This window comes from Martes martes (assembly GCF_963455335.1).
Source record: "Martes martes genome assembly, chromosome: 7".
NCBI lineage: Eukaryota > Metazoa > Chordata > Mammalia > Carnivora > Mustelidae > Martes > Martes martes.
The window spans coordinates 51870167-51942255 of record NC_137894.1 but is presented as its reverse complement, the minus strand read 5'-3'; the positions used below and the strand labels follow the sequence as shown (position 1 = coordinate 51942255).

The 72089-nt window shown below is 37.7% G+C and overlaps 3 protein-coding genes and 1 pseudogene across 4 annotated transcripts; all 4 read right to left on the bottom strand.

The window, feature by feature from the left end:
* Positions 1-4056: 4056 nt before the first annotated feature.
* Positions 4057-4876, bottom strand: LOC308346647 (olfactory receptor 4K17-like; annotated as a pseudogene). Its single transcript has one exon. The product of its transcript is annotated as an olfactory receptor 4K17-like (transcript).
* A 29274-nt stretch (positions 4877-34150) lies between these two features.
* Positions 34151-35089, bottom strand: LOC308346808 (olfactory receptor 4L1-like; the record flags this gene model as incomplete). The annotated part of the gene is made up of 1 exon (XM_080809853.1): positions 34151-35089. One exon carries the CDS (start codon positions 35087-35089, stop codon positions 34151-34153), a length of 939 nt encoding a protein of 312 aa, XP_080665979.1.
* A 6743-nt stretch (positions 35090-41832) lies between these two features.
* Positions 41833-42774, bottom strand: LOC308346646 (olfactory receptor 4K13-like; the record flags this gene model as incomplete). Its single annotated transcript, XM_080809702.1, has 1 exon — positions 41833-42774. The coding sequence occupies one exon, from the start codon at positions 42772-42774 to the stop codon at positions 41833-41835; it is 942 nt and encodes a 313-aa protein (XP_080665828.1).
* A 9119-nt stretch (positions 42775-51893) lies between these two features.
* Positions 51894-52820, bottom strand: LOC308346822 (olfactory receptor 4N5; the record flags this gene model as incomplete). Its single annotated transcript, XM_080809870.1, has 1 exon — positions 51894-52820. One exon carries the CDS (start codon positions 52818-52820, stop codon positions 51894-51896), a length of 927 nt encoding a protein of 308 aa, XP_080665996.1.
* Positions 52821-72089: the final 19269 nt, after the last annotated feature.

Below are 72089 nucleotides of genomic sequence, written 5' to 3'. Positions count from 1 at the left end.
ATAGCTTATTTCCTTTTAGCACTGAATAATATTTCATTGTCTGGTTGTACCACTGTTTATTTATTCATTGACCTTTTGACGGAGATCTTGGTTGATTCCACATTTGGGCAATTATAAAAAACATTGCTGTGAACCTCAATATGGAGGCTTTTGTCCCAGTGCATTTGGGTGAATATTAAGAGTTGTTGGATTGAATGGTTAAAAGTTTATTTAGTTTTGCAAGCAACTGCCAAATTGTCTTCTGAAGTGGATGTACCATTTTGCATTCCCAATAGGATTAGAGTTCGTGTTGCTCCATATCCTTGCTAGCATTTTATGTCATCAGTGTTTTAGATTTACTAATTCCAATGCATTTATAGTGGATCTTGTTTTTTAATTGTTAGTTCTTTGATGATATATAATGTTGGCAGATAAGCATATTTTCAAATGTTTATCTGCCATCTGTATGTATTCTTTAGTGAGGTTTTTGATCAGATGTTTTGTCAATTATTTTATCATGTTGTTTTCTTATTGTTAAGTTTAAAGAGATCTTTGAACATACTAGAAAACAGTCCTTTATCAAATATGTCTTTTGCAAATATTTTTCCCAGCACGACTTGTCTTCTCATTCTCTTGGCATTGTCTTTTACAGAGAAAAAGTTCTAAATTTCTGTGCAGTCCAGCTTGTCAGTTGTTTCTTTCATGGATTGTGTTTTTGGTGTTGTATCTAAAAGGTCATTGCCACACTAAAGATCATCTAGATTTTTTCTTATGTTATCTTCTAAGGGATTAATACTTTGCACTTCACAGTAGGTCTGTGATCCTTTTGAGTTAAATTTTGTGAAAAGTGTAAGGTCTGTGCAGGTTCTTTTGTTTGTTTGTTTGTTTTTTGGTCTGCAGCTGTCCAGTTGCTCAAGACCATTTGTTGAAAAGACTTATCTTTGCTCCATTGCATTGCCTCTCCGCCTTTCAAAGATAAGTTGCCTAAATTTATGTGGTCTATTTCTGGACCTTCTATTTCATTCTTTTGATATTTGTCAATTCTGCATTATCTTGATTCCTATAGCTTTATAGTAAGTCCTGAAGTTGAGTAGTGTCAGTTCTCTGACTTTGTTCTTCTCCTTCATTACATGTTTAACATATCTTTGTCTTTATATTTGAAGTGTGTTTCTGTGCTGTAGTATATAGTTGAGTCTGCATCAATGAGAAATATTCATCTGTAATAATTTTTATTTTGTGCCGTCTTTTCTGGCTTTGATATCAGGGTAAAATTGCCCTCATAGAATGAGTTGTGAACTGTTTCCTTCTCCATTTGCTGGAAGACTTTTTGAAGAACTGTTCTTACATCTTCTTTAGAAATTTGGCAGAATTCACCAGTGAAGCCTTCAGAGCATGGAATTTTCCTTTGGAAAATTAAAAAATACTAACAATATCTTCATTTTTATGTCTTTGAAATTTTTTTTTTAAGTTCAGCTCCATGCTGCCCAGCATGGAGCTGAACATGGGCTTTGAATTCATGACCCTGAGATCAAGAGTCAGAGTTTTAACTAACTGAGCCACTGAGGTGCCTCAGGATTTTCTATTTCTTATTGTATATTTTTAAGCATTTGTCCATTTGATATAAGTTATCTAATTTGTTTACATTTAGTTTTTCATAGTATTCCTTTATTTTTATTTTTTAAAGATTTTATTTATTCATTTGACAGAGAGAGAGAGATCACAATTAGGAAGAGAGGCAGGCAGAGAGAGAGAGGGAAGCAGGCTCCCCACTGAGCAGAGAGCCCAATGCAGGGCTCGATTCTAGGACCCTGAGATTATGACCTGAGCTGAAGGCAGAAGCTTAACCCACTGAGCCACTCAGGTGCCCCCACAGTATTCCTTTAAAATAGGTTTTATTTTTGTGGGGTCATTAAAGATGTTTCTGCTGTGACCTTGACTGTGTCAAACAATAGGGCCTGGACATAGATTTTTCTGCACTGCTCTCTGAATAAAGTCACCTCCTCAGGCAGGACTGCCATGCACCTCTTGTCTTAGGTGCTCACCCTGGGCTGATCCCATACCATGGAGACAGAGCCAACAAGGTAGGTGGGAGCCACCAGTTATCAAGGCTAGCCTTGGTACTTACTACTTGGGATACAATTTTTTTTGTTCCACTTCTGGATCTTGGAGGGACAGTGAGAGCTGCCTCTCCTTATGGGATGCAGCACCTGTATAGCAAAGAATTTCACAGCAGAAATCTGGGAGAAATAGAAGACTCTGGCTTAAATGTCAGACTCCCCCTGCTCTTATCAAGATTCTTGAATAAACATTTCTGCATCTGCTGTATGCACTCTGTATTTGTTTTTGTTTTTTCTAGAGACTTCAAAAAGTTTAAAGATTTTATTTTGTTTTGGGTATTTTTGTCTGAAAACTTTTTCCAGTTTTATTGTTTCCATTGAGTGAATACACAGGATTATTTTCCTATGCTCTTTTTCTCTGTAACCACATTTGCTGCCACTACTTTGAATATCTTCCCAAATTTCAAGGTTTTCTATAATCATTAAATTTAAGTTTTATGATTATGTCATATGATACATAAAAAGAGCAAAAACCCTACTAAAAATACATATTGATCCTCTTTTGTTGTTAGGGATCCACGTTTGAGCACAATCAGATTCCTTAAAAGAATAGAATATAACTTTCTATAGCTGCTATTTTTTAACTCATATATTAATGTCATATAATACAGAGAGGACTAAAGAGAAATTGTGAATAAATCTATTCAAGTTCACAGCCAGAGAAATTCCATTGAATTGTACTTTTGTCAATGAGAATTACTAGAGATGTGACAATATCCAAATGCCATTACATTAATTTCTTATAAAATAATAACATGCATAATGTGGTTTATTATTAAACATACTTCAAATTAAAATTATTTTTTTTTAAAAGATTTTATTTATTTACTTGACAGACAGAGATCACAAGTAGGCAGAGAAGCAGGCAGAGAGAGAGGAAGGGAAGCAGGCTCCCTGCCGAGCAGAGAGCCCGATGTGGGGCTCGATCCCAGGACTCTGGGATCATGACCTGAGCCGAAGGCAGAGGCTTTAACCCACTGAGCCACCCAGGTGCCACTCAAACTATTCTTAAGGAAAAAATTAGTGTATGTCTAAATTTGTCCCTTTTTAAATTTTGAGTCAGAGACATGGTTTCTCAGATAGAAATAACATTGGATGATATTAACAGCCTTAAAAGCATCTACAACACCTCATTTTGGAGACAACAAGAAAAATGAGTGTGCTTTGGCAGTATATACAAAGATACTAAAACCAGTTTTTTACACATGTGAATGGTGACTGAAATACTAATATTATTGAGAAAACAGAGAACAACTGTGGGCTCACAATAAGTGCCAGCTCATTCTGACTGGACAGAAAAATGATAGACTTTATGATAGGGTTTCACTTTATTTTCCCTTTCAATCAATACCATATTAATACATTGATAAAGCATATATTTATTTCTCCTCAATACAAGTGAGGTTTTTTTTTTAAGATTTTTTTATTTTTATATAGTCCCTACATCCAGTATGGGGCTCGAACCTACAACCCTGCGATCAAGAGTCTCACACTCCAATGACTGAGCCAGCCAGGTGCCCCAAATAGAAGTGCATTCTTAATGGACAATATTTTTTTTAAAGATTTTATTTTATTTATTTGACAGAGAGAGAGAGAGATAGAATCACAAGTAGGCAGAGCAGCAGGCAGAGAGAGAGGGAGAAGCAGGCGCCCCGCTGAGCAGAGAGCCCGATGTGGGGCTCGATCCCAGGACCCTGAGATCATGACCTGAGCCGAAGGCAGAGGCTTAACCCACTGAGCCACCTAGGCGCCCCTGGACAATATTTTTGATCAGTCAACATCATTTGAAATATATAAAGGCATTGATTTCTTTTTTGTTGGTACTATATTCAAAATATCTTTGAAGGTCTGACTTTTATAAGTCTTGTATATGACTTATTCTGTATAGATCAATGACAGTTTTTAAAAGATGTAAAGTTTTTTAAAAAAAACTTAAAAAAAAAACTTATTTCTATCTAAATTATATTTTTAATCTAAGTACCTCTCTAGAGCTCATCAAATCATACCAGAGTTTCTTCATGACTGTCTTCATTTCTTTGTTTCACAGTGTAGATAATTAGGTTCAAGATGGGGTAACAATGGTGTAAAATACAGCAAGGAATTTATCCACAGAGTGGTTGCTGAAGGGACAGATACAGGTGAAGATGTATGGGCCAAGAAAGAGAATCACCACTGTGATGTGATCAAAGTGGAATGAACTTTGGATTTCTGGTAGAAGAGTGACTCTTAATGGTTATGAAGAACAGATTGTAGGAGATAAGCACAATCATGAACCGGCTCAGAGAGATCATCCCACTACTGGCAACACTGACAATCTGTAGGTATCTATGCAGGCAGGCTTAGTAACCAGAGGGAGATCGCAAGAAACGCTGTCCACCACATTGGGACTACAGAAAGGCAAATTCACAACAGAGTACCTGAAGCCCTAAAGGAAGACCTAAGAATCATGAGGTCACTATCAGCAGAACATACACCTTCTTGTTCATGATGGTTGTATAATGTAGGGGTTTACAAATAGCCGCATATCTGTCATGTGCCATGAAGACCAAAAGTTCCATTTCAGTTCCACCCAGTAAGTGAAGGAGAAAGATCCAGCAAAGGAAATGCTCTTATGTTTTTTTTTTTTTTCTCCAAGTTTACAATCATCTTAACAGCAGCAAAGGAAGCAAGGGTCATATCTACAAAGGAGAGAGGTTCCCAGGAAGAAAGTATGGAGTGTTCAAGTTTGGGATGTAAAAACTTGTGACCACAGTGAGAAGGTTACCTGAAACTGGCTGCATGGACAACTAGGAAGAGTACAGAGAGAAGAGACTCTATATCCTGGCAGATGATCAGCCCTGCAAAATGAATCCTGACACTTCAAACTGATTTAATTATTCAGTGGATTCCATTGTGTGGTTTGTTCTGGGCTGACCTGTAGAGAGAAAGAAGAGAGCACTAATGCCATGGAGGTTGCCAGCATTTTCATTCATTTGGGTCCTTTAATAATCTCATTTGACTTTGAAATTTAGTGTTAGTGTCTGTTACTCTAAGAAGTAGACACGTGTCTAAACTGTCCATCTCTAAGCCTAGCTTATAAACAACAGTATATTCATATCTCTTGGCTCCTCTAAGCAGCTCATGAGCTCTGAGGTGTATGTTCTGTCTTCACAGGTTACGGAGATATGACCATCTTTCAGAGTTTTGTGCTTTTGTAGACAATAAGATCCCTTAGTCTGAATTCCCTGGAGGCCAAAGGGGCCTGGTAGAACCCCTTTATAATTCAAATTTTGAGTTAATCTGGAAGTTACTGTTTGGCCTCAACTATTATAAGAAATTGTGTTTTCATTCTTAATCAGCCCTAGAGTTTCGAAGGGCCTGTGATGCAGCAGGTACAAACCTGCTCTGCATAAGTAGGTCATTGAGGCTTGGAGTGACCCACACTGCTGTCTTTCCCACCAACCCATGAGTGGGCTTTTGGTATCTTCATATTCTTGGAAAGCCTTTCTTGGCAACATAATTTTCACTACCCATGATCTGCTGTGGCTGAAACCCACATTCCTAGAGAGGCCTTGCAAGTCCATAAATTGCAAAGGCAGCTGTGGTGAAGCACTGAGGTTGAATGTTCTGAGTCTCAAGTAGCCCCATCACATTCTAAGAAGGGCCCCACATTACAGTGAACCAAGAAAGATGCTTTAAGTTCAGGTGAGGTTACTTGTGACCGCTAAGTGTCTCGCTTCTCACATTTAGCTTCTTTGCCAAATACTACCTGTCTTTGTAAAATGGCATGCTTTTAATGAACCAGGTTTTATAATTCATACATTAACTGTATAATTTTCACTAGACCTCCCTTCGTATCCATTCACAGCGACACTGACCTGGTGATGGGTGGAGCAGAGTCCCCATGTGGAAGCCCTTAGGCTGGGAATGTCACACTAATTACTTGAAACTAAATTGGTAAACTACAGTGTTTCAATCTGGATGCTGCTGCTGCTGCTGCTACTGCTGCAGTGTGTGGGTATACATGTGTGTATGGGTGCTTGTGTGTGATACTGCTAAAACCACGATCCAAGTAATAAGTAGGACAATTAATCACACCAGAGATAAAGATCAACTTGAAAGCTGTGAGTTCTGTGTTTTTATGAATTAACATGTGAAAAGAATCAGTATGGTGTTTGGCAAGAACACTGAAATAAAGCTGGAAGACTAGGGTGAAGAACCAGTTTTACCTCCAGCAACTGGCATGTATTTCTCTTTGAGTCTCTTTTCTGATGCCTAAAACAAAGTGGTTGAGCTCAGTCTCTTGAGTTCCTTTTCAGGCCCATAACATAGTGGGTTTATTATTAATACATTTCCTTTTTTTTTTTTGGCGGGAGAGGGGGAAAGAAGGTGGTGGAAGTGGCAAGGGAAGTGGGAGAGAGACATTTGTACTCAGATTGATATCTTTGGAATAAGAAAGTGTTTAGTAGAAATCTGTATATGAAGAATAATGACACGCAACAGAAAGTTGTTTTTATTTTCCCCATACACTAGTTTATTTCCAAGTTATTGCAATCATTCACAGTTTAGGGAATAATATGCCTGAGGGTTTCCAAGGAGGTTTTTAAGCAGCTACTGGTTAGACTAAAAAAATACAAGCTCAGGACCTTACAACTATTTGTCTAGGTTTGACAGCAGCTTGTTTAGGAAGACTCATTTTTTAAAAAAATGATTATTTTTGTCCTACCCTCTGCTACCCTCACAAATCAAGCATGTTCTTACTTGCAAACACAGAGAATAACTATTTGTTATGATCTTTTATTAATCAAAAGATAGACAAGCAAGCTATTACTTCACAATTGTGACCGGTGTGGGCAGTGGGAACAACTCTGACTGTCATTAAGGTGATGTCATACCTTGGATTTTACTGATAACTCACATTCTGCCCTTATGCAAATCTCTTTACTATGAAAACTTGAGAAATCTAACATTAAAATCCAATGGAGAGTGAATGAAATAAGCTGTCAGTATGCTTTATGTGATTGAAATCTTATACAAATAAGAGATAAGATTATTAATGTATTTGTCACTGGTACCTTCTGCACATGTAGGTTATAGTGCACTGTTGAAGGAAATAGAGGATCCATTTTAGGAGAGATATTGAAGTTATTAATTCAAAGAACTCTCTTTACATGGTGGGTTAGTAAATGGATAGAGACTAGGTATGAGGGGGAGTGTGGTGAATGAAAAGATTAGGTTATGACCTCTGGCCCTAATCAGCACACCAGACTGATTGAGGGAATATAGCTTACACTGATAAACAATCACAGAGCAAATGAAGAAGACATCTACCAAGTGCATACATACGTTGTATAGCATGTAAAAGTTAAGAGAGGGAGAAGGGATGTATTGTTTTCAATGATAAAGTCTTGTTCTTTAACTTAGTTTTATTCACCAAAAACCCTTATACAGATGAAAATAAAACATTTATACATTTGAAAATCAGTACATATTTGATAAAAAGCTATGGTGTACCAGGCCCTTTGTTAAAATGTTAACTATGATAGAGTTTTAACAGGTAAGCATGATGACAGCCTGCTGCTGACAAATGCCCTACAAATCCTTCTACCTTTCTCCTGTTGCTTTGTCCCCAGCATCAGTTCAGATTCTCTAGTTGACTTCCATGATCCCCAGACTTCCAATTGTCAGACCCACAGTTCTTCCCATTATTAAAGTTATCTGATTAAATCATTCCTCAACAGTGAGTTTCTGATCTATGAGGATAGACAGGGTTGTCTCTGTTATATGACCATTCAATGAGTTGTATACCCCAACATTTAATCCCTTCTGTAGTATATTCTCTTCCTCTTAAATTCTCTTCCTCCACTAGGCTTGCACTTAAATCATAGGGTGCCATGTAAGTCATGTTGTCTCACCTCTAAGTCTAATAATAATGAGCTCTGTGGGGTCTGTTTGGGCTTCTTGGAACACGTGATCTTGGGCCTTCCCCCCTGGGAAGCCAACCACCATATAATGAGAATCTCAAACTTCATAGAAGAGCCACATACATGTGCTCTGCTTAGCAGTCCCAAATGAGATCCTAGAAGACAGCATATGTCAATTTCTAGCCTTGGAAATCCTGTTCACTCAAGCCTTTAGTTGATTGCAGCCACAGCTGTCATGTACCTGCAATTGCATTGAAGGATAAGGATCCAAGTAAAACCATCTAGCTGAACATAAATACCCCACACAAATATGAAACGCACTTTGAGACAACTACTTGGAAAAAACAATATTCCTTTCAAACTATTACTGTTGATTGACAATGTACCATGAAACACAAGAGCCCTGGTAGAAATGTCCAATGAGATTAATATTATTTTCATGCCTAATAATGCAACATCCATTCTATAGCCCATGAATCAAGGAGTAATTTCAACTTTCAAGTCTTAACTATTTAAGAACTACATTTTAGGGGCACCCTCGAGGCTCAGTCAGTTAAATGTCTGCCTTTAGCTCAAGTCATGATCCCAGGATCCTGGGATCAAGTCCCTCATCAGGCTTGATCAGGGGATCAAGCTTCTCCCTCTCCCTCTGTCTGCAGCTCTGCCTACTTGTGCACTCTCTCTCTCTCTGTATCAAATAAATAAATAAATGAAATCTTTTTTAAAAATAAGAAATACATTTGATAAGGCTATTACTGCCATAGATAGTGATTCCTTTGATGGATATGTGCCAAGTCAACTGAAAACTTCCAGAAAGGGTTGACCATTTTAGACGCAATTAAGAACACTCATGATTCAGGGGCACCTGGGTGGCTCAGTGGTTTAAAGCCTCTGCCTTTGGCTCAGGTCATGATCCCGGGGTCCTGGGATCGAGCCCCACTTCAGGCTCTCTGCTCAGCGGGGAGCCTGCTTCCCCCTCTCTCTCTGCCTGCCTCTCTGCCTGCTTGTGATCTCTCTCTGTCAAATAAATAAATAAAATCTTAAAAAAAAAGAACATTCATGATTTATGCAAATCATGAATAGTGAAATGAACATGAGTTTGGAAGAAGTTGATTCCAACCCTCATGGATGACTTTGAGGGGTTCAAGATTCGGTGGGGGAAGTAACTGTAGATATTGTGGAAATAATGAAAGAATTAGAATTGTAAGTGAAATTTGCTAATGTGACCAAATTTCATGATAAAACTTTAACAGATGAAGATGAAGATTTGCTTCTTGCAGATGAGCAAGGAGTTTCTCGAGATGAAATCTACTCCTGGTAAAGATATGATGGAGACTGTGGAAATGACAACAAAGGGTTTATGATATTACATAAACTTAATTGATAGAGCAGCAAAGTTGGGGAGGATTGACTTCAATTTTGAAAGAAGTTTTGCTGTGGTTAAAATGTTGTCAAAGGGTATTGCATGCTGCAGAGAAATTGTTTGTGAAAGAAAGAATCAACTAATGTGGTAAACTTCACTGTATTATTTTAAGAAATTGCCACAGCAACCCCAGCCTTCAGTAACCACCACCCTAATCAGTCAGCAGCCATCAATATGAAGGCAAGACCCCCTGCCAGCACAAAGATTATAACTTGCTGAAAGCTCAAATGATAGTTAGCAATTTTTTAAAAAAGAGTTTATTTATTTATTTTACACAGAGAGAGACCACAAGTAGGCAGAGTCAGCCAGAGAGAGGGGGGGTAGCAGGCTCTCTGCTGAGCTGAGAGCCCGATGCAGGGCTCAATCCCAGGACCCTGAGATCATGACCAGAGCCGAAGGCAGAAGGTTAACCCACTGAGCCACCCAGGTGTCCCTATAGTTAGCAATTTTTAACAATAAAGTTTTTTTTTTCACCTAAGGCTTATACATTTTCTTTACATATAATTCTGTTGCACACTGAATAGACAATAGTATATTGTAAACATAGCTGTCATAGGCATTGGGAAACCAAAATATTCATGTGACTCACTTTATTGCAATTTTTGCTGTATTGTGGTGGTCTAGAACGATCACCCAGTATCTCCAAAGTATACTTCTATGTGTTCTATAGTGTTTTGTTTTTTAAATGTGGTCACTATGGGGCGCCTGGGTGGCTCAGTGGGTTAAATGTGGCCACTAACACTTTATTTCTAAATTAATAGTTTCATGAGAAGGAACTAACACTTGTCAGCTTTCAGGATTCCTCAATCCCTTTCCTCACTAGGACTTCTCCACTCCCAATAACTGCTTCCTCTCTGCCTCCCCCCAAACCAACCCAACTACATTATGGTGCTCTTTTATTGACTCCTATTCTTTTCCTCACTCCTTAAATAGAGGGTAAGGTCCAATTTATTTTCCTTACTTTGACCTAACCCATCTTTCCATAGCCCTATTATCTTTTCCTTTGTCTTTTAGCCCCATATACAATGAAGAGGAAATGGGTAATGAATTTTTGCTCTTCCCATTGGGGAGAGGAATTGGACAGGGCTGTTGAGCAGATCCCACAAAAAGAGAGCCCAGGCTTAGAGAAATAGAGGTAATTATGGGTGAGGTCACAGGAATAAAGCTGATCACGAGTGACTTGTTTCTGGTGTTTATGCAGGTTCTAAGAGTAGTTCAGGGAAGGTCTGTATTTCTTGTCTCACATATTCTTATGTTTTCTAGGCTCTTCTTTATTCTTCTCAGCCTCTCAAAAAATGGTCCAAGATCAGCAATATAGCGATTTCTTTATTGGAACTGGTGGAAATGAAGCAACCACACCTAAAGAAAACCCCACATACAGCTACCTGTTTGGGTGGAAAATGCTTAGGTTTTCTTAAATTAACATGGGTTATTGAGAGTTGGCTGTATGTTTTAATAGTTTAATTTAGATGCAGCCTCACTGTCTTTGCAAAGCCTTCTAGAAAGGATGATGTCAAGAAATTTAACTCCCTATCAAGAGGAAATAAATGCATCTACATAAATGAATCCTCTTGAATTTCTAACTCTTTCTTTTTTTTTTTATTAAATTTTTTATTTATTTTCAGCATAACAGTATTCATTGTTTTTTCAGCACACCCAGTGCTCCATGCAATCTGTGCCCTCCCTAATACCCACCACCTGGTTCCCCCACCCTCCCACCCCGCCCCTTCAAAACCCTCAGGTTGTTTTTCAGAGTCCATAGTCTCTCATGGTTCACCTCCCCTTCCAATTTCCCTCAACTCCCTTCTCCTCTCCATCTACCCTTGTCCTCCATGTTATTTGTTATGCTCCACAAACAAGTGAAACCTTATGATACTTGACTTTCTCTGTTTGACTTATTTCACTCAGCATAATCTCTTCCAGTCCTGTCCATGTTGCTACAAAAGTTGGGTATTCGTCCTTTCTGATGGAGGCATAATACTCCATAGTGTATATGGACCACATCTTCCTTATCCATTCATCCGTTGAAGGGCATCTTGGTTCTTTCCACAGTTTGGCGACCGTGGCCATTGCTGCTATAAACATTGGGGTACAGATGGCCCTTCTTTTCACTACATCTGTATCTTTGGGGTAAATACCCAGCAGTGCAATTGCAGGGTCATAGGGAAGATCTATTTTTAATTTCCTGAGGAATCTCCACACTGTTCTCCAAAGTGGCTGCACCAGTTTGCATTCCCACCAACAGTGTAAGAGGGTTCCCCTTTCTCCACATCCTCTCCAACACACGTTGTTTCCTGTCTTGCTAATTTTGGCCATTCTAACTGGTGTAAGGTGGTATCTCAATGTGGTTTTGATTTGAATCTCCCTGATGGCTAGTGATGATGAACATTTTTTCATGTGTCTGGTAGCCATTTGTATGTCTTCATTGGAGAAGTGTCTGTTCATATCTTCTGCCCATTTTTTAATATGATTGTCTGTTTTGTGTGTGTTGAGTTTGAGGAGTTCTTTATAGATCCTGGATATCAACCTTTTATCTGTACTGTCATTTGCAAATATCTTCTCCCATTCCGTGGGTTGCCTCTTTGTTTTGATGACTGTTTCTTTTGCTATGCAGAAGCTTTTTATCTTGATGAAGTCCCAGAAGTTCATCTTTGCCTTTGTTTCCTTCGCCTTTGGAGACATATCTTGAAAGAAGTTGCTGTGGCTGATATCAAAGAGGTTACTGCCTATGTTCTCCTCGAGGATTCTGATAGATTCCTGTCTCACATTGAGGTCTTTTATCCATTTCGAGTTTATCTTTGTGTACGGTGTAAGAGAATGGTCAAGTTTCATTCTTCTACATATAGCTGTCCAGTTTTCCCAGCACCATTTATTGAAGAGACTGTCTTTTTTCCACTGGATATTTTTTCCTGTTTTGTCAAAGATTATTTGACCATAGAGTTGAGGGTCCATATCTGGGCTCTCTACTCTGTTCCACTGGTCCATGTGTCTGTTTTTATGCCAGTACCATGCTGTCTTGGTGATCACAGCTTTGTAGTAAAGCTTGAAATCAGGTAACGTGATGCCACCAGTTTTATTTTTGTTTTTCAACATTTCCTTAGCAATTCGGGGTCTCTTCTGATTCCATACAAATTTTAGTATTATTTGCTCCAGCTCTTTGAAAAATACTGGTGGAATTTTGATTGGAATGACATTAAAAGTATAGATTGCTCTGGGCAGTATAGACATTTTAACGATGTTTATTCTTCCGATCCAAGAGCATGGAATGGTCTTCCATCTTTTTGTGTCTTCTTCAATTTCTTTTAGGAGTGTTCTGTAGTTCCTCGAGTACAGATCTTTAACCTCTTTGGTTAGGTTTATTCTGAGGTATCTTATGGTTTTTGGTGCTATAGTAAATGGAATCGATTCTCTAATTTGCCTTTCTGTATTTTCATTGTTAGTGTATAAGAAAGCCACTGATTTCTGGACATTGACTTTGTATCCTGCTACATTACTGAATTGCTGTATGAGTTCTAGTAGTTTGGGGGTGGAGTCTTTCGGGTTTTCCATATAAAGAATCATGTCATCTGCAAAGAGAGAGAGTTTGACTTCTTCCTTGCCAATTTGGATACCTTTTATTTCTCTTTGTTGTCTGATTGCTCTTGCTAGGACTTCTAATACTATGTTGAACAAGAGTGGTGAGAGTGGGCATCCTTGTCGTGTTCCTGATCTCAACGGGAAGGCTGCAAGCTTTTTCCCATTGAGGATGATATTTGCTGTGGGTTTTTCATAGATAGATTTGATGAAGTTCAGGAATGTTCCCTCTATCCCTATACTTTGAAGCATTTTAATCAGGAACGGATGCTGGATTTTGTCAAAAGCTTTTTCTGCATCAATTGAGAGGATCATGTGGTTCTTCTCTCTTCTCTTATTGATTTTTTCTATCACATTGATTGATTTGCGAATGTTGAACCATCCTTGTAACCCAGGGATGAATCCCACCTGGTCATGGTGGATAATCTTTTTAATGTGCTGTTGGATCCTGTTTGCTAGGATCTTGTTGAGAATCTTAGCATCCATATTCATCAGTGATATCGGTCTGAAATTCTCCTTTTTGGTAGGGTCTTTGCCTGGTTTGGGGATCAGGGTAATGCTGGCTTCATAGAAAGAGTCTGGAAGTTTTCCTTCTGCTTCAATTTTTTGAAACAGCTTCAGGAGAATAGGTATTATTTCTTCTTTGAAAGTTTGATAAAATTCCCCAGGGAATCCGTCAGGTCCTGGGCTCTTGTTTTTTGGGAGGTTTTTGATCACTGCTTCAATCTCGTTACTAGATATCGGTCTATTCAGTGTGTCAATTTCTTCCTGGTTCAATTTTGGGAGTTTATAGTTTTCCAGGAATGCATCCATTTCATCTAGGTTGCTTAGCTTATTGGCATATAACTGTTGATAATAACTTCTGATGATTGTTTCTACTTCCTTGGTGTTAGTTGTGATCTCTCCCTTTTCATTCATAATTTCATTAATTTGGACTTTCTCTCTTTTCTTTTGGATTAGTGTGGCCAATGGTTTATCGATCTTATTGATTCTTTCAAAAAACCAGCTTCTAGTTTCGTTGATACGTTCTACTGTATCTCTGGTTTCTACCTCGTTGATCTCTGCTCTAATCTTGATTATTTCCCTTCTTACGTGTGGAGTTGGTTTGATTTGTTGTTGATTCTCCAGTTCTTTAAGGTGTAGAGACAGCTGGTGTATTCTGGATTTTTCAATTTTTTTGAGGGAGGCTTGGATGGCTATGAATTTCCCCCTTAGGACCGCCTTTGCTGTATCCCATAGGTTTTGGAGTGAAGTGTCTTCGTTCTCATTGGTTTGCATAAATTGTTTAAGTTCTTCTTTGATCTCCTGGTTGATCCAAGCATTCTTAAGCAAGGTGGTCTTTAGCTTCCAGGTATTTGAGTTCCTTCTGAACTTTTCCTTGTGATTGAGCTCCAGTTTCAAAGCATTGTGATCTGAGAATATGCAGGGAATAATCTCAGTCTTTTGGTATCGGTTGAGCCCTGATTTGTGACCCAGTAGGTGGTCTATTCTGGAGAAGGTTCCATGTGCACTTGAGAAGAATGAGTATTCTGTTGTTTTAGGGTGGAATGTTCTGTATATATCTATGAGGTCCATCTGGTCCAATGTGTCATTCAATGCTCTTATTTCTTTATTGATTTTCTGCTTCGATGATCTGTCTATTTCTGAGAGAGGCGTGTTAAGATCTCCTACTACTAATGTATTCATATCAATATGACTCTTTATCTTGATTAATAGTTTTCTTATATAATTGGCTGCTCCCATATTGGGGGCATAGATATTTACAATTGTTAGATCATCTTGGTGGATAGTCCCTTTAAGAATGATGTAGTGTCCTTCTGTATCTCTGACTACCGTCTTTAGTTTAAAATCTAATTTATCTGATATGAGAATCGCTACCCCGGCCTTCTTTTGAGGCCCATTGGCGTGAAAGATGCTTCTCCATCCCTTCACTTTCAGTCTGGGTTTCTTTAGGTTCAAAATGGGTCTCTTGTAGACAACATATGGATGGGTCCTGTCGTTTTATCCAATCTGCAACCCTGTGTCGTTTTATGGGTGCATTTAGGCCATTCACATTGAGAGTGATTATTGAGAGATACGTTTTTATTGACATTGTGTTATCTTTGAAGTCTTTCTTTCTGTCAATTGTCTCTATATTTCTGTTCAATGCTATTCTTAGGATTTTTCCTCTTTTATAGAACCCCCCTTAATATTTCCTGCAGTGTCGGCTTGGTGGTTGCATAGTCTTTCAAGCCTTGCCGGTCTTGGAAACTCTTTATCTCTCCATCCATTTTGAATGTCAGTCTTGCTGGATAAAGTATTCTTGGCTGCATGTTCTTCTCATTTAGTGCCCTGAATATATCTTGCCAGCCCTTTCTGGCTTGCCAGGTCTCTGTGGACAGGTCTGACGTTATTCTGATGGGCTTTCCTCTGTATGTAAGGAGCTTCTTTGTCCTAGCGGCTTTCAAGAGATTGTATCTACAATTATGATTCCTCAATTTTACTATGAGGTGCCTGGATGTTTTTTTTGAATTTATAATCTTGGGGGGAGACCTTTCTACTTCTAGTACATGAACACTTGTTCCATTCGCAAGATTGGGAAAATTTTCATGAAAAACTTGTTCCACTATATCTTCTAGACTTCTTTCTTTCTCCTCCCCTTCAGGGATTCCAATAATTCTGACGTTGGAACGTTTCATGGCATCATTTATTTCCCTGATTCTGTTTTCGTGGCTTCTAAGCTGTTTGTTCCAGGCTTCCTCCTGATCCTTTCTCTCTATTTGTTTGTCCTCCAGATCACTAATTCTATCTTCTGTCTCAGTTACCCTAGCTTTTAGAGAATTTAGATTAGATTGGAACTCATTGAGAGCGTTGTGAACCTCATCCCTGGTGGCCTTCAGCTCTGCCCTAACATTATGAACCTCCTCTCTGGTCGCTTTCAATTCTGCCCTAATCAATTCTGTTTGGTCATCCATGGCTTTCTCCAACCTAGCTATTGCCTGGATAATTGTTAGCCTGAATTCTCTTTCTGACATATTGTCTATGTTGATAGCCGTTAGCTCTGTTGCAGAAGGCCCATCCTCTGTATTTTTCTTCTGTTGGGGATTCCTCCTCCTAGTCATTTTGGTGAGAGATGACTGGACAGATGTAGCTGGATGTATTGACTGTGGTGCAGTCAAGGTGCACCCTGGAACGCTTCTGAGCACTCAGGATTCCCCACCCAAATGAGAGAAAAAAGAAAAGAAAAAGAAAAAAGAGGGAGAGAGAGAGACAGGAAAAAAAGGGAAGATAAAAGAGAAGGTTCAGCCCAAATGGGCCCCAGGGTAAGATTTATGACGTATACAAACAAAAACAGACAAACAAAAAGACTGATAAAAGTATATGACGAGAGAAAATATATACATATATATAAGCAAAAAAAAGGAGGTGGCTCGTCAAGAAGAACCCCAAGTATAAGATTTATATACTATCAGGACAAACATAAATACACAGAGACACTGGCAGAAGAAAAAGATGGGAGCATGGTTATAGATTCTCGGTGTGGGCGAGGAAGGTTATTTTGATTCTTCCTGGATGTATCTTGATATCTTTGTTAAAGGACTCAACTTTCCTAAGAAAAAGGGGGATTAAAAATTGGTTCACCTATAGGGGTAGCATTGCTTGGAGAAAGGGGGTTACCTTGAAGTTTAACTCTATATGAATATTAGAAAATAAAAATTAAAAAGGAATAAACTGGACTAAACTAAATTAAAATTTTTTTTAAAAAATTAAGAAAATGGAAAAGCAAAAGAAAAACACATGTGTATGTATCAAAAAATTCAGGTTAGAAGTTTATCATGGAATTTGATGTACTGGACATCTCACTGTGATGGTAAATAGGTTAAAAAATTATCTATATAAAAAAAGAAAAAAAATGAACCAGAATAGTGGGAAAGAATTAAAAATAAAAGTTGTATCTATGAAGTGTTGGTGGTTGTTCTCTTGTAGTCTTTTTTTTTTTTTCTTTCCTGATTTGTTTTCTGGGGGAGGGGGCTGCCACGTGGGTTTTCAGTCAATGATGTTCCCTGAGTTAAGTCCTCCCTCCCCCCTCAAGGGGGTGGGCTCTGAGAAAAACAGTTTTTTCAGGTTTTTGTTCTCTGGAGGTTTTTATGTTTGTTCACTTCTTTTCTCTCGCCTTGACAGCTTTTGATGGTTTTTGGAGGTTTAGAGGAAAGAAAACTGTACCCCAACCTCCCTCTCAGAGAGAAGCCTCAGTCTGCTCCCCTGCAGGTGCTGCAGCCGCTGGGCCGCTGGCAGAGCAGGTTCTGAGTCGCGGTCCCTGGGGATGCAGGATCTCCTGCTTGTACGCAAAACCAAGGCAGCTGTGGCTGTCTGGGCAGCTCCAGAGCGCCAGAGAGGTTCCAAGCAGCGATCGCACACTGAGATTTTCCCGCTGGCTGGGGCTAAGAGCGCCGGGCTTGTGCGCACCTCTCCCAGGGGAGGGTTTGGGGCGCGGCGCCTCCAGCTCTATCGGCTCTATGGCCGCGTGGGTCTATCACCGCGTGGGTCCGACAACACCAGGCTGGGTGTTCGTGCACCTCTCTCATGGGAGGGTGAGGCACGTGCCCATCTTCAGTAAGGTGCGCGTTCTGCCGTCTGGTGTGGCTCCCAGCCCCTCACGGGAGCCGGGCTCCACCCGTTCTCGGGCGCACTGGCAGCTCCGGGACAAAGACCAGGTTTCTCTGCCGCACTCTCTGGCTCAGCGCCAGGGGAGGCTGCCCTGGGTCTGGGGACTTAAGCCCCTATCCCTAGCCTCCCCGATTCCCACAATTTCCCCGCGCAATCGTTTGCTATTTTGAGTGCTTTCAACAAGACTCCAAGTTAATGCTGGTCCCCAGATGTAGGGCACTCTCGTATTGGGGTATTATATTCCAATCGGTCGCCTCTGGTGGCTCCCTCCCCCTTTTGTTTATCTTCCGATATCAGTCCGACGTTCCCACTCCACTTTACCTGCCCACTGGCGTCTTCTGGCCCCCGTAGAGATCCAGACGTGTATAATTCTGATCTCAGGCTGATTTCATGGGTGATCGGAGTTCTTTGGTAGGTAATCAGCTCACTTTAGGGTACAGGTTGAAAAGGCGCCTCCTCCTACTTCCCCGCCATCTTGTCTCCCCACCGAATTTCTAACTCTTTCTATTTGTCCTTAATACCTATATCAAATAATAGGTTCTCAGTGGATCTTTTCCTAACAAGCCAAGTCAGAATTAATGTTTCTCTTCTCTGTGCCCCCATGGTACTGCCTTTGCACCTAGTGATTTCATTATATTTACATAAGTTTCTGTCATTCTTCCAAGATTATGAATTTTTAAAATTTATTTATTGTCATCTTAGCACCTGCCAAATTGACTGACATACTATGGAGGCTCATGTTTCTTTCTTAAGTGACAATAAATGCAGCCATTTATTGAGGTTCTGCCTTTTGCTAGATTCTGTTTTTAGGAACTTCACATAAATCATCTCACTTAATTTTCTTAACTCTGAGTGAAATTTTCTCTATGGCTCATTTTCCAGAATGTCTGACATATTTCCCAAACCTGATACTGTGCATTTCACTAATTATAACAAGCTCAGCTAACAATTGCTATTTTGTGTGAGCTTAACAGGCAAATGCATTGACTTTATTATGTTTGCAACATCTCTTTTGCTTACAAGTTCAGAAGCAGCTATAGGCAGTGTGTTCAGGTGAGAAAGATGGCCAGGAATCTTTGGAATTCATGGATAAGAAGGAATAGATGACTAAGATGTATAAACTCCAACCTAGGGACTTCTTAATACAGTTTGTATTAGTATTAGGTAGCACCAATAAGTGCTAGAAATTTCCAGAAATCCTCAAAGGGTAATTTTATTGGGAATTCTTTCTGTTGAGGGAATAATGCTACACAAAGAAAGTTTTGTAATGATTTCATCTTTTAGAATAAATGATAGTTTTAATAGGCTAGATGAGGTGAGACCTACCAGGGTGATTAGAGAGATTTTTAGTGCTGGTGGCTTGTTTTCTTCTGATGCCTTCAGGTGGCTGTGAGACCACTAATTGTTTAAAATTTGGGGTTTTAAAATAATCCGATTAAGTGGATTTTGTTGTTACTGGTGCCAGCAAAATGACTATTTGGAGCCTTATTATTTATATGACTCATTTTCAAATAAATCTCTCCCACAGATGGAGATACCGGATGGATGGAATGTAAACCCTCTACCTGCACCTTGGCAGTGAGTATGGTTTGAAAATTTGTCTTAAAAAAAAAAAAAAATCCTTTATTGGCAAGGCACTGTTACTCTAATGGAATTACCAGAATGTGAAGATGTTAAAACCTTTTTAAGAAACCACAAAACATAGACATCTGTCTCTACATATAAATCATTTGCAATGACCTCAAGTATAAAAGCAGAAATATGTCACCTCCTTACTCCAGGGAAGCTGTGATCATACTAATTCCATAGAATTTAAATGTGGTTCAATCCCTCTTTGTCTAAGCATCCTACAAGGGGATGATAGAAGTGGAAAGTAGTTTTTTTTTTAAATTAATTTATTTATTTTAATAAACATATAATGTATTTTTGTCCTCGGGGGTACAGGTCTGTGAATCGCCAGGTTTACACATTTCACAGCACTCATCATAGCACATACCCTCCCCAATGTCCATATCCCCACCACCCTCTCCTGTCCCCCCTCCCCCCAGCAACCCTCAGTCTGTTTTTTGAGATTGAGTCTTTTATGGATTGTCTCCCTTCCGATCCCATCTTCTTTCATTTTTTTCTTTTCCTACCTCCCCCAAACCCCCCCCACATTGCATCTCCACTTCCTCATGTCAAAGAGATCATATGATAGTTGTCTTTCTCCAATTGACTTATTTCGCTAAGCATGATACCCTCTACTTCCATCCATGTCGTCGCAAATGGCAAGATTTCATTTCTTTTGATGGCTGCATAGTATTCCGTTGTGTATATATACCACTTCTTCTTTATCCATTCATCTGTTGATGGACATCTAGGTTCTTTCCACAGTTTGGCTATTGTGGACATTGCTGCTATAAACATTTGGGTGCACGTGCCCCTTCAGAGCACCACGTTTGTATCTTTAGGATATATACCCAGGAGTGCAATTGCTGGGTCATAGGGTAGCTCTATTTTCAGTTTTTTGAGGAACCTCCACACTGTTTTCCAAAGCAGTTGCACCAGCTTGCATTCCCACCAACAGTGTAGGAGGGTTCCCCTCTCTCCGCAACCTCGCCAGCATCTGTCATTTCTTGACTTGTTAATTTTAGCCATTCTGACTGGTGTGAGGTGGTATCTCATTGTGGTTTTGATTTGTATTTCCCTGATGCCGAGTGATGTGGAGCATTTTTTCATGTCTCTGTTGGCCATCTGGATGTCTTCTTTACAGAAATGTCTGTTCATGTTCTCTGCCCATTTCTTGACTGGATTATTTGTTCTTTGGGTATTGAGTTTGATAAGCTCTTTATAGATTTTGGATACTAGCCCTTTATCTGATATGTCGTTTGCAAATATATTCTCCCATTCTGTCAGTTGTCTTTGCTTTTGTTGAGTGTTTCCTTTGCTGTGCAAAAGCTTTTGATCTTGATGAAATCCCAATAGTTCATTTTTGCCCTTGTTTCCCTTGCCTTTGGCGATGTTCCTAGGAAGAAGTTGCTGCGGCTGAGGTCAAAGAGGTTGCTGCCTGCGTTCTCCTCAAGGATTTTGATGGATTCCTTTCTCACATTGAGGTCCTTCATCCATTTTGAGTCTATTTTCATGTGTGGTGTAAGGAAATAGTCCAATTTCATTTTTCTGCATGTGGCTGTCCAATTTTCCCAGCACCATTTGTTGAAGAGGCTGTCTTTTTTCATTGGACATTCCTTCCTGCTTTCTCAAAGATTAGTTGACCATAGAGTTGAGGGTGTATTTCTGGGCTCTCTATTCTGTTCCATTGATCTATATGTCTGTTTTTGTGCCAGTACCATACTGTCTTGACGGTGACAGCTTTGTAATAGAGCTTGAAGTCTGGAATTGTGATGCCACCGACTTTGGCTTTCTTTTTCAATATTCCTTTGGCTATTCAAGGTCTTTTCTGGTTCCATATACATTTTAGGATTATTTGTTCTATTTCTTTGAAAAAATGGATGGGATTTTGATAGGGATTGCATTAAATGTGTAGATTGCTTTAGGTAGAATAGACATTTTCACAATATTTGTTCTTCCAATCCATGAGCATGGAACATTTTTCCATTTCTTTGTGTCTTCCTCAATTTCTTTCATGAGTACTTTATAGTTTTCTGAGTATAGATTCTTTGCCTCTTTGGTTAGATTTATTCCTAGGTATCTTATGGTTTTGGGTGCGATTGTAAATGGGACTGAATCCTCAATTTCTCTTTCTTCTGTCTTGTTGTTAGTGTAAAGAAATGCAACTGATTTCTGTGCATTGACTTTATATCCTGACACATTACTGAATTCCTGTACAAGTTATAGCAGTTTTGGAGTGGAGCCTTTTGGATTTTCCACATATAGTATCATATCATCTGCAAAGAGTGATAGTTTGACTTCTTCTTTGCCGATTTGGATGCCTTTAATTTCTTTTTGTTGTCTGATTGCTGAGGCTAGGACTTCTAGTACTGTGTTGAACAGCAGTGGTGATAACGGACATCCCTGCCGTGTTCCTGACCTTAGCAGAAAAGCTTTCAGTTTTTCTCCATTGAGAATGATATTTGCAGTGGGTTTTTCATAGATGGCTTTGATAATATTGAGGTATGTGCCTTCTATCCCTACACTTTGAAGAGTTTTAATCAGGAAGGGATGCTACACTTTGTCAAATGCTTTTTCAGCATCTATGGAGAGTATCATATGGTTCTTATTCTTTCTTTTATTAATGTATTTTATCACATTGATGGATTTGCGGATGTTGAACATACCTTGCAGCCCAAGAATAAATCCCACTTGGTCGTGGTGAATAATCCTTTTAATGTACTGTTGCATCCTATTGGCCAGTATTTTGGTGAGAATTTTCACATCTGTGTTCATCAAGGATATTGGTCTGTAATTCTCTTTTTTGATGGGATCCTTTGATGGTTTTGGGATCAAGGTGATGCTGGCCTCATAAAATGAGTTTGGAAGTTTTCCTTCCATTTCTATTTTTGGAATAGTTTCAGGAGAATAGGAATTAATTCTTCCTTAAATGTTTGGTAGAATTTCCCTGGGAAACCATCTGGTCCTGGACTTTTGTTTGTTTGGAGATTTTTGATGACTGTTTCAATCTCCTTACTGGTTATGGGTCTGTTCAGGCTTTCTATTTCTTCCTGGTTCAGTTGTGGTAGTTTATATGTCTCTAGAAATGTATCCATTTCTTCCAGATTGTCGAATTTGTTGGCGTAGAGTTGCTCATAGTATGTTCTTATAATTGTTTCTATTTCTTTGGTGTTGGTGGTGATCTCTCCTCTTTCATTCATGATTTTATTTATTTGCATCCTTTCTCTTTTCTTTTTGATAAGTCTGGCCAGGGGTTTGTCAATCTGATTAATTCTTTCAAAGAACCAGCTCCTAGTTTCGTTGATTTGTTCTATTGTTTTTTTAGTTTCTATTTCATTGATTTCTGCTCTGATCTTTATGATTTCTCTTCTCCTGCTGGGTTTAGGCTTTCTTTTTTGGTCTTTCTCCAGCTACTTTAGGTGTAGGGTTAGGTTGTGTATTTGAGACCTCACTTGTTTCTTGAGAAAGGCTTGTACTGCTATCTATTTTCCTCTCAGGACTGCCTTTGTTGTGTCCCACAGATTTTGAACCGTTGTGTTTTCATTATCATTTGTTTCCATGAATTTTTTTCAATTCTTCTTTAATTTCCTGGTTGACCCATTCATTTCTTAGAAGGATGCTGTTTATTCTCCATGTATTTGCATTCTTTCCAAATTTCCTCTTGTGATTGACTTCTAGCTTCAGAGCATTGTGGTCTGAAGATATGCAGGGTATGATCTCAATCTTTTGATACCAGTTGAAACCTGATTTATGACCCAGGATGTGGTCTATTCTGGAGAATGTTCCATGTGCACTAGAGAAGAATGTATATTCTGTTGCTTTGGGATGGAATGTTCTGAATAGATCTGTGATGTCCATCTGGTCCAGTGTATCATTTAAGGCCTTTATTTCCTTGTTGATCTTTTGCTTAGATTATCTGTCCATTTCAGTGAGGGGAGTGTTAAAGTCCCCTGCTATTATTGTATTACAGTCAATGTATGTCTTTGATTTTGTTATTAATTGGCTTATATAGTTGGCTGCTCCCATGTTAGGGGCATAGATATTTAAGATTGTTAGGTCTTCTTGTTGGACAGACCCTTTGAGTATGATATAGTGTCCTTCGTCATCTCTTATTATAGTCTTTGGCTTGAAATCAAATTGATCTGATATAAGGATTGCCACCCCAGCTTTCTTCTGATGTCCATTAGCATGGTCCATTGTTTTCCACCCCCTCACTTTAAATCTGGAAGTGTCTTTGGGTCTAACATGAGTTTCTTGTAGGCAGCATATTGATGGGTTTTGTTTTTTTATCCGTTCTGATACCCTGTGTCTTTTGATTGGGGCATTTAGCCCATTAACATTCAGGGTAACTATTGAGAGATATGAATTTAGTGCCATTGTATTGCCTGTAAGGTGACTGGTACTGTATATTGTCTCTGTTTCTTTCTGATCTACTCCTTTTAGGGTCTCTCTTTGCTTAGAGGACCCCTTTCAATATTTCCTGTAGAGCTGGTTTGGTGTTTGCAAATTCTTTCAGCTTTTGTTTGTCCTGGAAGCTCTTTATCTCTCCTTCTATTTTCAATGATAGCCTAGCCGGATATAGTATTCTTGGCTGCATGTTTTTCTCGTTTAGTGCTCTGAATATATCATGCCAGTTCTTTCTGGCCTGCCAGGTCTCTGTGGATAGGTCCGCTGCCAATCTAATGTTTTTACCCTTGTATGTTACAGACTTCTTTTCCCGGGCTGCTTTCAGGATTTTCTCTTTGTCGCTAAGACTTGTAAATTTTACTATCAGGTGACGAGGTGTGGACCTATTTTTATTGATTTTGAGGGGCGTTCTTAGCATCTCCTGGATTTTGATGTTTGTTCCCTTTGCCATATTAGGGATATTCTCTCCAATAATTGTCTCCAATATACCTTCTGCTCTCCTCTCTCTTTCTTCTTCTTCTGGAATCCCAATTATTCTAATGTTGTGTCGTCTTATGGTGTCGCTTATCTCTCGAATTCTCTCCTCGTGTTCCAGTATTTGTTTGTCTCTCTTTTGCTCAGCTTCTTTATTCTCTGTCATTTGGTCTTCTATGTCACTAATTCTTTGTTCTGCCTCATTTATCCTAGCAGTGAGAGCTTCCATTTTTGATTGCACCTCATTAATAGCTTTTTTGATTTCAACTTGGTTAGATTTTAGTTCTTTTATTTCTCTAGAAAGGGCTTTTATCTCTCCGGAGAAGGTTTCTCTAATATCTTCTATGCCTTTTTCAAGCCCGGCTAGAACCTTGAGAATCATCATTCTGAACTCTAGATCTGTCATATTACCAATGTCCGTATTGATTAGGTCCCCAGCCTTTAGTACTGCCTCTTGTTCTTTCTTTTGTGGTGAGTTTTTCCACCTTGTCATTTTGTCCAGATAAAATTTGCTTTCTCCTCCTCTAGAATTCCGCTGTTCTTGGTGAGTGAAGTTGGTCTTGGCTGGGTTTCTTGTTGATCTTCTGGGGGAGGGGCCTGTTGTGGTGATTCTCAAGTGTCTTTGCCGCAGGCGGAATTGCACCGCCCTTGCCAGGGGCCGGGCTAAGTAATCCGCTTGGGTTTGCTTTCAGGAGCTTTTGTTCCCTGAGCGCTTTCCATAGAGTTCTGGAGTCCCGGAATGAAGATGGTATCCTCCCAATCTCCAGCCTGCAGGAGCCGAGAACTTGGGGTCCCGGTCCTCAGTGAGCCCTCAGAGAAAAGCGCCCAACCGCCTCTGCTTCCCTGACCTCCGGTTGCACCCAGAGTAAAGCAGTCAGTCGCTGGCACTTGGAGAAAAGCTCCTGGTCGCTTCCGTCTCCGTGGCCTCCAGCCGCACTCCGAGCCCACCCAGCCTGCAACCGGCACAAGGTAACCCCGGGCTGAGAGCTCACTCCTTGGCTTTGTCGCTGTAGCTGGCTTCCCTGCTCTAATACCTGCAAGCTCTGCGGCACTCAACACCCCCGGTCCTTCTGTGACCCCGCGGGACCTGGGGTAACGCTGACCCCGTGTGGGCTTCCCCCTGGTTTCACCTCTGGAGCAATGTCCCTCTGTGGAGCAGACTTTTAAAAGTCCCAATTTTGTGCTCCGTTGCTTGGCCGCTTGCCAGGAGCTGGCCCCTCCCCCTGCGGTCTGTCTTCCCATTGCTTTGGATTCACTTCTCCGCAGGTCCTACCTTTCAGAAAGTGATCGATTTTCAGTTTCTAGAATTGTTGCTCTTCTCTTCAATTTCCCCTTGGATTTGTAGGTGTTCACAATGGTTAGATAAGCTATCCAGCCAATCTCCTGCTACCCAATGTCGTCTCAGCCTGCTAGCACTCCACTATCTTGACTCCTCCTGGAAAGTAGTTTTCCAGTGTCTGAACTTTGAATCAATTACAGAATCAAACCTCATCAGCAGAGAATGAGGAATTAATTCATATAAAATGTTGTTATAATTATGAAAACAAAATGACATTCTTTACATGTTGGTAGCCAGCTATTATATGATGTAGACTCTTAATTTGAGGTCCAACTCAGTGGTGATACAGATATGAGAAGAAAGTGAATGATCTGAAAAGTTAGAATAAAATTTATGAGACTCTCCTGGTAAAGCAAGTGGTAGTACTGATCTGACATGAATACTTTAGTCCCAGGAGATAAGGGCTTGCTAGTTGTATCACAAGCTGCCATAAAGCATTTGGATTGTGTTCCTTTTCTACTTTTTTCATATATTTATGAGAACATTTGAGACACACAGCTGTGATGAACAATGGGGAATATCTTTATGACTATATATGGCAGTCATATGACCTGATATTTCCAGGATATAGTGTTAAATGAAAAAAACAGAATAATGTCCACAGGAAGCAAGTAAAAAGGATAACAAAAGAGGAGAGAACAACATATCTGGACATTTGTGTGCAATGAAACATAGGAAATGAATTACTGAACAATGAAATTGGTTACCTATAAACATTGAGTGGCAGAAAATTAAAGAAAGATTGAGGAATTATTGAAGATTTATTTTAAAAAAGAGTCATGATAATGAAATACAACTGTGATTCTGGATTGGTCCTGGACCAGAGACTTTGCTTTCTAAAAGGACATCATTCACAAAATTGGCATACAATTAAATAAGGTTGATGGATTAGATATCTATGTCTTATTGATTTCCAAATTTAAAAATTACATTGTTTTAGGAAATACACACTGAGGTAGAAGAGCATTATGTCTATAACTTAAAGTTCAGAAATAAAATTATATGTGTGTGTGTATATATATATATATAAATAGATATATTACCTATGTATTGTATACATGTGAATATGTATACATGTATAATTATATCTACATACACACATATAATTTAACATATGTACATATCTATATACCTTATATATACACATATTTACACAAATATATTTATTCTTTTGCATACCTATATTATCTTTATATCTACATATAAAGACCAGTATTAAATATTAATATTATAGCAGAAACAAGTTTAACTATGACAAGAAAATGAAACAAAGTGATATTTGCAAGTTGAAAATAGTGATATTATGGAGAAAATTTAAAACCTGTCTTAGAAGATGTGAATTACAATTTGATTAAATGGAAGTACCTATCATGCTCGTGAGTGAAATGACATAACATAGCAAAGACATCTATGTTATCCTAAATGTATCTATTCTATTAAAAATTTGGCTGTTTAAAAAAAAAACAAACTGACAATGAAACATGCATAAGTAAAGGTGAATTTTTGCTAAGTGAACTTTGAGTAACAAAACAGGTGAACACATCAAGTAGATATTAAGCCATATATGAAGTCATAGCATGAAAAATAATAAAATAATGGTAAAATAAAAGACAAGTAAATGGAACTGAGTAGAAAACTCAGATCACATATGTGTATACGCATACATTTATGTTCTAAAATACACACGTGTAAGTATATGTATATATGAGATTACATGTGAGTATGCATATGATATACATATATAAATTTTTATACATGTATATACACACACACTTACTTATGTGATAATCAAGCAGAAATGTGGAGAAAGGACAGATTAATTTGTAGCTGCTGCTGAGACTAGTGGTTAACTAAGAGAAGAAGAATAAAGTTGGGTCCCTACCTTCCAAATATACAAAGGTGGGCTCCAGAAATATTTAAACACAAAATGTGAAAAATGTGATAATATATTGAGGAATATCTGTGCAGCATATGGTTGAAGAAGAATATTTTATAATCTGATATTTTAAAATGAATACAAAGTCAAATCTTCAATAAATTTCAGAACACAATTTTTTTTTTTTAAAGATTTTTTTTATTTATTTATTTGACAGACAGATCACAAGTAGGCAGAGAGGCAGGCAGAGAGAGAAGGGAGGAAGCAGGCTCCCTGCTGAGCAGAGAGCCCGATGCGGGGCTCGATCCCAGGACCCTGGGATCATGACCTGAGCCGAAGGCAGAGGCTTTAACCCACTGAGCCACCCAGGCGCCCCTCAGAACACAATTTTTGTTCAGTCATGGAAACTAGAGACAGAAATAATAAAAAATTCAAAATAAATATTTGTGGGGTGTCTGGGTGGCTCAGTGGGTTAAAAGCCTCTGCCTTCAGCTCAGGTCATGATCCCAGGGTCCTGGGATCGAGCCCCACTTCAGGCTCTCTGCTCAGCAGGGAGCCTGATTCCCCGCCTCTGCCTTCCTCTCTGCCTACTTGTGATTTCTGTCTGTCAAATAAATAAAAATTAAAAAAAGAAAAGAAATATTTGTAATATATTAAGTTGACAAGGATTAATATCTAGATGACTGCTGCCCACTAGAATTTTCTATGATGATGAAAATGGTTTATAACCATTTTCATGTCTTATATAACCAGATAACCATGTCTTATCCCATATAGTCGCCACTATCTACATACAGCTATTAAACACCTGAATCTGAGTGTCTTCAATTTAATTTTAATTTTATTTATTTAAGTTCATTCAAGTTAGCATTTAAACAGACATATGTTATTAGCTACTATACTGAACAGAAGGGCCAAATCTTAAAAAGTAGTTCGTAGAAAAGCTTGAATAGCTGATAAGTGTGAGAGGGATGCCAAATTCACTGATAATCAGAAAAAATGGCAAATTAAAGCAACAAGATATTATTTTATGTTGAAACAAAAGTTTAGAAAGGCAAATTATGTTAAATTTTGTAGTGGAGACATGAGCAATAAGGACTCTTGCTCTGTAGTTGGAATTAGAGTCATTCTGGAAAGCTATCATTACTGATTTAGTGAAATTGCATGGGTAAATGCTTTATTATCGAGTTTTTTTTCTTTTCTGGGTGTTTATCTTAGGGAAATTCTTATCCCTTCATAGGGCTGTTGGACAAATAGTAATCATGAAATCATTTATGGTAATAAGAAATCATAAGCAATTTAACTGTCTGTCTTTTGGTGAATAGGTTGTAAAGTGAGTTTATTTGTACTATTGCATAATAGCAATGCTTTGAAGTAATGAGCTCTCTTTGTATAAAATAATATGAATTTATTCAGAGGAGAAGAATAGAATAGCATTTTGTAAATTAAAACACTAAATTTCATAAAATAACAGTTCTTATTTCATAAAGAAATTGGCATATTTAAAGGGAGATAAATACATTTAGAATGAAAGAATTGCAGTAAATAACTAATTTAGGAAGAAGACGTGAAAATAAATGAATGACATGAAAATAAATAGACTCTAGTGTTCAATAAACTGAGACATTGTTTTATCTCTATGGTACAAAACAGTTACAAAAAAAAAGTTAAGGGAAAAATGATTGATATATGTTGTCTGGTGTTCTAAATCTTTTCTTGCCTGCATGATGTAAAGAAGCAATTAATTAATTAAGTCCTGTCTCAAATTTTTGGCTAATCATTTCTCTTAAAAATTACAGAGAATGAGCTTATGTATCTGACAAGGTATGTTAATGATTCCTGCAATATAATCAGTTGCTTAGTCAAGCAGTGTTATTAAGTAACTACTTTATGGCAGACACCCACTAGGGATATTCCAGTGAATAAGATAGACATGGTCCTTGACTTCATGATTTCTTTATGTCCTAATGGGAAATAGAAATAGATGCAAACATTTGATTAAATAGTATATGGTCTGATGACCACTATGAAACAGCAAGCTAGGCTGCTCTGGAATCCTACAACAGAAAGTCCCAGTCAAGTTTGGAGGGTTAGGGAAGGCTTCTCTCAGAAGATGATGTTGAAGCTTTCCCTGAAAAGTGAGCAGGCTTCAGTGTAGAAAAGATGGTGATAGGTGGAGGAGCTTATACTCAACTTTTAAAAATAAGCTAGGGGTGCCTGGGTGGCTCAGTGGGTTAAAAATAAGCTAACATCACTGCATTTTAAACTGCTTTAGACAATAGAAAAAGAGAGAAAATTATACAATGAACAACTCGAAAACAACTAGTAATCAAACCTGGAAAGATAAAAGGCAAAAGAAAAGCCATATTATTACAAACTGGAGTTTAAGCCACAGACAAGGAAATACTGGCAATATAAAGTCAATCTGTTAGTATAACAGATTAAGTGAAAAAAGATAACAATTATCTCAAAGTGCGCATAAACTTTTTATAAATTCAATAATCAATTATATTTTAAAAAGATTAGAAATTAGGGGTGCCTGGGTGGCTCAGTGGGTTAAAGCCTCTGCCTTCATCACAGGTCATGATCCCAGGGTCCTGGGATGGAGCCCTGCATTGGGCTCTCTGCTCAGCAGGGAGCCTGCTTCCTCCTCTCTCTCTGCCTGCTTCTCTACCTACTTGTGATCTATGTCTGTCAAATAAATAAATAAAATATTTAATAAAAGAAAAAGATTAGAAATTAATAAAATAAACATTTTAATTTTAAATTATATTATTTTAGAAATAAACACTATAAATTCAGGGGAAAAATGTTTTTGCTTCAGCATTGTACTGGTGGTTTCAGCCAAAAGCAATACGACCTACCAAAAATCACTAAATATTATAAAATAAAATGTAACAAAATAAAAAGATATGCTACATTGATTAATTAGAATAATCAAAATCATAAAGTTTTTTATTTATAAATTAATCTATAAATTCTGATTTTAATTGCTATTCAGAATTGTTTTTGAAGAATTTGACAATTTATCCTGAAATCATGTGGTAGAGTTGATCAATAAGAACTAGGATATACTTAAAGTAGAGCATTTGAGAGTGCAGATTCACTATGACAAATAACAACTCTGTTTAAGATAGTGTAGTGTTGTCACTGACAAACGAAATGACCAATTAAAGTATTGACAGAGACAGAAACAGACCCAAGCTTACAATGGACTATTGATATCTGGCAAAAATGACATTTCAGTGAGCAGGGAAAAGCTTTTCAGTAGATGGTATTTGGATGTCTGTTTATATCCATATAAAAATAAATTAGGTTCCTATCAGATACCAATACAAAATTTAACTTCCAGTTGGATTAAATAATTAAATGTGATAAAAGAAAAAGTTTAAAATTATAAAAAAGAGAAGACAATATTTGGGGCAATTAGTTGTAAAGATGTATTACATAAGAGACAAAATCAGAAACCCTAAAGGAAAAGTAATTAAATGTAATTATTTTAAATTTGTGTATTTATAAACAGCAGAAGGTGTTAATATAATCTATGAGTGAAGGTATTTTCAGTTCATATAATAAATATAGTGAAAAAGCCAGCTATAGAATGAAAGAAAATATTTACAAATCATACATCTGATGAACAGTTAATATTGAAAAGTAAATGAATAAAAAAACAAAAAGCGGAATCAGACTTATAAATACAGAGATCAAAGCAATGTTTGCCAGAAGGAGGGGTATTAGAGGGTTGGGCAAAATGGATGAAGGGGAGTGGGAGGTACAGGCCTTCAGTTATGGAATGAATAAGTCACAAGGATGAAAGGTAGAGCATAGGGAATATAGTCAATGTATTGTGATAGTGCTGTATGGTAACAGATGCCAGCTACACTTGTGGCCAGCATAGCATAATGTTTAGACTTGTTGAATCACTATCTTGTACACCTGAAACTAATGTAACACTGTGTGTCAATTATATTCAAATAAATTATAATAAGAAGAGTTAATATCCGGAATCTTATAAAGAACTACAATTTAACAACAAAAACCAATAGTTTAATGAGCAAAGGACTTGAATGGACATTTATCTTAAAAAAAATACACAAATAGCCCACAAGCATATGAAAAAATGCCCAATATCACTCATTGTCAGGGAAAGGCAAACCAAAACCACATCTGGTAGGGTGGTCACTTTGAAAACAAAAAACAAAAAGAATCCAGGAAATGACAAGTGCTGGTAGGCATATGGAGGTGAGGAGGAATTGGAAACTTTGGCACTGTTACTAGGAATGTAAATAGTGGAGCTGCTCTGGAAAACTCTGAAGGTTCCTCAAAAAAATTAAAAACAGAATTGCCATATGATACAGCAATCTAGCCTCTGGGTATATATCTAAAAGAATTGGGTGAGAAGGGGTGTCTGGGTGGCTCAGTTGGTTAAGTGTCTGCCTTTGGCTCAGGTCATGGTCTCAGGGTCCTGGTATGGAGCCCCACATCGGGCTCTCTGCTCAGCCGGGAGCCTGCTTCCCCCTCTCCCTCTGCTTGCTTCTCTGTCTACTTGTGATCTCTCTCTGTGTCAAATAAATAAATAAAATCTTTAAAAAAATAAAAAATAAAAGAATTGAAAACAGGTTCTTGAAGAGATACACATTCATGTTTGTTGTGGCATTATTCACAATAGCTAAGAGGAGCAAGCAATCTAAATGTCCATCAGAGGATGAATGGATAAAGAAAATGTGGCATGTATCTATGATGGACTAGTATTCAGTCTTAAAAAAAAAAATCCTGTTACATGTTATCATATGGTTAAAATTTGAAGGCATTATGCTAAGTGAAATAAGCCAGTCACAAAATGACAAATGCTGCATGATTTGGTTATATAAACCTAAAGTAGTCAAACCCTTAAGATGCAGAAGGTAGAATGGTGATTGCCAGGAGCTAACAAGAGGTGGAAGGGGAAGTTTTTTGTGAATGAGGATAGAGTATTAGTTTTGCAAGATGAAAAATTCTAGAAATCTTTTGCACAAAAAGGTGCACATAGTTAACACTACTGTACACTTGAAAATGTTTAAAATGTTACATGGTTTTAACCACAATAAAAAATGAACCAGAGAAGTACATTTTTAGACAGATACGTCATAAAAACATTAAACTGAGTAAAAAAAATAAATTTTAGAATAATGACATTTATATAGATTCCATTTATATCAAGTTAAAAACATGCAAAATGTTTTTATACACACTATATGAAAAATGAGGAAAATAATTTTTAAAAACATATGAAGGGGGCGCCTGGGTGGCTCAGTGGGTTAAAGCCTCTGCCTTCGGCTCAGGTCATGATCCCAGGGTCCTGGGATCAAGCCCCACATCAGGGTCTCTGCTCAGCAGGGAGCCTGCTTCCCCTCCTGTCTCTCTGCCTGCCTCTCTGCCTACTTGTGGTCTCTGTCTGTCAAATAAATAAATAAAATCTTTAAAAAAAAACATACAAAGGAATGATACTGGAGTAGATGATAGTGATGATCTTTGCTGCAATAAAATAACTAGGTGTAGATGGTTGCTTTGGAGTCTTTATTATTGCTAATAATCCATTTTTGTAGTAAAAGAATCTGAAATAAATGTGGCAAAATGTTAGAAATTTGATAAAGCTACATGTTATATCAATGTCTACAGTTAATTCTAGGGTGAATTAATTAATAAGAGATAGATACAAATATATATGCCCAATAATCTTTAGGGACCCGGTTCCTATCCTCTTCAATGTGTTTTTTAAAATAAAATTTTAGTCTAAAACATATCATGCATATGTATCTAAGAATACATCTTTAAAGCACCCTTTAGTCTATAATTAGTATATTACACATATCATCTAAGAGGCAATGATGAAAAAGTATTGGATAAAAGCCTATAGAAAGGTTCCTGAGCATTTGGGAGAAAGCAGGACATTTGAATTTGATATCAAAGAGGCCATACAATGTCTTTTCATTTTTATACCCATGAACCATAGATGAACATTTTAATTTAATGCACTTTATAAAAGGTAGGCAGCTTGACTACTTCCTGCTTTGTTGTGATGTGATTGCCTGGAATATACAGGGGCTTCTTCATTTTCCCTTGTCCATGGGGATTAACATGATAGTAATGCTCTTACTTGATTCTTGAGAGATACAGGAGAACAAATATGTATACAAACATGAAGGAAGGAATAAGGTAAAATGAGCTGTGTAATATGTATATCAGGTGGAATTTCTGTTCTTTTAAGGAAGAAGTATGTGTTTCTTGTGAGTAAATGACACTTAGATCTATATACTCATAGAAACTAATCTGTTTACCTTGTTAAAAAATAATTCTTACACATACTAGGATCCACAAAACTGTGAGTTTATGTGTGTGTGTTTAGGAGTTTGTAAGAGTTCATATAATCTTACACACACTTAGTCAACTAGAGAATTTAGTTGAAAGTCCCCTAATTCTGAATTAAAAATAGATAAATAAATTCCTTTTTGATTCTTCTTTATTTGGTGAAATTTAGTCTTGGGTATTTCTCGGTTTCCAACTATAGTTAGTGAGTCAGTTTTTTTTCTATTTAATTCTTTATTACATTAAAAAATATTAACCTTAAGTGAATTGAATTTTAACTAAAATAATCATTCTTCCAATAAAACCAAACATGTTATAGAAATATAATGATGGAATATTTGATAAATTCAATGTATATTATGAATATTTTTAAAAGCTACAAACAGAATGAATTAATATCAACTGATTCTGAGATGTACATGGGCTTTGCACTGAAATCTTCATCATCGTGCTTATTGCCTAGAAGGTCTGTCTGGATCTGATGTGTTGGGTCCTCAGTCTATTCATAGCTGCTTTCATTTCCTGGTTTCTCAGAGTATAAATAATGGGGTTCAGTAAGGGTGTGATAACCGAGTAAAACACAGAAAGAAATTTATCCACTGAAAAGCTACTGAATGGCCAAGCATAAATGAAGATACATGGCCCAAAGAATAGAGTGACCACAGTAATGTGAGCAGACAGTGTGGACAGTGCCTTGGAGAGTCCACCAGAGGATCGACGTCGGACAGTTACCAGAATGACAGTGTAGGAAATGAGCAGGAGTATGAAGCAGATAAAAGACAACAGTCCACTGTCAGCAATTACCAGTAACTCCAGAATATAGGTCTCTGTGCAGGCAAGTTTTAGAACTAGAGGAAGGTCACAAAAAATATTGTCCACTATATTGGGGCCACAGAAGGGCAAGGTGATAGTAAAAACCATTTGGCTCATCGTATGCACAAAACCAACAGCCCATGATAGCAGCACAGAGCCCACGAGGACCCGGCGATTCATGATGGATGTGTAGTGAAGAGGTTTGCATATTGCAATGTATCGATCAACAGCCATGACTATGAGAAGAGTCATCTCACTGCCACCTAAAAAATGGAGGAAGAACATCTGAGCCATACAGCCCCACAAAGAAATAGTTTTATTCTCCCTGAGGAAATCTGTGACCATCTTAGGGGTTGTGATTGTGGAAATAGACATATCCAGGAAGGAGAGATTTCCAAGGAGGAAGTACATTGGTGTGGAGTACAGAAGTGAGTCAAAGGTTATGGTGATGACGATGAGAAGGTTTCCTGCCACAATCGCTGCATAGGCCAACAAAAATATGAAAAAAAAGAAAATCTCAAGTTCCCAAGTGTTGGTGAGTCCTAACAAAACAAACTCAGATATTGAGCTATTCATTATATCCATCTAGTCTATGTAGGGGTTGTCAGAAAGTCATTAAAATGTAGAGTATCTGAAAAAAGTGATAATTTAAACTGTGAGAATTTTGAAGATATAGACATATAGAAAGTATTTGATTCCTATAGAAAGAGAAAAGATGAACATTTCTGAAAAATACATTTAATTTATTAATTCAAGCAGCATTCACATTATCAAATTTATTTTCAGCCAGAAAGGAGCAAAAGATAAGAAATTAATTCTAAAAATTTGTAAACAGAGTTTATAGGCATAGAGTGCATCTCCACAGTAATTTGTTGTTTCTGTCATGAGTTTATGAATATATGAACCATGAGTTCAACAGGCCAATGAGTAAAAGAGCCAAATGATCATTAGTCAAGTGATTCAATCTTTTGCCTCCTTCCCCCTCCCTAATTTAAAATGCTCAGGTGCATGGAAGTTGATAATACTTTTCGGCAAATTGCTTTCGGGTAATTTCTCCATCAGCTCTGCTGTATTATCACCTCTCTCTCTCTCTCTTTTGTTTTTAAAGATTTTTATTTTTATTAGTCGGGGGGAGAGAGAGAGAGAGAGAGCAAGTACGAGCAGGGGCAGTGGCAGGCAGAGAGAGAGAAGCGAGCTCCCCACTCAGCAAGGAGCCTGATGCGAGACTTGATCCCAGGACCTTGGGATTATGAGCTGAGCTGAAGGCAGACACTGAAATATCTGAGCCACCCAAGCATCCCTCCCCTCTCTTTTATCCTAAAGAGGTATACCAATGATTTCACTTATTTCTTATTGTCCCCCAAATTATAATAAATCAACCTAGCTAGGAAGTTTCTGGACAAGACCACAGTGTTTCTCAGCATCCATGTTTCTTTCTTTACTTCTTTCCCTCCCCCTCCCTTCTTTCCTTCCTCACTCCTTTCCTTCCTTATTTTATTCTTTCTTCCTTCTTTATTTCTTTTATTCTTTCTTCCTTCCTCCTCTCATCCCCTTTGTGCTCGTCGTTGTTGCCCTCCTCTTCTTCCTCATTCTTCTGAATAGTGCTGTGTATCTAATACTTTGATTTCTGGACAAAACTCGTGACCTCCACTGTTGATCCTTTTTGCTTGTTTTCCTGAATCTATTGTTGTTGGGTTTTTGACCGGAGTTTTCTTTCTTGTCCCTTTACATTCTATATGTATATGATCTCTGAACAACCAACAAATGTTTGGCAAATAGTTTTTGTTTCCTTGGCTCCTAAATTCTTATCATCTTTGTACCTAGTGCTTTCCTCTGACACAGTATCACACTTGTGTGCAGACCCACTGGACTCTTACCTTGGCTCATACATTCTTGACATTTGTACTCTGTATGTGTTTCCACATTGACCTGATACTGTTGGCTCACTGTTATCTACTTTTCATTGTGATTTAGATATTTTATTCCCAACTTTCCCCCCCACTTTCTTTTCTTCCTTTAAAAAAAAACTATTAGTGATGTATACCAAACACACAGATCTAGACTTATATAGTCATAAAAGCACATACTTGTACCATGTTCTAGTCCTGGAACACCAAATAGAATGTGGAAAATCTACTCTGAATTTCCTTTTTTTTTTTTTTTCTTTTGCTTAAAAAAAACTGAGTCAAGAATGAAGAGTTAAATTCTAGTCCTGGGCTCAGCATTTACTAGAAAATATACTCAACTTTTGAACAGTGATTTATTTCTCCATAAAAATGAAATGATACCTACACTACTACCTCACAGATTGTTATGAGACCCCAGGGTAACATAAACAGGATATATTTGTATATTTCATTGACTATATATAGGTCCTATGTATGTGCATTCAAATAATTCTATCTTTAGCATTATCTCATTTTCTGATGTTGTAAAGATACTCAAATCAGTAAGAACCACAGAAGAATTTTACTATGGAAGACTTGGTAAAGAAAAGATTTTTTTTTAAGATTTTATTTATTTATTTGATAGAGAAATCACAAGTAGGCAGAGAGAGGGAAGCAGGCTCCCTGCTCAGCAGAGAGCCTGATGTGGGGCTAGATCCCAGGACCCTGAGATCTTGACCTGAGCCAAAGACAGAGGCTTAACCCACTGAGCCACCCAGATGCCCCAAAGAAGAGAATGTTAATGAAAACATTTTTCTCTATGAAATATAAATGATATGATTACCTAGTTGTCTTCATTATAAAGACTTAATATCATCATTGGTATATATTTCATTCAGTACTTGAGTCTACATACTAGTTACTCATAGCTTTGAAACTATGCAGTCCTTAATCTCAAAATACTATAGGAAGAAAATCTTGAGAATTATAAAAGTAATTTTTTAGTTCAATTTGTAAAATTGGAAAATTAAAAGCAAATAATTATATTTATTAATTTAGCCTTTGTTTGAAAATTTATAAGCTCCTTCATAAAATGTATCCAGGATGTAGATGGATTTAATTCTGTCACAATAGATGAGATCATTTATTATGACAACTTGACATTTCTTTTATTGAAGTGTACAATTGCAGTTTGTTATTAATACTGATATTTAAACTTACCAGTTATACCTGAGGAGTGGTCTCTTCAAAGACATGCAGTCACTGTGAGATCCTGTATATATATTGTTTATCTTTTTTACCCCCATGAAGATATATGACAATCATTTGCAAGTTAAAAAAAAAAAAAAGACAAGAATCATATACATAAGGTGCTGACTGGTGATCAACCCTCAAAGGGAATTATTAAAATAAACATGCTTAGTATTCCCCAGAGTTCAGAACAAGGACTTACTCTCTCATTATTTAAATGGATTGTGAATTCACCAAGTGTATCAGTCATGTGAACTTTCTCTAATAAGTGCTTTGCACTGACTCGTGTTTTGGTTGGACCAGGATGAGCACATTTATAGAAAATGGATCTATCGTAAAATAAAGACTTGAGGAAATTATAATTCTATCAATCTGAGTATTTATTATTAATTTGGTAATTGAATGAATTTATTCTGTGAAATTAAAATAGTGAACTGAACAAGGCATATAAGGAAATTCATGGTATAAACCAGTTTTTAACAGAGACAAATCTCCTTTTACCATGTAAAGGGAGAGAAAGAGAGGAGAGAGCTTGAGCGAGCAAGCAGGGGATTCTTTCACCATGGTAATCGGTAAATGAGTAATGGTAATCAATGCACAATTCTTTAGTGAATTTTTACAACCAACCATTCTAGAGATACAGAATTTTGCTAGCCCTTTTTAATTGTATATAACTTCATGATCACTCAAAAGTATAAAGAGAGATCTGTAGCAAACCTTTATAAAACAGTGCAATTAAGCAATTAAAATTCTAAAGGCTAACAGCATAACAATATATGATTGCAGATGAGTTCATATGCTACAGAAATTTTTCTGTATTTATTCTTATATATAATTTTTCCATGTTGCTCCAATTAAAATCCTCTTGAAAAGGTTACAAGAAAGTGAGAGTAGTAAATATATGATAAATGTGGTGCCACATTCATTTCTAAAGCCCACGACAGACATTGTTAATAGATTTCTCAAACTTTTTAATTGAACCTCAGAATTTTTTTGAACACTTAGTTCCTTACACAGCCACTAACAATAAGAATTGCCATGAAGAACAAACCTTTTAAAAATATTTATAGATGGGGGCACCTGGGTGGCTCAGTGGGTTAAGCCTCTGCCTTCGGCTCAGGTCGTGATCTCAGGGTCCTGGGATTGAGCCCTGCATCAGGCTCTCTGCTCAGCGGGGAGCCTGTTTCCCCCTCTCTCTCTGCCTGCCTCTCTGCCTACTTGTGATCTCTGTCTGTCAAATAAATAAGTAGAATCTTTAAAAAAAATATTTATGGATGGGGTGGCTCAGTCAGTTAAGCATAAGTGAAGCAGATAAAGTCAATTATCATATGGTTTCACTTACTTGTGGAATATAAGGAATAACACAGAGGATATTAGGAGAAAGAAAGGAAAAGTGAAGGAGGAGAAATCGGAGGATGAGACGAACCATGGGAGACAGTGGACATGGAGAAACAAACTGAGGGTTTTAGAGGGGAGGTGGGTAGGGGGATGGGTGAGCCTGGTGGAGGGTATTAAGGAGGGCATGTATTGCATGGAACACTGAGTATTATATGTAAACAGTGAATCTTGGAATACTGAAAGAAAGAAAGAAAGAAAGAGAATAAAGTTCAAAAAAAAGTTGTTGTTTTTTTTTTTTTTTTTCCTAGCAAATCAAGACTGTGTAAGCCCCAGATAGGGCTTACCACTAAACACAAGAGAGAGGTGGGGGGAAGCATCTGTCTTCAACTCAGGTCATGATCCCAGGGTCCTAGGATCAAGCCCCACATTGGGTTCCCCACTCAGCAGGGAGTCTGCTTTTCCCTCTCCCACTACCCCTCCCCCCCACTCCTGCTCTCTCTCTCTGTTAAAAAAAATCTTTAAAAAAATATTCATGGTGAGGAAATATATGCCATGGTTTAGTGTGGCATTTGAGAAGATGTTTGCAAGAAGAAGATTCTTAAATATAGAAATCAGAAAGATAATATTAGAACAATATTGGTGTTCTGACTCAATTACCCAAACCAAGATATGGAAGCAACCAAAGTGTCCATCACTAGATGAATGGATAAGGAAGATATGGTACATATACACAATGGTATATTACTCAGCCATAAAAGAGAATGATGTCTTGCCATTTGCAGCAGCATGGATGGACGTCGAGGGTGTTAAGTGAAATGAGTCAGAGAGAGACAAATAACATAAAATTTCACTCATATGTGGCATCCAAAAAACAAAACAAATGAATTTTAAAAATAAACAAAAAGCAGAATTAGACATATAAATAAAGAGAACTAATAGTTGCCAATGGGCAAAATAGGTGAAGATAAGTGGGAGATACAGGCTTATAGTGAGGGAAAGAACAAGTCACAGGGATAAGACCCACAGCATAAGGAATATAGTCAGTAAAATTATAATAATGTATGGAGACAGATGGAGCTACACTTCTGCTGAGCTTAGTATAATGTATAAATTTGTCAAATCACAATGTTGTACACCTGAAACTAATGTAATATGTATTTAAACTATACTCAAATAAAAAATTTCATAATCAAAAAACAAAAATATTAAAATGTTTTTAAAAAGTGAGACATTTAAAAACATTTTTTAGAAACATAAAAAGAGATGGTTCCCAAGATGTTCAAATAACTTAAGGTTTTCTATTTGCCTTTGGAAATCTTTACAGTTTTCACAAATTTGTGTATTATTATTATTTAAATAGTTTTTCATTAAATATTATTATATTATTTAATAAATTCAGGCTTGCTATCTGAAATAGCCCATTAACAATTCCCTCTGCTTTTACTTTTGCTACATTATATTCTCTACTTAAGAGGACAGAGATATACCAAACTGTAATATATATGGGATCCCATCTTTCCCTTTATCAAAACACATTAATGGGTTTATATTGATAATAAAATGAATCCACTAGCCTGAAAACCCTGGCCTTTTCCTCTCTATAAAATCTCAGCATAGATCTTCTCTCTTTTATTCATCAATCTCCTTCATCAAGGTCTCTCTTTAATACTTACACAAAATCTTTCTCACTTAACTATGTCTAGGTACACTGGCCATTTGCCTGGAATGCTCTTTCCCCTGCTTAAATGTCTAATTCTAGAGCTTTCTTAATGTGTTTGTATAAATGTCTCCCCTTAAAAGGGTCTTCTGAGACTGCCACACCTAAAATAGATGTCTCCCCTTGGTTACTGTCTCTGGAACAGGGATCAGGTCTGTATCTATAACCATGTATCTGTGTTTCTTTGGGCAGCGATTGTTACCTAGTAAATTTTTTTTTTTAATGTTTCATGAATGATGAAATTCAGTTGAAAAAGCATTGAGTGTTCCTGTGATCTGGTAGAGCAAGCTCTACCAAGTTCATGGTTTTAATCTTAAATATTTCAGTTGATATTAATTCTTATAAAACTATTTGAGTACTCAAAGATATGTAGGAAATATTTGTTTTTAGGCATTTTTTTTATATTCTATTAAAGATAATTAGCATATCGAGGTTATATAGTGAGAAAGTATTCTTATCCTCAATCAAATCACAACCCCTCTGTGAAGACCTATATGGTTGACAAATATTGACAGATATTTGAACACCTATTATGTTACTTAATATAACTTCAGGAAAAAAAATTGATATTAAACACCATATAGTATGTTGTCTCACTAAAGTTACATATTTTTACATACTGACATTAAAACTTTAAAAAAATTTTGTAAAAAGTCATATGTTTATGTATTTTAAACATTCATCAGGGTTGTTTCTCTGAATTCATCTTTTTTTAAGATTTTATTTATTCATTTGAGAGAGAGAGAGCACAAGTGGCGGGGAGATGTAGAGGAGCAGCAGCAGGAGAGGGAGAAGAAGACTCCCCACTGAGAAGGGAGCTGATTGTGAGGCTCAATCCCAGGACCCTAGGATCATGACATGAGCCAAAGGTAGATTTCCATACATCTGAGCCACCCAGGCACCCCTGATTCTCTGAATTCTAAGACAAGGAAGTAACGAATGCACACTTATTTATGTATTAAATCTGTGCTATGAAATTTTCCACTAGATTTTTAATAAAAGTGACCTTAACAATTGCATGAATTTTAAGGGAAGAAAATAGATGGTATTAATATTTTCATTTTAATCATTCCAATAAATATATAAGACTCAAAAGCCCCAAATAGCAGAGGACACAAAAAAGAATCAGACTTTACTTAGGAAGTGAGCCAGGAACCAAGATGCTGGCTGCTGAGTCTCTTAATGGCTGCTTTCATTTCCTGATTCCTCAGAGTATAAATAATTGGATTAAGGAGGGGGGTGATTATAGAGTAAAACACAGAAAGAAACTTATCTACAGAGTAACTGCTGAATGGGAAAGCATAGATGAAGATAGTGGGACCAAAGAAGAGAGTGACCACAGTGATGTGAGCAGATAGTGTGGACACTGCCTTGGAGGATGCCCTGGAGGAGTGCTGCCAGATGGTGACCAGCATGACAATATAGGATATGAGCAAGAGAATGAAGCAGACCAGGGAGAGGAGTCCACTGTTTGCAATCACCAAGAGCTCTAGGATATAGGTGTCAGTGCAGGCAAGCTTGATGACCAGGGGAAGGTCACAGAAAATGCTGTCCACAACGTTGGGACCACAGAAAGGTAAACCTGCAGTGAAAACCATCTGGCTTGTGGTATGTATGAACCCAATTTCCCACGAGAGCAGTAGAAATACAATGAGAGCCCTGCGATTCATGATGGTCTTATAGTGCAAGGGTTTACATATGGCAACATACCTATCCATGGCCATAGCTATCAGAAGAGACATCTCTCCACCCCCAAAGAAGTGCATAAAAAACATCTGGGCCATGCAGCCCCACAAGGAGATGGTCTTGCGTTTTCTAAGGAAGTCTGCAATCACTTTGGGAGTTGCAGCAGAAGAAAGACACAAGTCAAAAAATGATAAATTTGCCAGAAAGAAATACATGGGGGAGTGAAGATGGTTGTCAACTATTACAGAGATCACAATGAGGAGGTTTCCTACTATGATGGCTACATAGATAAGAAAGAAGATTGCAAAAAAGAATAATTGAATTTCTTGAGAACTGGAAAGTCCCAGCAAGATGAACTCAGAAACACTTGATCTGTTGTTCGGGAGATCCATTCATCCTTTTGTATGAGTTTGTCAGAGGTTGCCTAGAAGAGGGAAAAAACAGGGTGTCATAGGGACTGAGAAGCCAGTAAACCTGATCTTTACTTACATGCTGTCTCATATGTAGGCACACAACCATTTTGGTAATATGACTGCTTCGCAGGTATTTTGCAGGAGATATTTCATAGGACCGCATGACAGTAGAAAGTGTGGAGGGCATGGAGCCAACTAAATGAAATGTGTGTGTTGGTTAGTAGGAGCACGGTTGCTTGGACATTTGAGAAAACCTCTCCCTTCTTGTTCAGCTGCAGATCAGACTGTGTGAAACACTTAACTTATTAGAAAGATAGAAAAGAGTTTTGGAAGGCATCAGCAAAACAGATTTTTATCTTTTTCAGGAAGTGCATTTACTGACACATTTTTTGTGACAGTCTCAGTATGCAGTAAAAAGTTTGCCATATTACGGGCACCTGGGTGGCTCAGTCAGTTAACTATGCTCAGCTCAGGTCATGATAATCATGAATGGTGGGATTGAGCCCCCTGGAGGCGTGCACTGAACCCATGGAGACATCTTCAGATTCTTTCTCCCTCTCCCTCTGCTCATCTTCTCTCAAATAAATAAAATCTTAAAAAAAGGTTTGCCGTATTAAATATTGCTGAAGTCACATAATCTGCATTATGCTTCTTAAATAGAACTGATTACAAATCATGAGCATATTGTTGTTAGAAGGTTGAATATGGGTACAGTTATATTATTAACAGATTAAAGCCTATTACTAAGGGAAGATTAAGGTTGTTAGAATTGAATGACCACATTGACTCTCAAAACTACAGATGCTCACTTACATATTGCTTAACTCTTCATGTGATTAGATGTGAAGTATAACCTATCTGTGCATGCGTATCCAGTTGTTGCAAAATTGAATTAAATATCCATTTTTATATGGTATCTTTTTTTTAAGTTATATGTTTTCACATATGTAAGTGTATAGAAACACCTAAATCACTATTACTAAGACTAGTGAAGTTTACCATTATAGTCTTGTTACTATAGTCTTGTTCCACTTAACTCCCATTAGTGAGGGGTAAAGAGTAAGGTGAATCATTGACCTTTGTAAACATGATTTTATTTTATTTTATTTTATTTTTTTTAAAGATTTTATTTATTTGACAGACAGAGATCACAAGTAGGCAGAAAGGCAGACAGAGAGAGAGGGGGAAGCAGGCTCCCCGCTGAGCAGAGAGCCCGATGTGGGGCTCGATCCCAGGACCCTGAGACCATGACCCGAGCCGAAGGCAGCGGCTTAACCCACTGAGCCACCCAGGTGTCCTGTAAACATGATTTTAAAAAATTTCAAATATGTTGGATTGTTTGAAAATAGTGCCATTTTGGATTACTTAGCTTTCTTGGACCTATCCTTTCTCACAGTTACTTCCTTAAAGTTCTTTTAGCCTTTAACTTTGCCAAGATGGAAAATGTCATATATTATGTTACTGACTGAGATGGATTCAGCTAAACTAAGTGAACTTTTAAAAAATACACACATATCAGGGGAATAGGTCAGCGCTCGATGTATATAAATTCACTTTTTCAAGACCTTCCTGTTTGCCTGATTGTAGCTCTGTTTTTCAAGTCTTATTCCAGGCTTGTAGTTCCTCTCCAGTCCTTTCCTTGCTTTTATGAAAGCCTAGACCCAGGCCCTAATGCAGATCACCAGAAAAGAAAATAGAATACATGGTTTCAGGGTACCTATTTAACTTTTGGTTACATAGTTCAAATTTTAAAAATACAGTATATTTAGATAACATAATAAGCATTTAGTCATATTCTCTTTTCTATATATAGTTACTATCACTAACACACACAGTTATTGTAAGTGGCTTATAATCTCCCATTATGTTTGACACCATCTTTCAGAGTAGCATAAAAACTTGTTTCTTTCAGGGGTGGCTGGGTTGTTTAGTCATTAGGTGTCTGCCTTCAGCCCAGGTCATGATCCCAGGGACCTGGGATCGAGCCCCACGTCGGGCTCCCTGATCAGCAGGAAGCGTGCTTCTCCCTCTCCCACTCCCCCTGCTTGTGTTCCCTTTCTTCCTGTGTCTCTCTCTGTCAAATAAATAAATAAAATCTTTAAAAACAAAACAAAAAAACGTTCCTTCTTTCACAAGGAAATAGAACTGAAAATGGAAACCTTTGTTAGTTCTCATTCACAGATGTGAATGTGTAATTGTTCTTTGTGCTTCACACCCCTGCTGTAAGACAATGATATTACCTAAGCTACAGTTTCTGGACCTCCTGTATTTGTCTGCAGTATGCAATAAGTACACTTGCAGGTGCACATGGGTCTGGCAGAGAGAGAGTCCTAGACAAGATGCTATCTCTAAATTTTTTTCACTTTAAAAGTGTTTAACTACTTGGCCATTTTCAGAATGTTGTCATAGGAAAGTTGAATTTTCTCATACATTTTCTAATAATTCCTAAGAAGTTAATGATACCATCAATGTTTTATAAGTGGTAATATTCTATGACTGAATTTCAAAGTCAGGAATCAGGCACTTTATCCTTGCATTTCTATCATTTATCTCTCTTTTAAAATAATTGCATTTCTAAAAACAATGAAGGAACTTTCTCTTTTTGCTATATATAAGTCAAAGAATAAAATTTTTCAATCTGATAAAGATAACCAAACAATTTGAACATACGTAGATTTCTTTTCTCTAAGAATAACTTACTTTGCTGGACTGTTATCTTAATTCCTGATAGCCATTTATATAGTGTTTCTGATTTTTGTATTTTTTTTTCAGTTGTGACAAAATCAGGTATATTCCAGTTTAATTTTCCCCTTTCAGCCTTCCCTTCACTTATCTTTTTGGCATTTGTACAGATCACTTATGGATACATTTAAGGTTATTAATGAAAATAATGAGATAGATATGGTATGTAAAGTAGAGTAATGGCTCAGGATTATGTAACCTACCTGTTTGCACTTGGACTTCAGAAGTAACATTGATATGAAGTGGATGCTTAATCTTCATCATTCAGTGATTTTATTTTCTGCTCTGAACTTCAAAAGACAGCAGTATATCAGTGTATCCCTTGGTAGAAGGCACAAAGAAGAAAACTCATTTGATTGTTTTAGATTCCCCAGAGACTAGTAGAAAAAACCAATTGGGATGTTAAAATAAATTTATGACATTACAGAAATGAGACATCATTTTTCATCCATAAAATTGATAATACTTTAAAGACAATACTCAGTATGCAGGTGGTCAGTGGAAAGGTAGGACTAGAGTTGAATTATGAGAATTTTATATTGTGTTCATTCTTTTGTTGGAGTTTGTTTTCTACAGTAATCACTGAAAATATATTACTGAAAATATATTTAGGAAAATATAAATATTATAGATTATTTTAATTCTAAATTGCATTAAGGCTGAAATTTTCTCATTTAAACTCTAATCTGTCTAGAATTTATTGGTAAATATTGTGAGGCAATTTTTCTTCTTTGCAATTAAATAATTCTTAATTATCTAATTAATCATTAATTAATTATTTAATATTATCTGATTAATTTAATCATTAATTAATTAATTAAATTCTTAATTATTTAATTTAATTTAAGAATTAAACAAATTCTTACTGGAATGAATTATTATTTAATTAATTCATTCCAGTAAGAATTTGTTATGCTTTCTTTATAACCTTTTGAATTTGTTGATAGATCAGCCTCTTCTCCTGGTGTACTCATTTTCTGTTTTTTTTCTCCCTCACAATTTTCGAGGAGATACTACAAATTTTACTACTCATTATGTTTACAGTACATTTAATCTATGGAAGGGCAAGTCTGTACTCACTCACTGCTTTATTCATTCACAGTTTTCTTGGTGAGTTTCTTATGTTTTTATTCTAAATTAGATTTATTTTCTAAAGTTAAAAAATTCCACTGATATTTTGATATTACAGTATTAAACTTATAAGAAATGTAGAAAAAATGAACAGAATTACAACATTGAGTCTTTCATCCAAAAGGATTTTATTTCCTCTAAATGTCTGCCTACTTATGACACAATAAAATTTTCTCATCTTCATTATCAACACATTTTTTGCAACTCATTTTTTGTTATAACTAATTTTGCCTATTTCCTACTTTGATGCTTTACTTATATGATCTTTTTCTTTATCATAATTGATTTTATTGTTCGTTTTCATTTTTTACATATTTAAGTGGTAAATGGTATCATTGTGGAAATCTCATTTGCAATTTTTTTCCAGTTCATTGTCTTCTTTGTTTTAGGTTACTTGCAAAATAACCTATAAATACTAATAACATATTTTTTCTAATACATTTCTTGTGCGTTATTGTATTAACTAGAATTTTAGAGCAATGCTGAATAACAGTGATAATAACTATGGCAGAACTTGTTAGTTTCCCAACCATGACCCTTCCTTATTTCTTAAAAAGAAAGCTCATTTTCTTGGGATCAGCTGTCTGTGCACTTCCATGGAGTCTCCAACCCACGCACAAAGTTAATCTCCCTCCCTGAGCCAGTCACAGTTTTTCATTTTCCTCACCAGTTTAGCAATGAGTCCAGACCATGTACAAGAGACTGCCGAGTAGCCTTCTCCCATTCTTCATTAGTATTGGACACCTGAATTCATTAAATGACATTGTGCACCCTTCCCTGCAAGAAAAAGTCGCCAATACCATGAAAGTAAACAGTGTTATTAGGAAGCCACTTGGTGAAAATTCTTTGTAGGTTCTGACTCCTAGGAGAGTTTTATACTTTCCCTCTCCCCAACTCCATTTTTTCTCAGGTCTATTTGGAAAATTTTGAGTTTTTATACTAATGTTAAGTACTATAAATGCTTATAGTTTAATGCTATCAGTTAAATATTGTACAAACAGAAGGATGTTAAGTAATTACTCAAGTGACAAAATATCTGAGTTGCTAACAGGAAATGTTCAGGGAAACCAAAGATGAGCATCAGCTGGAAGCTACCACCAAACCCAAGCTGGAGGGGCAAAAGAAGATGCCATCATGCCATAGCCCAAGGGTGTGATCATGTATTTGTTTTCTTCTTCTCCCTTGAGAAACTTCCATGAACATAGAGGCCTCATCCAACCAAATTTATTATCTCATATCTGTGTAGGTCCAAAATCCAACATTGGTCTCACCGTGATACAATCAGGTGGTTGGCAGGACAATATTCCTTACTGGAAGCTTTGAGGGAGAAACTGCTCCCAGACTCATGCTGTCTATGGGCCAACTTTCGTTCCAGGTGGTTGTAGAGTAACATCTCTGCTCCCTTGCTGTTATTTAGTCTGGGGTTGTTCTCACGGTTTAGGCATTGCCTGTATTCGTTGGTCATGTCTTTTTCCTCTTCAAAGCCAGAAACAGTGCATTAAAGCCTCCTCAAGTCTCATCCTCCCTGTATTCTTTTTGCTTTCTCTGAATCCCTGAAAGGTTCAATGCTTTTTAATACTCATGCATTAGATTAGTCCACCCAGATTATCCAGGATAATCTCCCCAGCTGAAGGTTTATAAACAATCATATCTGCAAAGGTCTTTTTGCATGTAAGGTAACATATTCACAAATTCCCTGATAAGGGTGTGGGCTTCTTTGGGAGACCATTTTTCTGGTTATAACAGCTACTATGCAAAAGTCAGAAGTATTGTGGCCCATTTCCCTAGGAGAACTAGAGCCATGAAAGTGTGGCTGATTTTCAGAGTGAGCCACAGAAGTACTGCAGATGTCTGGGCTAAGGTAGTGTGAGTGTGTGTATGTGTGTGTATATTCTTTGTCGTCCTTTCCTCCTACCTCATGTTAATCTAACAGTGATACTCATTTGTAAGCATCTGGAAGTCAAGTGACTCAGGGTCCTGGAAATGCAGTCTTCATGGATTAGGGTAGCCAATGATACAGAACAAATTTGTAGAAATGAAAAGAAGGATTGAAAGGAAAATGGACATGTGATGGCACGCATCATTTTATTATTCAATCTTTCTGGAATACAGGTGTGGTGTGTGGAATTTCTACAGACATTTTGTGACAAATTATTTTTTAAAGATTTTATTTATTTATTTGACAGAGAGAGATCACAAGTAGTCAGAGAGGCAGGCAGAGAGAGAGAAAGAGAGAGAGGAAAGCAGGCTCCCTGCTAAACAGAAAGCCCAACGTGGGGCTCAATCCCAGGACCTTGAGATCATAACCTGAGCCAGAGGCAGAAGCTTAACCCACTGAGCCACCCAGACACCTCTTTGTGACAAATTATTTAAAAAAGAGCATACACACAGGAGGTTTTGGAGTCTCTGGTGATACTGTGGTACTACTATACCAACACTGGACTAAGATACTATGATTTGTTTTACATTAACCATAACACTGTAATCATGGTTGATTACTAGCAGACCAACAATGAGACAAAATGAACACAAAAACCTCATTCTTTGAAGTGACAGGGTCCTGACACATTTGTAAAGTTTTGCGGAGTTTATATAGGGCAAGTATTCTGAGACATCAGCTTAAAAGTTAAAGTATGGCATCTTGTACCTCAATCACTACCACAAAAAAGAAAGCATAATGTCTGGTAGTTCGCTCCAAGTTTTAGGAGCCGTATATTCCAACATGTGTATATTGCTTATTGATTGATTGATATGAGGGTTCTAGTTTTTGTGAACTTAGTTCAGGAAAGCAACTTAGCAGATTTAGTACAGAGTGAAAGTAGCCTTATCACTAGGGCCGTATGTCCAGGCAAATTCTACAGTATTAAAGTTACCTATGTTGGGAAACAGACCATTTATAAGGTTTTCCATATCCTAATAAGAGAATCACAGTGTAGTTTCCTAAGATTATGTAGCATGGCTATGCCATGTGTAGCAGAGAACTGTACTTGAGTTGGAAATCAGTTCCTGGCATTCTGCTATGCCCACATAGGAATGGACCATGGTAGCACAGAACTTCTACTGACTATCGAGATGGAGCTATTTTTCATGTCTGTGTTCTTTTATATTAAGATGTACTAGAAAGCATCACAATTTTAAAATTGTATCCTGCTATCTTTGGGTGGCATCCTCTAGGATGTAGTGTATACTCTTATTATATAAATCACATTATATGTAATTTGTTCCCAATAAGAAGAATCTTCAGGATTTTATAGGATATTCCCCATTCTTCATTCCCTGTAATACATGTGTATAATATACGCTTCTTTTTTCACAGCTTCAGGCTCTCTAGGTCCAGAAATTCTGGGATATGTTTCCACCAGTGATGCAGTAAGATTTCTACTAACCTCAAGCTCAGTCACTTTTCAGTTTTCTTTCCCAGAGATGTAAAGACAAGGAAAGGTGTTACCATCCTGTAAAAGGTAATTTACCTTGATCACCCAAAGAGGTAGCACTGCTACTATACAAAGATAAAGTAGGATCATGGAATTTTTTTTTTAATCCATATTGAAATACTATCCTATTTCTGAGGTGAAAAAATGTATTGGATGGTATTACTTACAGAGATGACATTGAAAAAGAAAAGATTAGTGAACATCAAAACATAGCAATAGCACTATACAAAGTAAAACACAAGGAGAATAAAAATAATTTTTATTATATACATCTCTTTAAAAGGTAAATGACCATACACAGCAAAGGTAATAACAGTATATTGTTGAATATATTATCTCAATAGATTAACAGTAGACATTAATATAAAACAAAACAAATATCAGGGCCAAGAGATGGTGAATAGAAGTATACTGTTGTAACTTTCTTATGATACCCGGAAAGATATATATTGATTTTAGACTGTGATACAGTAAAATGTTCAGTATGTATTTGTAACCCTAAAATAAACACTAAAAACCTCAAGAAAAAGATAGCTAAGAGGTCAAGATTATTCATACAAAAAATTTAACTAAATAATAAGTAAGAAAAAAGCAAATATAAATAATACTCAAATATCCAAGAAAATACATAAAAAAGACAAAACTGAAGAAAAGAAACAAATATAAAATAAAAACATTGTCAATTTTAACTGAAACATGTCTATTATGATATGTATAAATGAACTAATAACCTATTTAAAAGCAGAGATTATTGTATTGGATAGATGTATGTTGCATACAAGAAATCACCACTAATAATAAAGACCTATACAGATGAGAAGTGAAAGGATAGTGTAAGAAAGACTACTTTAATACGTTCCTGTTAACCAGACTGTGTTGTATCAATTTACTCTTTCATTGTAACAAATTACCACAAAGTTAGTGACCTAAAATAACAAAAATTTATTATGCTACAATTCTGTAAGTCAGAAATCTGATCCAGGTCTCACTGGGCTACACTTAGTTGGCAGAGTTGTATTCTCTTCTGGAGACTCTATGAAAGAATCTGTTTCCTTGCCTTTTCCAATTAAACCAAGTGAAGCAGAAAATGTGAAAAAATATAAAACATCTGACAAGAAAGCAAATTTTAATCTAATCATATCAATAATAATCCTATTATATGTCATTTATTTTACAGGACTTGTCGTGCATTTACATACACACACACACACACACACATACATGCACAAACCCAACAAGATATCATACTCTTTTTTGTACAGTCAATATTTAGTAGATGCTCATTTACATGTATCAACATATTCCTTTTTGTGGTCTTAAAACATACTAATTCATAAGATCTTTGTACCCTTGTATTGGTCATCCTCCTCACTAGAATTTTCTGTCCCCATGCAATTCCATGGGTATGTCTTTTAAGTTATCTTGATACCAGCTACCCACTGCTCTAAAAGACCTTGCTTAACCACCAAAAGCAAAGGAACTAGCATATCCCAGTCAAACTCTATCATAACACTATTTTTTATTTACTTTAGAGCACTATCTCTTTCGGATATTATGGGTTGTTTTCAGTTTAGTAGTTTAAACTGTGTTTATCTACCTGACTATATCCCCAAGAGACCTGGAATCTTACCTGCCTTATTCACATAGCTAGAACAGTGCCTGAAAATTGCCAAGTACTTAATAAATGTAGTATTTGCTAAAATGACTGAATGATTCAGTGCATGAATAAATGATTTAATCAGTTCCAACTAAATTTTCTCCATTGTTGCTTGTCTAATTCTTCTATTTCATTCAGCAAGCCATGTGACGATTCAGTAACTTCTTCAGGGAAGCTTTCACTTCCTGGTTGCGAAGGGTATAAATCACAGGGTTCATCAAAGGAAAGATGACCGTGTGAAAGAGAGAAACCACTTTGTCAGCTGGGAAGGCTCTGAATGGGCGAGTATAGATGAAGATGGCAGGTCCAAACATCAGAAACACAATGATAATGTGTGTGGTACATGTGGAAAGAGCCTTATTCTTCCCCTCAGACGAATGTCCCTGCACACGGCAGAGGATGACTGCATAGGAGGTCAGAAGTCCCAGGAAACACAGCAGGGTGAGCATGCCACTGTTGGAGACCATCAGGAGCTCCACCACAAAAGTGTCTGTGCAGGCCAGCTTGATGACCTGTGGCACATCACAGAAGAAGTTATCCAGCTTGTTTGGACCACAGAAGGGCAAGTGGAGAATAAGGGCTACTTGTACAATGGAATGAGTGAAGCCCCCAAGCCACAGAGCCAACAGCAAGGCATAGCAGACTCTAGGGTTCATGACCGTGGAATAGTGCAAAGGATGACAGATGGCGATGTAGCGGTCAAAGGCCATCACGACAAGAAGGAACATCTCCCCCGCCCCCAGAAAGTGCAAGAAAAAGAGCTGAGTGATGCAGCCTCTGTAGGAGATTATTTTCTTCTCGGAGAGGAAGTCCACCAGCATCCTCGGAGCCACAATGAAGGAATAGGATGCATCAAGGAAAGCCAAATTGCCCAGAAAGAAGTAGAGTGGGGCTGTGAGGCCAGGGTCCGATCTGATGGTGAGGATGATGAGGAAATTTCCGGGGAGGATGATGAGGTAGAATACTAAGACTAACACGAACACTAGGAGTTGAGCCTGTTGAGACTGCGTCAGACCAAGGAGGATGAATTCTGTCACCACTGTGTTATTCTCCCTCTCCATCTCTCCTCTGTCTGCAGAATAACAAAGTATTATCTGTTATAACCACCTTTTCATTTTTTCCATAGCTCTTCTCCAGGTAAATACATTTACCACATCCAACACTTGTGTAGCTGAAAAAAATGCATATCCCATAAGTGTCTTGTGTTTTGAGTTGACCTTACTACCCTCCATTTCTTGATCTGTCCCTAAGATGTTTTTTTCATAACCACACTTTCACTCTCATTTAACCATGTGCTTCTATATAATTGTGTTCCTATAGGACTCTAGGCTACTTTGCTTAAAGAATAGTGGAAATTTCCTGATGAAAACAGAACTTAACCATTATTAATTTGTTAAGTGTGTTGTTTTCTCAGTTAGCTGTGGTGCACTGTCTCTAATGTTTAGATTTGTTGCTTGGGTTTTGTTGCTTCTCTTCATTCCCATAGAGCAAAGTGCTTTTGCAAGTGCTTCTTTCCTTTAGCTCCTGTAGAATTCTTAGTTCTTGATGATATCTGTATGTCTTATTTTCTAAATGTGTCTTTCACTTGCTCCCATCGCATTGTTCTGCTTTGGTGCCCTTGTGCACCTTTGTTCTAAACTGGTTTAAGGTCTCAAGCAAAAATCCTACATTCTCTTAACATAGAGGTATTCATTTAGGTACATTCTTGGTTGGATCCCAATCCTGAAACTGCTACATACCTTTTAAATCCTAATGAATACTAATCTAGTTTTATTTGCTCACCATGTGTCCATAACCTATTTTTCCCTCAGATCTCAGAATGATAGCCAAATGATATCCTGCCCACAAATACTTCCATATAAAACTTATTGGAATATATAAAATATTTTGTATATCTCAACTAATATAATCAAAGCATGATTGAGTTGGAATAGGTCATATAGGACATAGAGTATGACATACTCTTTGGGTAGAAGAGAAAAACAAAGCAATTACAGTTAGGATTTTTAGTTTTACAATTCTCTTCTTCATTCTCATTCACAAGTGGTAAGAAAAATAAGACGTGTGTATTCCTCAGCTTTAACTGATTAGGACATTAGTAATCATCATCTACCCATTGATATTACTTTATTTAGGCAGTTAATTAATCATAATTTTGCTTGCATAAATGTTTCCCCCTTTCTGGCTGTAATCTGATCTAAATAAGAATTCTATTTAGAATTGTATTTGTGGTCATTTTCTAATTTGTATATTACTATAATTGTAGAAACTTATTTTGTAAATATATACTCATATATTGTGATACCTGAAAATGTTTGACTGTTGGCATGAATGAGTTAAAAAATGAAAGATTGCTAATTGTAACACAATACTGTAATGTGACATATAACTAAAGTTCCCTTGATTTTGAATTACATGCAATAGTTATTTTTCAAAAGTACTATGAATACAATGGAATAGTTTGGCAATATAGAGAAATGACATAATGTAACATGCTACAACATTGATGAACTCAAAACCATCATGCTACGTGAGAGGAACCAGTCACGAACGACCACATATTGTTCAATTCATTTTCTGAAAATCTGTAGACAAGGCAAATTAATAGAGATAGGAAGTAGAAGAGTGGTTGCCTAGGACTATGGGTGGAATGAGGAATGACTGCTAATATGAGTTTTTTGGGGGGTGATTAAAATGCTCTAAAATTTATCATGGTGATACTTGCATAACTCTGTAAATACACTTAAAATGATTGACTTATACACCTTAAATGGGAAATTTTATATTATTGTGATTATATCTCAATAAATTTTTTTGTAAAGATTTATTTGAGTGAGAGAGAAAACGGACAGAGTGGGGAGGGGCAGAGAGAGAGGGAGAGAGGATCTTTAAGCAGACTCCCTGTGGAGCATGGAGCTGAACACAGGGTTCTATCCCAGATGCTCAAGATCACAACCTGAGCTGACCAGAGTTGGACACTTAAATGACTCCACCACCCAGGTACCCCTCAATAAATCTTTTTTTAAGTGCCATTATTTGTGGAGGAGAAAACTGGAGAAGTAAAAAGTCCCAATTGAAATTTGACAGAAATTTTTGATAGCATTCCTAGAAAGAAGATGTAGGAAGAGAGGAAAAAAGGAAAAAAAAAAAAAAACCTAAGGAAAAATCAACCTTAAAAAGTCCATTAAAACAAATTTAGGCAATATGCTAGTATTTTAGGGCACACTTAATAGAAACATCAGAGCATATGTTCTGTGTGATTAATAACATTTGTAACTAGCAGCTAAATGTTTTGCAAAAGGAATTTATAAGACATGGGCACATATCTGTGCATAGAGATACTTAATCACATATTTATAAACTCTATAGTGAGTCTAAGGAACAAAACAAATGAGCAAAGGGGGGAAAACAAGAGAGAGGCAAACCAAGAAACAGATTCCTTTTTTTTTTTTTTAAGATTTTATTTATTTATTTGACAGACAGAGATCACAAGCAGGCATAGAGGCAGCCAGAGAGAGAAAGGAGGAATCAGGCTCCCCACAGAGCAGAGAACCCGATGTGGGGCTCAATCCCAGGACCCCGGGATCATGACCTGAGCTGAAGGCAGAGGCTTTAACCCACTGAGCCGCCCAGGAGCCCCTAAGAAACAGATTCTTAATTATAGAGAAGAAACTAACTGATGGTTACCACTGGGGAAGTGGGTAGGGCATGTGTTAAATAGATGATGGTGATTAAGATGTGCATTTGTGATGAGCACCACCCCTTGTATGGAAGTATTGAGTCATTATATTGTACATCTGGAACTAATACTATACTGTATGTTACCTAACTTGAATTTTTTAAAAAAGCCTAAAAACAAAAGAAATAAGAAAAAAAAATCTTTGCGATCCTTGAAATTATCTGAGGAGCTTTCTTCTGTCTTTCACCCAGAATGCCTCCACCTTCATTTCTTATTCTGTCTCTAGAAACCTATAGAAACCTGCTGTCAGGAAAGTCAGTCAATTGCTCCTTCTAACTATTCTTAGTCTTTGTGCTTTCCAGGTGCTCACTGACAGTTATTTCATGCTTTTCTGAGTTTGACAATTCCAAGCCACAGGAAGCATTCTAAGAGTTACAGTCTCCCACTCTTCCTCTGCTTTGTGTTTCCAGATCCACTTCTATTCCCTGTTAGTAACAGATGGAATTGCATACCACTTCCCCCTTTAACCCACTTTCTTCTCCCATTCTCATTTATATACCTTCTGTTCCTGTGCTTCTCAAATTGTACTCATCACAGAGACTGAGGACAGACATGCATCAGAGGAACATTACTCTACATAAAATGAATTTCTGGGGAAAAGAAGCCCAAAACAGTGACTCTCACAGAGACCAGCATTTTGCTCTTGTCAGGCAAACAAGTATTGTCAATGTAGGCCTGGATAGAGACCTGAATGTTTTCATCATCCCTAACCTTCCTTGTTATGTCAACTGGTAGAAAAACACATCTGGCATTGAAGATGTGCAGGTGGAGAGGGGGCTCATAGCCTCCCCTCTTTCTCAGAGTGCAGACAAAGCATCCACAAGGCCACACTGAGGATGCCTAGATTCCAGCTGCCATCAGATCAGCTCCTGGGACCAGGTGTTTGGGGACTGATCACCTTCCTAGCATCTCCTCCTTCATCTCTCCTCATTCATTTCCTCTTGCTTCTTTTTTATTTTTCTCATTTGCCCATTCTCTTCATCCTAGTTCTATTTTACACACTCATTTTCTCAGTTATTCTTTTTACATTTGCCTTATCTTTTATTCCTTTATTTTCCTTGCAGCTTCTCTCCATCGAACTTTTGCTCTTCCTTCCTCATTGCTCTCTTTCTTGTCATTCTCTTTCTTTCTCTCATTTAACCACATTCTTTGAGACTTAATTCATTTTTACTCTGCTTTGTGCATGTATTCTATCATTATATTCAATGCCCATCTTTCCATCAATTCTGAGATGATAGAATATTTTTCTCCAAGGTAAAAGGAACGTGGCACGTGCTTCCTAAGTGTTCCATTCCAATGGATTTTTCTACCGATAAGAAGCTTGACTTCCTTTCACTGATTAGACTTTGCTCCTGAACATTATCCTTTTTGAACATTATCTCATCCACTCATTAATTACTTCACATTCTCTTCTCAAACATTTTGTCTAACTCATTCTGACAACAATAAATTGATTTTTGTGCTCTGAAGTTAATCTCCTTAAAACCACCCTGCCAACATGAATCCATTCAATAAATGTTTGAAAATGACAGGGTGGTTTCTGGGGCATCTGGGTGGCTCAGTTGGTTGAGTGGCACGCTCTTGAGATCAGGTCATGATCTCAAAGACATGGGATTGAGCCCTGACTAGGGGTCTGGGCTCAACGGGGTGTCTACTTGAGATTCTCTCCCTCTTCCTCTACCTCTCACCTGGGCGAGCATTCTCTCTCTCTAAAATGACAGTGTGTCTTCTCACTCTGTATTCATACCCTTTTTAATTTTTTCCTTTTTTATTTTTTAAAAGATTTTGTGTATTTGTCAGAGAGAGAAAGAGAGAGAGAGAGCACAGGCAGGAGGAGCAGCAGGCAGAGGGAGAAACAGGCTCCTTGCTGAGCAAGGAGCCCAGTGTAGGACTCGATCCCAGGACTTTGGGATCATGACCTGAGCCGAAAGCAGACACTTAACAGACTGAGACACCCTTTATACCCTTTTTAAAATTATTAAAATACACTCTTAAACACTTCTTCAAGTTTTGAAATATGTGGATCAAGCTGAAGAACATAAAAAATATTTAATTGATACTAAACTTAAGGATTATATAAAACTTTATTCAGTTACTCAAATCTTCACTCAGACAACTACTTATCAATTCAATAGGATAGCTAAATTAGATGATGGAAACCTCTATCATCTTTTAATATTTTGTGGTTTGTTTTTTTTTTTATATTTTGTGGTTTTTAGATAGTATCACAAATGTTCCAGGAAGAACTCTGCTTTGGGAATTATTCTATCTTATTGAAGCTACTATTTCTCTAATTTGGGGAGCATATAACCTTAGCAAGTCATTTAGTCTTTTAATATCTGAATTTTTTTAACCTATAAGGGAGGAATAATATATCTATTCTTTCTCCTGCATAGGGTTGACATGAAAATCAAAGGAGCAGGTTAGTAGCCACATTATATCCACATAATCAACTAAGAAAGCACTCAGTGATTAGAAAAATTCTAGTAAAAAATGGTAAATGGACCTTGTGTCAGTAGATTTGTTTGTCATTGTGCTGGTAAAAACTTGTGTTGTTTCAAGGAAGAGTGTAAGTTGTTTATTTGCATTTTTTCTTAAGCATAATGAATGTAGTAAGCCTGGGGAGGTTATTTTATATCTTGTTATAGAATTCAGGTAGTATTTGTGAATCAAGTCTTGTTTTAAGATCCTTAACTCTGAGCCTTATATTTGTACATGTTAGGACCATATTCAAGGGAAGAAACTCAGGCCAACTGAGTGTGGTAACCAAGAGGTTTGTAAACTTGTGAGGTTTGTTTCTGGACTCAGCCTACCCCTCCTAACTTGTGATTCCCAATTTTCTTCTCCCCCTTATCTCAGATTTACAATAGGAAAAACCTAGTCATTTGTGTGATACTCAAATGTAAATCCAGGTGGTGAATCTCTCAAGGCTGTTGGCATTTTCACGTCTTTATAATAGTACAATTAAAGATTTTAACCCCTTTAATATAATACTAAACATCAGGACATGCAGGATGTATATTTGAGGGACAAGGTAGAAAATGCTATATGTCTGAATTTAGAACTTACCCTTTTCCTGTTTCTGCAGGATTATTCCATTCTCATGCATTTTAAGGCAGCAAATGTCTCAGACAAATAATAGGACTTTCTTTGTATTCTTCCTCTCAATTCCTTCTAAATATGAAGAATGACCAAAAATTTCACCTTCTTAGGGCTCCACTGCTACTCTTAAACAAGGGGCTGTCCTCTTCCTTCTGATGAAAAGGAGATTACCTGATCATTTCTGATTTTTTTTTGTCAAATATATGTTCTCATGGTGGGACATTGTAAATTCTGAAATCTGCTGTGTCATTCGTGATGCAATAGGGAATATGCTTTGGGGTTTTTCAGCTACCTTAATCATGCAGGTGTTTCCAATGGGAATTATTAGAATGTCAAGTAGAATTTGAAGAGGAAAAAGACAAGAACATTTTAAGGATTAAAAGTACTCAAAACATGTGCCAGCTAAGATCCCACTGGATCATGTCAGCATTTTAAATTTGACGTTTTAACAGTGACAGTGAAATGGCACATGTTTATTAAACATAATGAAAGTAGTAAGCCTGGGGAGGTTATAAATCTTTTTATATAATTCATATATATGATGAGAAGGCAATAGTGTTTAGTAAGAGGTTACTAGTGACACTAAGTCAATATACGTATGTTAGTATCTGCATATTTTGGGTGCAAAAAAGTTAGGTAGAGAGAGAGTATATTATGCTCCAGAAAGCTTTTTCAGGAATAATTCCACTTAAATAAGAGAACTTGATGGTGTCTTAAACACTAGTTTTTTAAAAATGTATTTAATGACTGTATTTATTTGAGAGAGAGAGCGCGAACAAGAGAGACAGCAGGAGTAGGGGGAGAAGGGCGGAAGGAGAGGGAGAAACAGACTCACTACAGAGCAGGAAATCCCACAATGGGCTCCATCACCGGGCTCCATTTTGGGGGTCCAGGATCATGACCTGAGCTGAAGGCAGATGCTTAACTGACTGAGCCACCTAGAAACCCCTACACATATACACTAGTTCTCTTAGGAATGCCCTCCCAAAGAAGAATTATTCTATTCTGATCTTGGTATTTATAGTTATTCACTTTTTTGAATATGTAGTTCCTATGTTCTGCCGTAGCAAATGAAGGTCTTTATCTTTTTCAACTAAAGAATATTACTTAAGTGTCACCTTCATGAGGTGGGGATCCTGGTGATCCGAGCTGAAGTGATGGGGGGACTACCGACTGATGATCAGTAGACGCCTTTATATCTTATAATCACTTCTTTTATACCTTCCACAAGATCCAATTACAAATGGGATATAGATCTATGTGCAGGGCGAGGGCTTACATGTGAGATGTGATTTACATGCAGGCAATCAAGTGAGACAAATGAACGATTATCTCTTAGCTTTAAATTACAAGAGCAAGTTAAGGATTCTCCACACTTATCAGATCTATCTAAAGGAGGACATGAAAACACTCCAGGGATCCTCCCATGTTTATTGTGGGCATCGACCCAGGAAGACTCTTGCCCTCCATCTCCTGGAGTTTTCTTACAGGATTCAACATCACTTCAGTCACACTGCTGAGGATCTGGGTGGTGTTCCAACAATTCCCCCTTTTGTTTTTCAATTGCAACATCTTAAGAGCCAATTCCGAGCTAGATACCTGTTTGTTCACTGGTTGTTTGAGGAGACAGTACCTTATAAGAAATATACATAAACATATTAGCAAGGTAACTCCTGCCCCAGAAACAGAATGGATAATACTCTGAAACCAAGCTCAAGGGTCAAGGCCCTGCAGTGCCTCAGCAGTCCCTATAGCGAGGTTCTCATAAGGAACGCCTGGCAATTTGTTCGAAAAGTTTCAAAAACTCCTCTGGAGCTCTTGGATGTCAAGAGATACATTCCCTCATAAGTCTTGTAAATGCTATTTGATCTTATCCCATTCATATTATATTTTCAGGGGTAGAAGATGTCACATTCTAATCACAAGTGAGTACAATTTGTTGTTATAAATTAAGGACCTGAGGGGCGCCTGGGTGGCTCAGTGGGTTAAAGCCTCTGCCTTTAGCCCAGGTCATGGTCTCAGGGTCCTGGGATTGGGTCCCACATTGGGCTCTCTGCTCAGCAGGGAGCCTGCTTCCCCGCCGCCTCTCTGCCTACTTGTGATCTCTTTGCAAAATAAATAAATAAAATATTTAAAAATAAATTAATAAGTAAACAAAGGACCTGTTCTCCTAACCAAGTCATAGCCTGCTGTAGTTTTGCTACACGATTTTCTAAATCCTCATTTATTTTTAATTGTGTAGTCCATAATTCATGGGATTGATTTTGCCAATGTTCTACATATGTATGCGTTTGAGCTGATGTCTGCAAGGCCATCCTAGCTACTGCAGCTACAGGAGCTATAGCAATAAGAATAATAAGGCCAAATATTATCCATTCTATAAATCTTATTGATCGGGTCAGAAGATGAGAAACTACCTTTGTCGTAAGACCTTCTATTGGAGAATGTTGCCATTCTCCAGTGAGATTTACAAGAAGCCCGATGTTTTTTTCTGGCTTTCAGAATGATAATACTATCCTTAGTGGCATTAAATGGTACAAATGAATTCATGAAAGTGTATAATTTACGTGATGTATATTCAACACTTCTAAGAGTTTCATTAAATCGTAAAGGTCCAAGAGCAAAAACATAAGGTATTAGTAAACAAGCATGAATATAAAAGGACACATTGTAATCAAATGAGTAAGTAGAATTCGACTGTTGATTGTTCCTAAGAAACTGCTTTTCCAATATTCAGGGGGTTGTGTGGCAGTGGCCAATTTCCAGATATCAGGTTGTTCAGGATATAATTGATCATTATATTTAAGGCGAGGCCATGGTGAAGATAATCCTCCTTCATGCCAAGTCATCAAACCGCGTGTGTGGTGTTCCCAGTGAGTGGCGTTGCCAATCCAAAGTATCTTATGTATATTGTCACACAGTGTTATCCTCCTCTGTACAATTGTGAGAGAATTGCCCACGTGGACCCTAATCAATGAAGTAATAAGTGTGTTGTTTATTTTCATACTCAATAATTTCCCATGGGATGAGCAGCAGTCACTCCACCAAACAGGTGTATATCTCCAATGTTTATAAGATACAGATTGACATTGAGATACAGTAGGTTTACCTTGTGTAGTAATGTTCACATCTGTAAAATTAAGAGACATGGCCTCCAAAAGTCCTAACAGTGTTTGTGATTGTTTTGTAGGGGGTAAAATACTAAGCCAAGTCTTCAAGGCCAATGGACTGCAAGAAGTGCCTCCTGAACAGATAGGAAGTGTTCTATATCCTAAAGAAATGTTAAACGGGGTACCTTCATCTTGAGGATGTTTTGGGCCCTGTTGTCTCCAAGGAGAGGGCATATGTATAGAATCATTTGTGTATATTTTAGGCCCCTTTCCACTCCATTCAACCAAGCATAAGAGTGGTGGATGAGGTATCCAGGCCCAATATATATAATTTCCTCTTACTGGTGGTGTACAGGTCAGAAGAGCAACCATAGCCAAAAGCAAGTTCTCAGGGGTCTTCTGGAAAATCATAAAACTGCTTCTCTTTTAGCTGACAGGGCCTTAATCTGACCCCATGTGGGTGGATCGTCCCTACGCCGATATGGTCAGGGTCTCTTCTTATGCAGGGACAGCACATGCATCTTGTGAGTGACCTCCTATGTATCTTATATTTCCGGATCTTTCTCGGACATCAGGGGTGCAGTGGTTATTGACAAGGTCGTTGGTTTTCCAGGGCCTGATGAGCCGAAGAGGAAGCCATAGTGTTTCAGAGGATCTATCACCAGAATCTGAGGAAATCAGAGCAGACCCTCTGCCTTTCCTTAATAGGAGGCCAGGGAGCCATTCATTAAAAGATTTGAACCAAACAGGAAAGATGCTTTCGGGGATTGCTGTGACTGTGAGAAGTGTTTTTCTGCTGCTGAATGTCGCCTCGGGGTAAATTCAGAAAATTAAGAGTGAATAAAGCAAGTGTTAAAACATCCTTGGGGGTTCCTCTTTTTTGTTTTTTAATAATTGCAGTTTTAGTGTACGATGAGCTCATTCAACTATACCTTGTCCTTGTGGGTTATAAGGTATACCTGTAATATGACGAACCTGCCAATCAGAACAAAAGGCAGTAAATTTGTGGCTTATGTAAGCTGGTGCATTATCAGTTTTTAAGGTAGTAGGGACTTCCTTAACACTGAAACACTGCAACAGAGTAGAGCGGATGGCCATAAAGGACTCGGAGGATTGAGGAACTGCTCCAAGAAATTTAGAAAATGTATCAATAACAACATGTAAATAAGGTTGATGAGGAAAGAGATCAAAATGAGTTAACTCCATCTGCGATAATTCATTGGCCTGTGAGCCATGAGGATTGGCTCCTGAAGGGTGTGGGCGGCAGTGCAAAGGTGCACAAATAGGACAGGATTGAACAATGTTATGCGCCTTTCAAAGTGGAACGCGGTAACAGTTGTGTAGTCAATTAGCATTAGCATGCAAAACTGAGTGTTCATCTGCAGGTGATGTAAAAATAGGACATGTCAGGATATCTGCTTGATGTTCACCTTCTACCATGGGTCCTGGGAGAGAAGAATGGGCCCTAATATGGGTGACATAGAGAGGATGGGAACGTGATTGTACAAGGGACTATAGTTTTGAGAAAAGGTGTAACATGTTTCTTTGTGTTGTAGATATCTGAGCTGTTTCAGTGGTGGGAAAGAGACTAACTACATAAGCAGAATCAAAAATGATATTAAGTGCAGAAGACATAGGAGTTAACAGAGCAGTAAGAACAAATATTTCTGTTGTTGCACTGATGCATACTTGCTTTGAATTGAGAGGCTTAAACCAGGTCCATGTATGCCTCCTTTTCCAGTCAAGCAGCTATCAATATAATACACAGGAGCACCTGAAATTGGACTAGTTTTACAGATATTAGAAACTATAAATGATGTCTTTTTTAGGAAATCCCATAATTTACCTGCAGGGTAATGGTTTCCAATGGTTCCAGAATATCCTGCTAAAGCATTAAGGAGATGATCATTCAAGGGAAAGAGGGAAGAAAAATGTTTTATAGAGATTGGAAGAATGATAACATCAGGGTCATATCCTGATATTTGAAGACATCTGGTTCGGCCATGGATCACGAGATCTGTATTTTAAGTAGATCCATTCTAAAGCAGAGTCTTGTTGAGCTATCACCCTGTAGGTGAATGGGGAGTAGGGAACACAAATAACCGTAAGGTAATGCAGGATCATATCGATGCAAGAACACTTGATGAAGGCATTTTTCAAGGAACTGAAGTTCCTGTTCAGCCTGCAGTGTTAAGCTTCGAGAACTATCAAGGTTAGGGTCTTCTTCAAGAGCGGTGAATAGGAAAAAAAAAAAAAAAAAAAAAAGAAAAGAATGGCAAATAGATTTGTAAGTTGATGTGTGGGAATATCCAACATTGGGAGTAACCAATTAATATCTCCTAATAATTTTTGAAAACCATTTAGAGTACTTAAATTATCTTGATGAATGGAAAACTTTAGGGGATGAACAGTGGTACGTTCTGTCATATGACCTAAATAGGAGAAGGGTGGAGTAAATTGTACCTTTTGGGGAGCTATTATAAGACCAGCCTATTGCAGGTAGTGTTGTGTATTTAAAAACAATTGATGTTAGACCTCTGGGGTTGGGGCTGCTAGTAAGATACCATCCATGTAACGGAGAATATAACATGTGGGATATAATTGTTGAATAGGCTCAAGAATCTTTCCTGCAAAATACTGGCACATCCTAAGAGAGTCATGCCTTGAGGGAGAACTTTCCATTGAAATCTTTGTAAAGGTTCTTGTTGATTTACTGTTGGAATTGAAAATACAAAACACTCTTTGTCTGAGGGGTGGATAGGAATAGTGTAAAAGCAGTCTTGTAGGGATGCCTGGGTGGCTCAGTTGGTTAAGCGGCTGCCTTCGGCTCGGGTCATGATCCCAGAGTCCTGGGATTGAGTCCCACATCGGGCTCCTTGCTCAGCAGGGAGCCTGCTTCTCCCTCTGCCTCTGCCTGCCTCTCTGCCTGTGCTCACTCTCTCTGACAAATAAATAAATAAAATCTTTAAAAAAAAACCAAAAAAGCAGTCTTGTAAATCCAGAACTACTAAAGGCCATTTAGTAGGTATATAAGAGGGAGCAGGAAGTCCTGGTTGTAATGCACCCATAGTTACCATTGCAGCATTAATATTACAGAGATCTATTAATAATCTCCATTTGCCTGACCTTTTCTTTACAACAAAAATTGGAGAATTCCAAGGAGAAAAAGAAGGTTCAATACGTCCCTTTTCCAATTGTTCTTGAGTTAAACCTTTTAGAACCTTCAGTTTTTCTAACTTCAGGGCCCATTGGGGGGTCCAAATAGCTCGTTACTTTTCCAGGTGATTAGAATTGATGAAGGGGCTTTATCAACCCCAACGGCCCCTATATAAAAACCAGCCCAGTGCGAGTATCATTAGGGTTAAGATCTAGAGGTTCAGGCACTCCTTGTAAGTTTTTACCTAAGCCTTTCCCAGGAATATACCCCATGTTTTTCATCATGTTTTTACAAGTGAGGATGTAGGTATGTGAATTTCAGCATCCCATTGTTGTAATAAATCTCATCCCCAGAGATGAATAGGTACAGGCAATGAAAGGTTGAATATGACCTTGTAATCCCTCTGGGCCCCTACAGGGCAGAGGTCGGTCGGCTGCTTTGTCTCAATTGTTGAGTAGTTACACAGCCAAAACCCTCAAGGGCATAATCAGCACACACTGTAGACCATTGGCGTGGCCAACATTGACAAGAAATGATAGGGATATCTGCTCCAGAATCTGCTTCATTTGGGGTTGACTTCCTTCAAACAGTTTCTTAGAAAAATGAATCTTTTGGGGCACCTGGGTGGCTCAGTGGGTTAAAGCCTCTGCCTTCGGCTCGGGTCATGATCCCAGGGTCCTGGGATCAAGCCCCGCGTCGGGCTCTCTGCTCGGCGGGGAGCCTGCTTCCTTCTCTCTCTGCCTGCCTCTGCCTGCTTGTGATTTCTGTCTGTCAGACAAATAAATAAAATCTTAAAAAAAAAAAAAAAGAAAAATGAATCTTTTTATTAGTTCTGCCGAATCCTCCTTCCCTAAAATTTGAAGATTGAATAGGCATAATATAGGGGAGTAAGAAAAGTTGGGGGACTCCTTCACTGGCTGAAAAGGTCCAAGGAACAGTGACAGAAACTGTAATTTGAATCTCACCATAATAATTGGAGTCTGAAACTCCAGTATGTACTGTAACTCCCTTCATAGTTAAACTACTACATCCAAGCTGGAGACCAACCGTATTTGGGGGTATAGGTTCATATACGTTTGCTGACAATTTATAAAGACATTGAGATGGATATATAAAGCAAGGACTCGGGCTTTATATATCCCCCTAAGGGGGAGAGGGATATCAAAACCAGCGCTCCCCTGAGTAGCGGGGCCTAAGTCCATTACTGAGAGTCACTGTTGGGTACAAACTGAATAGTTATTGGGGTCTGGGGTTGGCCCCTTAGGAAGTTTCCCTAATGAGGGCTCCCCAAAGGATTTCCATCTTTATCGGTTTAGGCTTAAATTCCTTGGCCCAGTGTTTGCCTCATCGACAGTGGAGACAAACATTAGGGGGCTGAACCTTGGACTTATTCAGGCGACTGGAAGAAGAGAGGGTAACCAGACAGGGAGGGAGAAGGCATTGTTTTTTTATGTGTCCTGTTTGTTCACAATTAAAACATTTTGCCTGCAATTGTTTTTGAACAGCCATGGTTTCTAACACTATTACTCAGGCCTGATGTTTAAAGGATTCTACATTATGAAAAGCTTTTAAATAATCCATGACACTGCCAGATTCTCTAAAAGGTCAAATCAGGGCCTGGCAATCTTCATTAGCATTATCATATGTTAGTTGTCTTAAGAGTGTTTCCTGAATTTGTTCTCTTCTTATCTGCTTTCCCAATGATGCTTTTAACCTGCCAATAAAATCAACATATGGCTCTTTAGGCCCTTGTTGTATTTTTGTATAACTGGCAGTATAATCGGTACCCGAATTAATTTTTTGCCAGGCTTGTAAGGCCACATCATATACATGGGGAAGGGCTGCAGGAGGGATGTTATGAGTTTGATGATTAGAAGTCATCCAAGCTCCTGTTCCCATGAGCATATCGTAAGTAACAGCTGCTACATTCTTCTCTGTCCTAAACTCCTGACCTTTTCATATGCCTCCTCCGAAAGCCACATCCTCCATTGTAGAAGAGGTTAATACCATTTTAGCTCTGAGTTGAAAATCATAGGGAATCCAGCAGGCATTATTGCCCCAACTGGATAAATATTCATAACAGTAAGGAGAAGTAGGCCTGTACATGGAACATGCCTTTTTAAGTTCTCTTACAGTTTCCATCGGCATCCCATCATAAGTACTTGGCCCATTAGCATGAAAAGTTACAGGGAAATCTAAGTGCAGCTCATGGGGGTAAGATGGTATAGAAAGACAGTATAGAAATAGAATTTTGTTTCCTAGTTTTTGTTGGTCCTAATTGTAATATGCTTAAATTATCATCCAACCCAGTGTCATTTCCCTCATCCCCAAAGAGGTCTGCTGCTATTTCCTTGTCCTCATCCCTGGAGGAAATCGGAGCTGCCGTGGCCAAAGGAGAAACACGGTGTTTGTCCTTTTTGCCGGAAAATAATTTTTTACTTTCGATTTTAATTTGTAGGGTTGTTTCATCATCTAACTCATATGTATGCAGAGAGGCGGCTGTTTCAGCCTTAAGACCCTCTCCCTTACGTTCCCCTCTAAGAATTAAAATTACCATTTTTACCAATGCCCATGTAACCCAAAACTCCACAGGAATTTTTTTTTACCTTGTCCATAAGCCTTTTCCACATTATGGCATGTGCGCTCCCAAATTGTCTCTTCCAAGGTTCCTTCATCAGGAAACCAAGGATTATATTTGCAAATAACATCCAGACAAGTTCTTCATTGACGTCTGGATACTCAAGTGCCTCCCCGAGATAAAGGGTGTTGTATTAATGCTAGAAAAGGCTGGGTCCACTTTGATTTTCCCCATCATTCTCACTTTCCTCCTTCTGGGAGGGTCTCAGGATCACTGCGTGACTGTTCCTTGATTTCAAGTCCCTATTTGGGCGCCAGTTGTCACCTTAGCGAGGTGGGAATCCTGGTGATCAGAACCGAAGTGATGGGGGGACTACCGACTGATGATCAGTAGTCGCCTTTATCTCTTACAATCACTTCTTGTATACCTTCCACAAGATCCAATTACAAACAGGATATAGATTTATATGCAGGGCGCAGGCTACGTGTGAGATGTGATTTGCGTGCAGGCAATCAAGTGAGACAAGTGAAGAGCAATGATTATCTCTTAGCTTTAAATGACAATATCTCTTAGATTTAAATGATAAGAGCAAGTTATGGATTCTCCACACTTATCAGATCTATCTAAAGGAGGACTGAAAACACTCCAGGGGTCCTCCCATGTTTACTCTGGGCCTGGACCCAGGAAGACTTTTCCCCTCCATCTCCTGGAGTTTTCCCACAGGAATCAACACCACCACAGTCACACTGGCGAGGATCCGGGTTGTATTCCAACAGTAAAGAAAAAATATTTAATCATACAACAATCCATTTATTTTAGTTTCTTTGTTATACATTACAAGAGAAGATGCAATAAATCTGACTCATTAAAATTAGCGATAAACTTAACTTTTATAAAATAAATGCAATACACAGTCAAATATACTTCCATTCAGATTTATGTCCAGTTCAGCCAGAGGTGCAGTGGGAGATGATGAAAAGTGGAGAAAAGAGATAAAAAGATGGAGATAATATTGTTTGCAGTTTTTTCCTATTAAATTTGTGCTGCAAACAAATAATTTTACTTTTTGAAAGGTTAGAAAGCTAGAAATATAAGATAATTGGAAAAGATAAAAGAGCAGAAGGAAAGAAGTGACAAGACATATATGGGAAAAAAAACAGGGAGAAAAGATGAAGGGACAGAAAATCCATGCCTACAGAGATGATATACCACAAAGCTGCATGTGCAGATACCAAAACAGGAGTGGGGGGAGGGGCGGAGGGAGTAGGAAACTAGAGTGGAGAAAGGAGAGATCTTTGGAAATACAAAGTCTTTTGTTTTTCTTTTTTTGTTGTTGTGGTTTCATCTAATTACAGACTTGCCAGGATCTCACTTCTCAGAATTTACTATAATGCTTCAGAAGTAATTAAAAGTAATATGGCACTCTTAACTAATCTATAGTGGGCCTCTCCTCTCAGCTGAGAAAGCTTATTCATCTTTGGCAATTTTTAATATAGAAAGAAAGGGGTGTGTGTGTGTGTGTGTGTGTGTGTGTCCATCCATGTATGAGAGACAAGGTGAGGGGTTGTGGGAGGAAAGGAGGGAAAAATGAAACAAGATGGGACCAGGGAAGGAGACAAACCATAAGAGACTCTTAATCTCAGGAAACAAACTGAGGGTTGCTGGAATAGAAGTGGGTGGGAGGGTTGGGATAGTGGTGTGATGGATAGTGGGGAGGGTATGTGCTATGGGGAGTGCTGTGAATTGTGTAAGACTGATGATTCACAGACCTATACCCCTGAAACAGATAATACATTATATGTTAATAAAAAGAAAAAAAGATGTGTGTGTGTGTGTGTATGTGTGTGTGTGTGTGTGTGTGTGTGTGTGGGTGGGTGTGGGTGTCCATGTATGCGTTTTAAGAGTTGTATCTCATGATGACCTGAAGTAGTTTACTACACAAGGCATCCAGCTGTGACAAAAATACAAGACTAGAATTCAGAAGACAAGATTGTAGTCCTGGTTCCACTCACGATGTCTGTTCTTGGGGAAAGTGTCACGGATTCCTCAGATACTTCCCAATTAGAAACTGTGGAAAGGCATTGCTTTCTTTTACAAAAATGTTTTAAGTATCTATCATGTGGAAGGCTTATTGTATGGGCAGGTCTGCTGTTCAGCAGTGGTTCTAGTATCCAAGGGCCTTGGTGTCAGGGATTTAACATGCCAGTGAAGGGAATCAGTCAAAGAGTAAAGAAGATAGGCTTTAAAAAAATGTGTGGAATATAAGAAATAGCACAGAAGATGATAGGGGAAGGGAAGGAATAGAAGGAAATCTGAGAGGGAGACAAGCCATGAGAGACTCTGGACTCTGGAAAACACATTGAGGGTTGTGGAAAGGGAGGTGGGTGGGAGCGTGGGGTTACTGGGTGATGGGTATTAAGGAAGGCACGTATTGTGATGAGCACTGGGTGTTATACAGAACTAATAAATCATTGAAGACTACATAAAAAACTAATTATTCTGGCTAATTGAATTTAAATTTTAAAAATGTCAGAAATGAAAGGGTATAAGAGTGTGATATTTTGGAGAACAAATGCAGACAAGTAGGGTGTTCTTTTAGTTAGATGTTAGAAAAGTCTTTTTTGAGGAAGTGACGTTTAAGTTGAATAATTAACTAAATCTAGCTCTGAGGAGGTCTGAGAGAAGGGCAACCGGAAGAGCAAATACAAAGACCATGAAGGCAAAAAAGCTGGTGCATTGAGAAACAAAAAGGAGATTGTAGTGGTGACTAAGTGATGGGCAAATGGGAGGAAAGTATAAGATCCTGTCTGAGAGGTAGGCAGCAGTTGCACAGGATATGGCATTTAGTCATTATTCTATCTGTGTAATTACAATAGGGCTTTTGTAATCTCAAAGCCACTCTGGCTACTGTGGAGAACAGATATGAAGGACACAAGTTTAAAAGCAAGGAGAACAGGTTGAAGATCTTGCTGTACTATCTGCAGGAGAGTTTGGGGACTTAGCTTGGGGGAAGATGAAAGAAGGAAGTAGGTAGCAGAAAAAATAAAGAGAACTCTACTCATATTTTTAAGGTAGGGTCATTTGGATTTGCCAAAAGACATGGTATCTGAAAAGAGGAATCAGAAGTAACTCAAGAATTTAGATGGGTTAACCATGAATAGCATTGCAATTTAGCAATATGGGAATGTCTTAGACCAGATTAGTTTAGTAATAGGAAAAAACTGTTGTTTTAAACATACATTTATTTTTTGCATAAGAAATATGTTTGCATAAAAATTAAGAAGAAAAAAAAAAGAAATAGTCTTTATCCTAAATGCAAAGGGGAATTTCTGAAGTGTCTTGTCTAAGTGGTGATATCAACAGATTCATATTTGAAAGGGTTATTCTGCCAGGGTGAAGGTCAGATTGCTTACAAGAAAGCCATTTTTAAGGCTAATAATGCAGTATTCCACATTAAAAAAAAATGTTTTTCAGACTATGGTGGAAACTGACAGAAGAATTCAAAAGATGTTTTGAAGGTAAAAATTTCAAAATTCAGTGGTCGATAGGATGAGAGATAAACTAGCCTGTCCAAATGAATGGTGGTGCCAGTCAATGAAAAGGGAACATAGAAATAGGATTTGGAGTAGAGTGGATATCTAAAATACATGAAGATCTCAGGACGCCTGGGTGGCTCAGTCAGTTAAGCAACTCACGTCATGATCCCAGCACCCTGGGATCAAGTCCCACATCTGGCTCCTTGCTCAGCAGGGAGCCTGCTTCTCCCTCTGCCTCTGCCTGCCTGTTCCCTCTCCTCTCTCTCTGACAAATAAATAAATAAAATATTTTTAAAAAATAAAATAAAATACATGAAGATCTCATACACTCAATAGCCAAACAAAACAAAACACAGTTTGATTTCACAATGAGTAGAGGCTCTGAATAGACATTTTTCCAAAGAAGACATACAGATGGCCAACAGGTACTTGAAAAGATGTTCGACATCATTCATCATCAAGGAACTTCCAATATACGTGCCAACTTTTCAGATGTTGTGCCTCATTAGCCCACTAAGAATGGATTATTATCTATCTCATTTGATTAAGACCCATAGGACAATTAATAGGATACAAATTATTCCTTAAAGTCAAGCTTCTTACCAGGTTTTTCATCCATAACCACTCAGTCAGAACCTTTCTTTCCACAGCTTTACTGTCAAAGTAAGTGTTAAATACTCTGAGAATGCTGTGTAAAATAGTGTAGAAACTGTCATTGTAAGACTGTAATAAAACAGATATAACTCTCAAACTAAAAAAAAAAAAGAAATATGTTTGCATAGATACACATGTTTTTAAAATTAAAAAAATATGTTCAGTGAGAAATCTTCCCATCACAGTCACCCATGTTACATGTTACAATAACCCATGGTACAAGTGAAGAAAAGATCGATTCCTTGTGTAAATTTCTGAAATTGTGACTGTGTAAATAATATTTATGTACATTCTTTTTCCCTCTTTTGAACATGTATTTGAAACATATCATACAATATCTTGTACCTTACTTTTCACTTAAAGTATATCTTGGGGAATTTTTCATGTTGATGCTTAAAGAGTTTCCTAACTCTTTATATGGCTGCTTATTATTATTCAGTTCATTAATATATAA